Source organism: Magallana gigas, chromosome 6, assembly GCF_963853765.1.
Source record: "Magallana gigas chromosome 6, xbMagGiga1.1, whole genome shotgun sequence".
Classification (NCBI taxonomy): domain Eukaryota; kingdom Metazoa; phylum Mollusca; class Bivalvia; order Ostreida; family Ostreidae; genus Magallana; species Magallana gigas.
This window is the reverse complement of record NC_088858.1, coordinates 13,425,642-13,497,730: the sequence shown is the minus strand read 5'-3', so window position 1 is coordinate 13,497,730 and position 72,089 is coordinate 13,425,642. Positions and strand designations below refer to the sequence as shown.

The 72,089-nt window shown below is 32.8% G+C and overlaps 1 protein-coding gene across 1 annotated transcript; it reads left to right on the top strand.

Moving 5' to 3' along the window:
- The first annotated feature begins 23,301 nt into the window (after nt 1-23,301).
- On the top strand, nt 23,302-56,983 carry LOC105336817 (achacin-like). Its single transcript, XM_066089103.1, has 5 exons — nt 23,302-23,436; nt 53,508-53,901; nt 54,053-54,151; nt 55,026-55,271; nt 55,436-56,983. Exons 1-5 carry the CDS (start codon nt 23,376-23,378, stop codon nt 56,229-56,231), a joined length of 1,596 nt encoding a protein of 531 aa, XP_065945175.1. The 5' UTR covers nt 23,302-23,375; the 3' UTR covers nt 56,232-56,983.
- The last annotated feature ends 15,106 nt before the right edge of the window (nt 56,984-72,089 follow it).

Below are 72,089 nucleotides of genomic sequence, written 5' to 3'. Positions count from 1 at the left end.
TTTAAAGCCGTCTGGAATATATGTCTTTCAGTAAACTTTATGGAATTCCAAGTATATACATGTAGGCTTTTGAATATTGGAAGCAATAACTATTTATATATAACAGTGTTCATTAATTGTTTTTCCATTATAATGTACATGTATGTAGAAATGGATTCAATAGCCCACAATCTTTACGAACATAAAATCAGTTTGGTAGTTAATGCTTAAACACAGGTACAACTCAGTTTACATGAGTATATATGATTATACCTAATAAGCCCACATATAAACAGTAAATTTAAATATCAGCATAAAGTAACGTTCCAATTATAGATAAACACTACTTGGTTATTATGGTCTTCTTCTTTTTCTTAATTCTTCTTGAGACAGGTTTTTTTATCATTAGTTATATTGATACATTTTTTTCTTTATATCATTTGCCATTTAAATTTATTGTACCAAATGAACCTCTACCTGCACCGAAAACTTACTAACTAAAGATAAATGTTTATTTCTGATTCTCTGAAACTATAAGCAATAGAAAATTGGAACTTTTACCAATGTGTTAAGTTCACTTAATGAAGCCTTCAATCTATCTGAACTGAAAAGGACCGACGCTCCGTTCCAGCATTTATTGACCCTGAAAGTTTCTTAAGTTCTTAGAAATACTTTACCATACGTCGTAGAGACATTGGACCACTTGAAATTGAAGCGCCTACCTTGGCCAATCTAAATAACTTAAAGATCAAAGGTCAATGTCATTCAAAAATATACATACTAATGAGTTTTCATATCTCTTGCGTTTGGGGTTTTAAGAAAAACATTTCCATGGATTAAGTAGGACTTCTTATGACATTTCAAAATAAAACCCTTCAACACCTCCCCACACCCCCCCCCCCCCCCACCTTGAAATAGCCATAGAGTTATTGTCCCCATTGTACTAAATGCTTGTTATCGCTACTCCTCTAATACCATTAGAAAAAGAGAATTGAAACTTTTACCAATGTCTTCAGTTGACTAAGGTGTTTTTTTCAATCTATTCGTAATAAGAGGATTTTTTGATAATCATTTTGTTAATGAAGTAACACAAGTTTTGTTAATAAAGTAACACAAGGAACGTACTTCATCGATTCAGATATGGTCTAAACATAAGACATACCGTGTAAAAGCTCGGATGAAAATACCTCAAATAGATCGATAAAAGTTAGTTTACTAAAGTGAGCATTGTTTTACATATATTGATTAATAGCGACAAGCCTTATAATGACAATATTTCAAAAGGAGCTTTTATGCATTTGATTTTATGATAAACGTTTTATTGTGTGAGTGAAAAGGTCCGTATTAAGATAAACTGTTACAGGTTGACATAAGGGGGAAGTATGTTTAATAAATCAATGCTTTTATTCAAAGCGAACCGGGAAAGCCCCAATGTTACAATGTAATGCATATCCCAATCAATTAAGCTAATTGTTCATAAACCGCACTTTTAATAAAAGATAAAAAAAAACAATTGGCTGAAGTTTGGTTGAAAAACTTCCCAAACAGCTGATGATTAGTCATCATACGTGGTTCATCACCATGTCTTTTGCAATTATCAGAAATGCAACTGCGCTTCTAGTTTTGTCCTTAATTTGCTATAAAAAAAGAAATAAAAATGAGTTGCATGTTTAGATAAGGCATTTAAATCGATTTAAGAAGAACCTAAAAACCCCATCCTATGAACTTTCTGAAAAACATAAAAGCAATTTTTGAACTATTTTTAATGTAAATGATAAATAAATAAACCTTGTATGTGATAAGTATCATCTGGAAATAAATGATTGTAAGTGATGAAATAAAAACCATATACAAAATAGGATTTTGGCATACATACGGTCATACATCAATCTTTACTACTTAAAATTATTTCTAATATAGGACATCAATATATTTTCCCTTTGGTTAAAAATTAGTATAAACCAGTTTCAATCTCGTTACGAGTATCGAGTAGGTCTCCCGTCTATATTTATTTGTAAATGATACCATGCGATAAAACATCGATATAATTTCAGAACTACCCCCTGCCCCCGCATTCAGAAAATAGAGAGGTTGAGATTTAAAACGTGGGCGGGGTACGTAAACGTGTGTTATAACTAAACATACACACGTACACGTTTTTGTTATTTATCAGTTGAGATTTCATTACTTGTAAGATATAAACGTGTAAGTATATTTCAAGGCAGTTTCGTGACATTAATTTACTTAACTCAAATAAATGGTGAAGTTTTAATCAATTTACATGCATAAAAAAATCATCCCATTTAAACTCCCACTGTTCTGTTGTTTTAATCTTTCATTACTTTTAAAGAATATGAGTTTTGTAATAGATTATCAATTGCAATTAACAGTTATTTTATTGTTGCAAAGATAACAGGCGAAGAATTTAACATATTTACATACATGTATTTCTAGGACAGTTCATAGATCATGTGCTTGTACATCATTCAAAACCGTTTGAAAGCGTTTGAGGTGAATACATCATCATCAAATTACAGAATATAAGTCATACATGTGTTAAAAATGAAGTTCTTCTTCGAGAAATTCCTATTATTTAGAAATGTATGGATGGTTCTTATTGCTTTTACTTCACATTTTGAAGATTTTGAACAAATGATTCTTATCACCTTTGTTCCTTTTATTAATGATATGATAATGCCAATTCGCTTTTAATTTTATCATGTCTCTCATGTAAAAACCTGGTTTATTCTGCAGTAGTTTATAACCAAGTAATATTGTATCTTTTGTCACCCTGAATTTAACGTGTTTTATCTATGATCGTGTAAACGTCGCTAGTGTTTTAAGTTCACATTTAACTTCATCTAGCGGAAAAAATTGTAAGCCGATTTTTAAAAATGTTTATGCAATCTAGATCCTGGAATAAATGTATAATATAAGGTTTTATATAGTAAATCTATGCTGTATGATAGTATTTTTTCTGCTGTTTGGTTTTAGGTTACCGCTGTTTGTATAGGAAAGGACAACTTGTTTTCGGCAGTCTAAATGTCTTTTCTGCCTGTCCTGACAAAAAAAACAGTGTCTAATTAAGTGCGCTGTTTAATCTTTACAACGTTTATTGGATGAATCACCTAGGTGCGTGGTTGCACAATGTACTTAATGTTCGATTGTAAGCATGTTTTAATATCTTAATATTCTTTTCATTGTTAAATTCAAGTTTCTCATTTTTGCATGACCTTAAACCAAACATACGACAGTTAAGGTAGAATTTTTTTTTCGCACTTTATGTTTTCAAAATTTCGATGTTTTAGCCTAAGTAACAATTTCTAAAAAGAATTCATTTTTATCGATAGGAATGCAAAAAGGGTTTATCAGTTATAGATATTGAAAATAAGTTGGAGGCTCTAAAAGCAGCGTGGTTACCGCTATTGTTATCTTCTAAGGGCACTCTCTATATGAAATCTTTGAGTTTTATTGAATAAGCTAATTTAAATCTTAATTATCTCTTATAATTCTCTGAAACTAATTTAAATGCACTGGATAGAATAAGCAAACTTCCACTTTTCTACGAACAAATTCCAAGCTCATTTAACGAATGTCAACAAAGGTGTAATTTCGATAACATATCACCTAATGATATTTTAAAACAACCCATTTGGAATAATAACAATATCAAAATAAAAGGAGAAACATTATTTTTTAACAACTGGGTTAACAGTCATATACCTTACTTAAAAGAGTTAAAAGGTAGATGATAACGGGAATATGAAAACACTAAAAGTGCTTTCCGCTGTTATTAAGAGAAATTCTAACTGACTTTGTGAATATAAAACTTTTTTAGCAGTAATAAAACCGATGTTGAACGTTATTAGTCTGCGTAGAAAGTTTATCTAAAGTTCGGGATCCTCCTTACTCAAATTTTCGTAGTCGGGTGTTAAGCAATTATAGAAGCGTTCGCTCCGGAAGAGTACCGGTGCCTTCAGATAAAGAAAGAAAGTCTAAGCTCCCGCCCTCCCTAACTATTCTCAGAGGGTCTTAATGTTCAAGTCTTATTGCTCCGAACTTCACTGGAAGATGCATTTCGAATACGTTCTTCCTCCAATTTGAACTGAATGTTCGCACATCACAATCTTCAACCCCTTTTTCGGATTATCGATCCGTCCTGTATGTGAATGTAAACCACTTATACGGGCTCCTATGGTAGTGATGTCTTCATCGTGGATTCTTAAGATAAATTGTAAAATTAAAAAAGAGAATAAATCATATAAATTTTTATTTAACAGATGAGGCAAATTCCTAATATATATATATATATATATATATATATATATATATATATATATATATATATATATATATATATATATATATATATATAAAGTTTATTAACGTATAGCAATATACGAATTTTTTTTTTTTGACTTACGTCAAGTTTTATGATTTTGTCACATTTGTGACATTCCTTTTTGTTTCAGACAACAGATTGAATGCTCAACAAACAAGAAGTTGTGTAATTGTTTGAAACCCACGAAGTTACAGAATTGCTTAAAATTGTTTTATTGATGAGCACGAATCCTATAATTCTATCATAATATGGGTAAACGTTTCAGTTTGCAATTTGCATTATGGAGGAACAAATTAAAACATGGAATAATTTGTATATGCTATATTGGTATAAGTTATGAATTTCATATCTCAAAAATAAACATCTCTTAATTGTTCCAACTCACTTTCAATGTTCTGAAAGATGTTTTTAAAATAAAAACTCATGATTGATGTAAATCTATATTAAATCATAGAAAAATATCCTGATACCTATGTTTAATTTGATTTCATTTTAAAGAAAAGCATGTTTAATACCGTTTTAGAGGGACTGTATGCATCCCAGAGACATTTCTTTAGTAAAGAAAAACAAAAGAACAAAACTATTTTTTCTCCATATTTTATTGAAAATGACAGTTTAAATCATATTTTTAAACCACAATTAAGCCCCGACATATCCTATAGCGTTTGTAAAGAATCGTCATTGAAAGAGTTTATATTTTGAATTTTAAAAACCTCTAAAACTGTAAGCTTCTTTCATTTAATATATATCTTAACCTTTAACGTACAATAAATACACCCCCCTCCCCAATATAAAGCTTGTATAGAACATGCAGCTAATTTACAAGATTAAATGATGATGTTTGCTTATTTGAATAACCTATTTCAGTACAAATCATGATACAAAAATTAAACTGATATCAGTATGACAGTGCATTGTACTGTCGTGGGGTGGTTCATGGTCAAAAATAAGACATTTCATACAAGGAATATGTAAATGATTTATATAAAATATACCTATTCATAATCAGTTATCAAAAGATTCCAATAGAGTATTGATTCGGTTTTTTTTAAATTGCAATACTTTCTTATATGTTTTTGCGAAATGCACTTTTACAACCGTAAAAAATCCAAAAAATACTTTTAAAATGTGGAAAAATTCAAAATAGGAGCAGAGCAAACAAGAAACGCAACAAAAATTAGAGGATGGATAAGGTGCCATGGAGCAGTGAGCATCCTATGCTGACCGGTCACAGCCGCAGGTTCATCTTTCATGTAAGAAGTCACGAAACAAAAGGGGGAAGGGGGTAGCTGGTGGGTGGCCTCCATATTAATTACAAAGGTCAATGCAAATTTAACAGCACCAGTAATGCATGATCCGAATAAACCCATGAAAAGTCAACAACAAATAGCACCAAATCCTCAACACCAAAACTCTCAAGAAAAGTAAGGGACAAATAGCACCAAATCTCCCATAGCTAAACTCTCTTGAAAAATCAGCGACAACTAGCACCAAATCTCCTATACCTAAACTCTCTTAAAAGTCAGCGACAAATAGCACCAAATCTTCTGTACCTCAGCTCCTTCCCAAAGACAGCGACATATAGCACCAAATCTTCCATACCCTAACTCTCTTAAAGTCAGCGACAAATAGCGCCAAATCTCCCACAGCTTAACTCTTTTGAAAAGTCAGTGACAAATAGCACCAAATCTCTTATACCGGCTCCCTCTTAAAGTCAGCGACAGATAGCGCCAAATCTCCTATACCTAAACTCTCTTGAAATGTCAGCGACAAATGGCAACAAATCTCCCCTACCTAAACTCTCTTCTAAAGTCAGCGACAATTAGCGCCAAATCTCCCACAATAAACTTTAAGAAAAAGTCAGTGAAAATATGAAGCACCAAATCTCTCATCTTTACTCTCTGGAAAAACTCAGCGACAAATAGCACCAAATCTCCCATACCTTAATTCTCTTGAAAAGTCAGCGACAAATAGCGCCAAATCTCTTTTACCTCATCTCCCTCCCAAAGTCAGCGACAAATAGCGCCAAATCTCTTTTACCTCATCTCCCTCCCAAAGTCAGCTACAATAACACCAAATCTCTTTTACCTCATTTCCCTCCCAAAGTCAGCGACAAATAGCGCCAAATCTCCCATACCTAAACTCTCCTGAAAAGTCAGCGACAAAGAGCACCAAATCTCCTACACCTAAACTCTCTTCCAAAGTCAGCGACAAATAGTGCCAAATCTTCCAAACCCAAACTCTCTTGAAAAGTCAGCGACAAATTGCGTCAAATCTCCCATACCTAAACTCTATGGAAAACTCAGAGACAAATAGTACCAAATCATCCATGTCTAAACCATTTTGAAAAGTCAGTGAAAAATAGCACTAAATCTCCCTTACCTAAATTCTCTTGAAAGTCAGCAACAAATAGCACCAAATTTCTTATACCTTAGCTCTCTCCCAAAGTCAGCGACAAATAGGGCCAAATCTCTTATACATTAGCCCTGTCCCACAGTCAGGAATTTTAAAAAAATTATCAAGTTAAATTCTTTATTCTCAAAATGTATTTTAAAATTCAGAAATGTTTTACTTAGTTTTAACAGAAAAGAAAAAGTCTGTACCATTTTTTTTTCTACTATCAGTAATGGAAAGAAATAGCAATGTATTGTATTTTTTTCATCTCTATTACCAGTACATGATATAATAGCAATCGTTAGCAAGAAAAAAGAGGCTGGATGGTCAACAAATTCACCATCAGATTAACATAAAAATTTATATGATTTATTTTGATAAACAAAACAATCATATATTTAAACATTTAAATTTTGGTATTTTTCTTTAATATTACATAGTGCTCTTCTTCTAAGGGTGACCAAAACAGTCTAAAAATGGTCATGACTACTGAGCACTCTTAAAAAGAGAAGAAGAAAGGTGAATTGTTTCAATCCAACCCACAACTCTTGCTTATGTTGATTTATTTTCGACATTTTTGACATGCCCCTGGAATTTGGGAAATAATTCAAAAGCACTGGTCAAGTGAAGAATTATATCAAGCACAGCAAGCACCTTAACTTTTTATGAAAGCACACTCTTTAATTTTGCATAAACATTAAGTGAGAGATTAGAAATTTCTTATCACTGATATCAGGACATTGGAAAATAAAGACCTGTATTTGGTTAATAACAATTATATCATAAAATTAAAGTAAGAAGTTTCCTCATTCATACAAAGTACATTAATTAGGAGTAAGGATTCAAGTAGAGTGGATATCATTAATAAACAAATATCAAATGTTACAGCATAAACAGCTCTTTTTTTATGATTGTAAACAAAACCAAAGGAATAGAATAGGTTTAATTGACACCACTTTGAAAATGAATAAATTGTTTGATGTTAAAAGCTATTTTATTACTGTGATCACTCTTGATCACCACAGGTAGATGGATAGAATCCCTAATGTTGCCAAATAGCCATATGGTTCTCCATGGTGGAGGGGGGGGGGTGTTGCAGTGTGTACATACTTATAATTGAAACCATCAACCCTCAAGAGGATGTTCGAGGAAGAGAAAAAACCCACAATAAATTAAATTAGGATGATAGGAAAATGGAAGTGACAAAAGATTTGATCAAGTAATTTTCTACTGATTTGAGAAACTATTTCAAGGTGTATTGATAGAGCCACTTAAATAATATAAACTGAAAATATTAAATAATTTGTCTCTTTCAATGATACAACAGGTTATCATAAAATTCCTGCAAGGAGGGAGGGGGTCTGTTTTACATTCATAAACTGTTATCAGTTCCAGACAAAATATTACGCCTTTTGTTGCTGACTTTGGGGGAAGAGTTATGTACAGGAGATTTGGTGCCTTTTGTCGCTGACTTTAGGGGAAGAGTTATGTACAGGAGATTTGGTGCCTTTTGTCGCTGACTTTAGGGATAGAGTTGTGGTCAAAAGATTTGGCGCCTTTTGTCGCTGACTTTTGGGGAAGAGTTATGTACAAGAGAATTTGCACCTTTTGTCGTTGACTTCAGGGGTAGAGTTGTGGTCAAAAGATTTAGTGCATTTTGTCGCTGACTTTAGGGGAAGAGTTATGTACATGAGATTTTGCACCTTTTGTCGCTGACTTTAGGGATAGAGTTGTGGTCAAGAGATTTGGCATCTTTTGTCGCTGACTTTAGGGGAAGAGATGTGGTCAAAAGATTTGGCGTCTTCTGTCGCTGACTTTAGGGGAAGAGTTGTGGTCAAGAGTTTTGGTGCTTTTTGTTGCTGACTTCAGGGCTAGAGTTATGTACAAGAGATTTGGTGCCTATTATCGCTGACTCTAGGGGAAGAGTTGTTGTTAAGAGTTTGGCGCCTTTTGTCGCTGACTTTATTGGTAGAGTTGTGGTCAAAAGATTTGGCGCCTTTTGTCGCTGACTTCAGGGGAAGGGTTATGTACAGGAGATTTGTCGCCTTATGTCGCTTACTTTAGGGGAAGAGTGGGACCTATGGGGTTGTTATTTCCCGCTCTCAAATTTGGGCTGTAGGGGTACCACTAAGTGGCTCCCAGGGGTTCTGGCTGATTTCAGGGGTTTATATCTTACTTGAGATTGACCACAAGAACTTGGAAACACTAAGATTAAGAAGAGGATCACAAGAGGTATTCATAATAAGCGTTAAAGGGCACTTATGACCACTGCAAGGGTTCAGTTAGCTCACTCGAACTTTGTCATATTTTAGCGTTTAACAATGATATATAGGGTGAAATGTTAAAATGTGACAAAGATATAAACCCCTGAAATGAGCCAGAACCCCTGGGAGCCACTTGGTGGTACCCCTACAGCCCAATTTTCTTGCCACACTGGATTGGCTTGGGTTTTTTATTGTATTTGTATCGTTTTATGCCATTTAATTTACTTTAAATTATCATGTCTTTTATATCTTAATACGTTTACATATCACTCTATACGATGCATATAGTTTTTCTATTTGTATCAATAAGACTGCACTTAGCAAAACATTATTTTCATAACCTATGATCCGTATAGACGTATTTCATTTTTATCAATCAAAGACGCATTTATAACTCTTATCCAGGCGAGCTTTACTGCTTCGGACGTCGTCAATGCTCGTACAAATTATTGAGCATTAATCATTTTGATATTAATTAAAATATGTCGATAATTAAGTAAAATATTAATTTTCTGTTCGAGTACTCTCAGTATTTTGATGAATTTTCTTATTGGCTGCTAGCTTCTACGAGCTTAGTGGCTGCTGTTAGTGGCTGCTAGCTTCAGCCTGGTTGTATTTGTATTTGAAAACGCCTTTTTGTTCAATAGGCTTGATAAGTATCATTCTTACTTACCGAGTTAAAAGTAACAAGCCTGTTATAAATAATGTTTCAAACTATTTTTCTTTCTTGATTACATGATAAACGTTTCATGGTTTGAAGAATGGAACCTATAAGTATATGAACAGTTACAGGTCGACCTTAATAGGACAAACGTTAAATATCGGTAAGTCATCACATATTTAAAACGAATTGGGAGCCACCAGTGTTTCAATAAATGCATTTCAAAATTAATTAAATTAATCGTATGGAGAGAAGGGTTAAACTATTAAAGATCCTCACTTTTAAACAAAGATAAAAATTTGTTTAATAAATAGTGATCAGTCATCAAAACTATCTGAAAACCACAAATCTCAGATAGCGTTGCACGTTGAAGTTTCCGCTTGAATTACACATTCTTGGAATGATGAATAAGAGTTCTTTTGTAAAATTGCCGTAGTGATTTTTTTATACTAACAGCTTTAACAATTTAAAACGTTTGAAACAATGAGTTCTGTAAATGCTCATTAATATCAATTCATTAGAGCAGTTATTTTTAGTAATGCAAATATTTCCAGGTAAAAATTGTAACCTATAAACATCTATGTAGGACAGTTTTGACGTCAATACCTTATACATCATTTAAAACACGTTATAAATCGCTTTTGGGTGAATAAATTATCATTAAACAAGTTGCTGTCCTTTAAAAAAGGACTACAATACGTGGACCATTGGCATGTGTTTTATTTAAGAAACTATAAACCTATACATTTTTGTGAAACTCTTATGCCCCCTCCCATGCAATATCTGCGAAGAAAGTGAAAAGCTGTTAATGTGACAGCAAACCGGTTTTTCTTTTACGTGAACTGTATCCATAATCCATGTCAACCCTCAATTAATAAACACTAGTCTCCCTACCATATCCAATGAAATGGAGTACGATATATACAATATTTTGCCAAAAGAAGACTAAGGTCAGAAGCTGGTATTTTTTTCATAAATTATCAGATATCAAAATCCTAGCAACATGCAAACCTCTGATATATGTACAATTGATCTGCAAAAGAACAACTTCCTATTTTGAAAACTGTAAGAGGAGTTATCCGTACCATGAGAGTACACTATATGCAATATGTTTCCAAAAAATGAATTAGTTGACTGTTCAAAAATAGATATTTTTCATAAATAATCAGAAATCAAAATTCTAGCAATATGCGCACTTCTGATATATGTGCAATTAATCTGCAAAAGAACAACTTCCTATCTTGAAAACTGTAGGAGGTATTATCGGTACAATAAGGATACCCTTTTGGCAGCCGCCCACCCGCCATTTTCACCATTTCAATAACCGGATTTTTCCGTTGGAAAACCCGGTTAAAATGAACAGATTCTGCAAATAATTTGAATTTGTCTAAGTCTAAGGCACATAACTTTGTTAAAAATTGTTCGATCTATACTTCGCTCTGAGTTTTTTGACAATTTTTTCCAATTCGGGACATTTTCAGATGAAAGAAGTGTTTCTATTGGATTTCTTATGGGTTTCCAAAACAGTGAGTGTATGAATCCTGATGATTTTGGTTTTGTAAATAGTACTTTGTAAAAAGTGTATTATATAGAGCTTATCTGTTTACCTGGTGATTAATTCTCATCCGCTTACCTGTGCTACTAGTGCTGACTGTAATAACGGTACTAATCAAATCATGACGGAAAGCGACGTTGAGGGTTTTAACTCACTCACGGTTGACAGGACATGTAAACCGTTATACCTCAAGAACAATGACTTGCGGTCAATTGGAGGGAAACAGTTTACTGATTATGATTTGATCGAACCAGTCAAACGGGTCATTGGTGATGACCTGCTGTGTGTACAACTGGACAGAAATCTTTGGCGTGTTTATTTGAAAAACACAGAAAACAGAAATAAACTACTGGTGCAGGGAATAGAAATTAGTTATATCTCTTATCAGTTTTATGATACCAATCCATACACTTCCGGTGCCAAAACCGCTGACCAGAAAACACTGAAAATACGTGTATGCGGTCTTCCGTTGTCAGTAGACGACACAGCAGTCCTTGAAATGCTTGAAAAACTAGGAGTTAAATTAGTGAGCAAGATCTTATACGAAAAAATACGACATCCAGAGACAAAAAGAATGATCAGCATTCTCAATGGCACTCGCTTTATGTTTGTTGAACCCTTGGCCGACGGTAAATATTTACCTAGAATTAACCTTTGTGCAGGTGTTCAATGCAAAGTTTTTCATTATGGTCAACCTAAAAAAACAGAAAACTTGATCTGCACCAACTGCTGGAAAACTAACCACACCAGATCAAGATGCACATCCGAGACTTGTTGCAAAGTCTGTAAACAACCAGGACATAACCCTGGTGATAAAATATGTCCTCACTATGAACCACAGAAACTGTTAACCCCTTTCTGTGGAGAAGAGGACGTGTTGTCCCATTTTTTTCCATGTGAGCTGGATTTCTGTGGTATTAAACACAAATCTGCTGAACACGCTTTTCAGTACACAAAAGCTGTGCGATGTGGGGATCTTGAATCCGCAAACATCATTAAAGACGCAACTGACGCACTCTCAGTCCTTCGACATGGAAAAAAAATAAAAACGAATGAACAATGGGAGTCAACCAAAACTGCGGTTATGGAAGAAATCCTTGAAAATAAGTGCGTCCAAGTACCAGTCTTCCAGGAAAAACTGCGGACCGCCAAACAATCCACAACCTTTGTTGAGGCGACATTTAACAACGAATGGGGGTCAGGTTTGGACCGTAAAGGGACTCAAAATACGAAACCAGAACACTGGTCTGGATCAAATACCATTGGAGTTCTTTTGAAAAAAATCTCAAAAAAAGTTAGAAAACGAAAACTAAGCGACAGCGCAAACCGCAAGCAGAAACAAAACAACCGTGAACAATCACGACAGCGTAACATTGTGCAGATGTTGAAGGAACTCAGAACTGCATCCGACAGCGACGTCTCGGGATGCAACCCTGATTCTGAGAGCTCTGAGGAAGATAAATAAACTGTTGCGGTCTTCCTTAAGTGACTTCAGCATATTAAAACTACCTAGACTGTATAATAGGTATGTTATCATATAATTATGTCATTATTACATAAACAAATGATGATTTGAATTTACCTATGCATAACTTAAATATTATATCTGAATATATATATATATATATATATATATATATATATATATATATATATATATATATATATATATATATACACATATAATCTGACTATTTTCAAAGTGTTTTTTAAATAAGTTTCCCCCAAAAACAATGATTCAGCATACATTACATCGAATTTTTCTATAATTTTTAACAACTAAGTCTTGTCAGCGGTGATGATTTGTGCTTAGGTCCAAACACTGTTTCACTTTCGGGTTGCCAGAGTAACTGCATAGGAGAGTCATTAAAATCAACTCCCAAAAACTTGATTGTGAACTACATACATTAATAAAAAAAAAAGACAACAACATTTGTTATAGTTTGCAAATCAATCATATATATGATAAGAAACAGCGTTTACTACACTGAAAAAAAGACACTCTATATAACAATTGCAATGGAGTTGAATGTTGATACAACTCTTTTGCGAGTTTGTGAACAATAAACAAAACAATAATGATACTCTTTCAAGTTCATGGTGGTATAAAATCAATTGAATCAGAGAAAGAACTGTGCAAGTCACTGAACAAATATGATACTTGTAACATCAGTTGCAGTGCAGTTGAATGTTTGTGCAGCTCTTTTGCAGGTTAATTGTTTCATAGTGTTATTTATCATGTGAAACTTGACGTCAACTGGAATTATTTCAAAGAATTTGAGGAGAAGCTCAGTTTGGTCATTGCTGGAAGGAAGTGTGAAACCCCTTGAAGTGAACAGCTTTTTAATCTGAGGCTTAAACATTGCTACTTTCTGGGGAGGTTTGTTAGAATCTTCTACTTCAATCATAAGAGTAGCACGTAAGTAGTTATTGCAAGCACTCTGATCATAGTTCCTTCCACAGTTTTTACAATTCATGTAGCAACTACCAGAACTGGATTCAGCAGGACTAAGTTTAGCGTTGTTACATGAAGGGGTAGGACAGGCAAGGTAGGGATCAACATCAAACACGGCGCTGATTGTTCCACTCTTGAAATCGGAAATTTGGATGTTTCCCCAATTTCCATCATTGTCCACTTTATCATCTTCATCATCAGACACCAGCAGCAAGGTTTCATCATAAGCAAGTTTCTACAATTTAATAAAAGTAGTGAAAAATATCAAATTTCCTGATGATTACTGTTATTTATATTTACTGGTGTGTTATATTTCCTTTTCTTTCTATGCATCCTCATAAGATTACATTTCGAAGTTTCAGATTAAACAAGGCGCCTAGGGGCCACATTGCTCACTTCAGATTACTTGACCCACTAACATGAGTGATTGAAGTAGGTTTATGATGTCAAACACAAAAAATTCAAGTAGGTAAATAATGTCTTATACCAACGTATTAGAAAAATATTGCAGAATTCACTGTTTTGACAATTTTCTAAACCAATTTTTGGGCTTTAGTAATGTTACAGTGATCATTATTTTAATAATTCAAAATAAATTTATATGAGGAATCTTTTATTAGAATATCACTTCATGACATAGAATTTCTTCAAGATTTCATTCTACAAAACATGGTACATATGTAATTGTATTTAAAAAACTATACCATTGACTATATGTGTGCAACAATATAATATACTTTCACACAACATGGTACATTTGTAATTGTAATTAAAAAACTATACCACTGACTATATGTGTGCAACAACGAACCTCACATTAGGATGATCTTGTAGTGGTAAGGCGTTTCTGCTAATTATACAAACGGACCCTGCACTTTGTTATGGTCACACATCCTTTTTTTAGTGTATTCACCATCTTGTTCCACACTGCAACTGTTGCGTGACTGTCTGTATCTTTCAACATGATCTCTTGGAAATCTACCTCGTTTTGTTCTAGCCTTTTTTGCTTGCTGGTGACAGCTGTATAAAAATAAGAATACATAATTATAGAAAATGAAAGAATTTTTAACAAGTATTTTTATGCTTTATTGATTCATATTTATGCGATGATTAAAATATATCAATTTAAATTCTAAATACAATTGTAATATATTTCACTCTTTAAATATTAGAGAACTTTAACAACTTTTCCCTTTACAGTAAGCAGCGTTTTTACAGGTGAAGCAAGTGCATTCTTTAAAGGTCATTGTTTGTCCAGCAAGGGTTGGAGCGTGAAGCCTGATATCATTAGTAATAATAAATGGTCTGCAAATGCTTACATCTGTTTTGATTGTTACAGCTATAAAATTTTGCTTCGTAAGAATGTTCATCAGAACTACAGCCATCCCCTTAATAAATTTGTTTTGTTTCTTTACATCATAGATTGTTACTGATATCGCTGCAGTTTCATCAGCAATTATTACATAGAATTTATCTTTGTATTGTGAATTTTCTGCTTTTTTCAATGTCACTGACTTCAAGCACTACCACTCGCACTGAAGGGGATGGTGGCAGAATGAAATCTTTCACTTCTTTGTCTTTAATATCTTTTATTTTCAGCATCTGCAATTTTCACAATATTGTATTATAATTACATATCATACATTTTGCAACTTTTTCTTTGTGAATATAAATGAAATGTGAAGCTTACTTGCAGCAAGAGGACAACTGATCTTACATGTAACAGTCACCAAGCATTTTTGCCCCGCCCAGAGTCAAACCCCAAGGGACATGACATTTACAATTTTGGTAGAGGACTTTTGTACAGAAAAATATTGTTTTTAAATTGTTAAATTTTTACCATTTTTTCCCTGTCCCTAGGGCCCTCATGGGACAATATATAGTTGTGAAATTTACAATATTTGTTCCTCTAACACCTACAATGCATTAAACAAACTTTAAAAGGAATTAACCAGTTAGTTTTTAAGAAGAAGTTAAAAATGTTCAATTGTTAACACACGACAGACATATACCATTTCAATTGGTCATCTGAGTGACTCGGGTGACTTAAATAATAGACAATCATTTGTATTCACATTTTGAAAAAATAATTTGTCAAATCATCATCTGATTCATGATATAATATAGTCATTTCAATTTCAAAGTAAATTCAAACTGTTGTCTTGATTTATCAATACTGTTGCAGTGTTCATTTAAGTGCTGCTTGTAGCCATTTTTTCCTTTAATATAGTCTAAGAATAATATACCAAACAATACCCTGATATTATAATGTTATGAAATAATGTAAGTTTCTATGTTATTTGAAACGAAGTTTAGCAAGCTCACACGAGTTATAAAGTATTGGTGAATAAAAATAGGTCTAGTAACATCTTTAAATTCTATATAGTTATGCATGTTTAAAAATTGAACTGAGATAAATTAATTAAATCTCTGTTTTCTATTGAGAAGTTTTCAGTACGCAGGAGACAACTTGCCATTAGACACAAGTGCAAATACAGGCTAACAGCATTTAAGTACTGTAAATTCATAATTAAACGCGAGGAATTAATATCCGCGTAAAATCGCGAGAAGCATCCTTCGCGGATTTTAAAATCTCGCCATTATTTTCTGAGAGTTAAAAACTATAAGAAATAAGGAGAAAAGTTCAACGTTCGCGATTATATATTCTCGTGATTTGGTACAAACCAGTGGGATCGCGGAATTAAGTACTCGCGTAATATAAGGAATTTACAGTAAATGATTAATTATTCAGTTAAAGAACGAAGTCTTGTATACTCTTCCAAAGCTTTGACAGGGGGTGTAACTTTTTGATAATTAAATGCCAGCAAATTAGCTTTGACCTCAGTGCATTCTCGACTTAACAACACTTGCATCATGTTGTTATGCTGTTGAAAGTTCTTTTAGTGTGGGAAAAAAATGAAGAAGGGAAGAAATATCTCTTTGCGGGGGCTTAATTAACCTCGACTGTAACATTTTGAGATCTTCTTCATTCAGTAAGCCAACCCTAGCTCGATTTAATATTGAAGCATATGTACCATTTTCAGATTGCCGTAGATTTTCTTTGAGAATAAAAGGCTTAAAATTTGACCATATAATTGCATTTTCAAAGGCATATTTGCCTTTAACAGGTTTCAATTGAAGGAAATCCCCTATGACAACAACATTTACATTTCCGAATGGTTTATCATTATCTTTAATTGAAGTTAGTCTTCTATGAATGTATTCAAGAGTTTGTGCACTAACCATTGAAATTTCATCAATGATCAGTTATGAACATATGAATAAGTGGATCTTAATTTCTTCAAACTTTTCCCAGATAATTTCTAAAATTTGGGTTCATTTCCATGTTGCACTGTTAAATAAAGTGCACTATGGATTGTAATTTCCAAGATATTTCTAGCTGCTGTTCCAGTTGAAGCACATGCCATTACTGGAGATTTTCCACAAACAATTGAGCAACAGCAGTTTAACCAGTCAATAATCAGTCTTGTGAGGTAACTTTTTCCAACTCCTGCCCCACCACTAATAAACATGCAAAGTTGCTGAGAATTATCTTTGTTCTTATAATGATTAAAAATGTAATGCATAATAGTTTTTTGACATCTTGTTAACCTTGCTACTCTGCCTTTTATCTCATCAAAAGATACAGATGATGAATTAATTTCATTGATATGCAGCTCATCACTATTTTAACAACAAAGTTCATTTCCTACTTCTCTACTTAAATGAACATCAACATCATCCAAGTTATGAGGGTGTGATATTGATAATGACGGATCTTCCAAAAGACAGTTATCATCAACATATACATGTTCAGAAGTAGATGGGGCAATAAAAGCCCCCATCTCTTTTACAGAACACCGAATAAATCGAGCCGCATTTTCAATTTCATCTACTAGTGTTGCTGATTCTAAAAAGTCTAATTGCATGTTCTGTCTTTTAGCAATGAATGCATCTTTTGCTGTGCTATATTTTGAGGTTTGATTTTTTTGTATAAGTTCTTCTTCATTTTGATGGGGTGAAAAAAGCACATCAAGATACTGCAATCATCAGAGTAATCAGCAGATGACAATGGCAACTTTGGGAGGCGAATTATCAAAGAATTTAATCTCTTTCGCATTATGACACGTTGAAATGGAGGCCTTAATCTTATACGTGGTTGCCTACTTGCAGAAGCGACAGATATATCAACATCTTTGTCTGCACACTTCACATACCATTGTGAAAATTGACCACGCAATTATAATCATTCAGGATTTAAGGTCATACAAATGAATTTGTCTTATCGTCTTTGTTTCTTTCATTTATACATTATATTTTCTAGATTACAAAGATTTCGACATAAAAAGTAATATTAGCTAACTATTAAGTAAAATCATTATTGAACATTTGAATATTTCTTTTTTTTTAAATTTTAAAAACGTATATACAAAATAACTTATCTACAAATTTAAAACATAACATTATTAAAATAGCATTTGATATTAATGAAATATACACAAATTTTACAGGGTAAATGATATATAAAAATATAAACAAAATATATACACGGAGCATAAAATTCTGTAACACCATCATCTATTCACAGTATTGTCTTATACAAATTTTTGAATTATAAGAAATTCGAAAATTGAGAACACGATTGTCGTGTACTCAATTTTTTAATTTTTTATCATTCAAAAATGTGTATACGACAGTATTTAATAAAATCAAAATTAAAACTTAAAATAAAACGTATCTTAGATGAATGATCATTTTTATTTTAATCGTTGTTTTACTTCAAAATTTTACTGGGCCAATTCGGCATTTTTTGGAGCTTGCAAATTTTGTGAGAATATTGTCAACTGAGACCATTTGGTGCCTGTGATCAAAAAGTAAGACAAGGCCAACCAGACGGTCCTCGGTTATTGTTGACCTTCCCCAATGTTTCAAGCGTCTCATTGCGGAGAAAGATCTCTCGCAAAGGACTGAACCAACTTGCATGGTGAGTAAAATGCGGAATATGAAATGCAAATTGGGATAAAAGTCAGAGTCCGCCAACATAATAGCATTCCTGTAGAATAGAATTTCTACAATGTGGGAGGGAAAATCCCACTGATGGTCAAAAAAATTCTAGTGAGGCAGTTGCCTCATTGCCACAATGAAAGCTACGCCCCTGGTGGACCCTGAGGCCCACGCAGAAAATATATAAGCGAGGTTAAAGCGGATGCACTGGGGAAAATTTAGTTTGCGCATGCCCGGTGGCTATGTTGCAACCAGTTACGATTGTGATGCAACCAGAGGGCACGCTCCGTAAAATGTTGATCGGGATAGGGATTCAATTTGAGGTCACGGCTGGCTTCGCCCCGGGTACATGTTTTGTCACAAGCACTTTCGCCCCAAGCGTAATATAAACGTCAACTTATCAAACAACGGCTTAATCCTTGATCGTTTATTTGTAAGATCATATACAGCTGTACATTTAATTATATAATTATGTTTTAAAACGGGTCGAAACCACCCGGCCCGAAACCTCTCGGTGCGAACACGTGATCGGAGCGAAACCACCCGTTACCATTTCTAGGAACACATACTAGAGGTGAAAGGCGCGAACTGTGACAAAGTGAAGACTGCCACTTGCAGGTGGATAAAACGTACGCTCTACTAGGACTCAAGGTCACCTGCTCATCCAAAACTACCAAATCTGTGCACTCCGCTACAAAATGTAGTGCATTGCAACCGCAAAGTGAAAGTGGAATAACTCGTACCACTACTTAGCCTAAGAAATGTTATACATCAAGAAGAAATGTATTTTTTTTAAAAGAATAACCATCTGAAGATTGGAAATAAACTAAAGACGATGAAAAGTTCAATATTGACTGTTATTTTGAAGATAAATGATATACGTTATATAGACATTAGGTGACCTGTGGTCTCCCTAAGGATTAATAATCTAAGTTTTTTCATACAAAACTGTTTTGGCATGTATCAATTACAGAGACCAGAGGTCATCTTATGTAATTTATTATCAAATCATTTTACGAAAAAATGTGTCATCTTACGGCGGCGTGGAATGGCTACATGAAAAAAAATCTTATTTGTTCGGACGAATTAGGATTTGTTCGGACGAATTAGGTATTTGTCCGGACGAATTAGGATTTGTTCGGACGAATTAGGTATTTGTTCGGACGAATAAGTTATTTGTTCGGACGGATTAGGATTTGTTCGGACGAATTAGCTTTTAGTTCGGACTAATAAGTTATATTTGTATGTAAAAACAGAATGTTTAATGAGTAATTTACAAGACTATCTGATCTGGCAATAATGTAGATGACAAAGAGAGAGAGGGTCTGTGATCAAGCACCCTCCCCCTCCCCCCGGGCATTTTCCTTCAAATGATAGCTCCTAAATGTTATAATGTATTAGTCACTGATATTTCAATGATGTTATAACAGATGCGGTCTCTGCCCCAATAATTTTGCCAAAATAATGACGGCGATCTGTATTCATTGGAGCGACGATAATAAATGCGATTTTTATTCAATGGAGCGGCGAAGTGTTAAAGGGGCATGGTCAAGAATTATTAAAACATTTTTAGTAGGCAACCAAAATTTGAGGTTCATTCGCTCAGTTATAAGCGAGTTACAGAGCCAACAATTCATTACAACAAAGCTTTTGTTTACATTTTAAATGTTGATGTAAAAATTCCAGTTTTAGACTTAAAATGAATGTGTAAAATCTTAGGAACTGTTTATTTATGCTTTTAAAAAATGAATCAGAAGATAGACAAATCAGCTTGAAACAGATTTTTTACTGGTATATTGAACGTATGTAAACAAAAACAGGGCACGAGCCTTGTTTACATGACAAAGAATTGTAAGCCCTGTATCTTGCTTTTAAGTCTACGACCGACTCTCAAATTTTATTTGATAATTTGAAATGCATTCTTTAAGCATTTTAAATAATAAAAACACAAAAATAAAATTTGACAAAAATCGTGATCATTTAACTTTTTTGTTTACACGGTCAAAAGTGGGGTATATTACATGTTTCTGATGTGTTTTGACAATCAACAGTGCATTGATAACATACTAAATCAAAGAAACAGCGTTCTTTAGCTTTGATGATCAATTACAAGTTGTAAGTTAGAAACAACTAATCTCATTTATTTTATGAACTATGAAAATGTATATAATATGTAAGCACAGGATTCACGGGAATCCATTTAAGGAATTTTGAACGTCTTTGAAGTTCAACAGAGATTGATAAGTTGAATCAAATTTACGTGGACATAACTGGTGCTTATACTATATACATGCACGGATCCAGAAAATGTTTCAAGGGTGGGGGGGGGGGGGGGTCAAAGGGATATCTAGATGTTTGCGAAGGGGAGTGGATCTTGGACCTACTTATGTTAACTTTACTATGTTTCCCAGTCGAAAAACCATCGGAAAACAGCCATATTTTGCTACAAAACATCATTTCATCAAAATAAGGCAATCTTCATGACGTCATTTCTACATTATGACGTCTTTCTGGTGATAACCTTATACACCCTTATTTTTAATATGATTTTAATTATCGTCCACCTTATTTTTAAAGCTTGTTATAAAACTTAAATTTTGGGGGCAAAAGATGCATACATGTAATACCGCACATAGTCCTTTAAGAAATTTAATTTTCTAAGGGGTACGTTTGATGCACATAAACTTCTAAAGGATGACGTTTACTCAGAATGAAAAAGAAATCCACTGATGATAATAACAAACCATCTTTTGTGTGTTATAGACCTTTGCTTGTATTGTTATTTTTCACTTTCAGAAAAGTAGGTCAATGACCTACTTTCTGAGTTAATGGCCATTGAATATTTATTGAAAAATCAAGAAAAATCCAATAAAATTTTACACTACGATTGAGATTTTCTTAATTATAAAAATATTACAAATGATAAAACACTTTGAAAAATAGGATACAGTTCATAAGTGGTATTGACACTAATTAAGTACAAAGCATTAAGATTTCAGCTGTAGTAATTTCACCAAAACATGCATTTTCTTCGGAACATTGAACTTTATCCGACTCTACCTCGTATGGTCAACTGTTTCGATAAGGTTTGAACGGCCTGAAACTAATGACCCAACCATGGTACATGTATTAGTCCCTGAAGGTTTTTCGAGAGTAAGAGTTATTTCTACATGTAACGAGCTACAATGACCAACCAGATGGCACGATTTACTGGTAATATTATATGAAAAGTTTTGGCAATCAGACATGTTTGAATTCTGTAAAGAATCATCTTTATCAACATAATGTTCACAAAACGCTTTCAGAATTTCTTCTTTAATAAATGCTTTTAAATCATTAAAATCACTGTCACTTGTGTAAACTGAAACAGGCATTTGGTTCGCAACAAAAGTACTTACGAAACTCTCATATTCTATTGCTAGACCTATCGCTTTCTCAATTGTGGAGGGATGTTTAAACTGAACATGCTTTTGCAAATCAATATCTCCTAAACCAAAGGTAAACTGGTCAACAATATGAGGTTCTAAGTATTTATAGGGAATATGTGGATATGATTTTAAGGCTAACCTTTTCAAAGCATAACCAAAATCTTCAACTGTTTCCCCATTTTGTCTACGCGCTGTTTTGAACTCAACTTGGTAAGCTTTCACATTTTCTCTGGGGTTGAAATAACTCTTGCAAATATTTTTTTAAATCACCATAATTGTCAGATTTTGTCAAAGGAATTTCGGATAACACATGTCTTGCAGATCCCCGTAAACTCATAATAAGCTGACTTGCACACGCTCTCTTATTCCACCCATTCCACTTAGCAACCTGTTCAAACTGAATGAAAAATTCATGAATATCAAAACTACCATCAAATGTTGGCGACTTAATTTCTTTCCTATGCTTTGAATGACGTGACTGTGCCAAATAACTGTCAGATTGCACGTGCGTTCGATTCTCTCTAGCCGTCTGACTAACAAATTAAAAGCAAAACCATTTTTAAAATACTTCGTTTTAAGCTCTTTCTCTAAAACATCACACTTTGCTGATAACTCTTCTATCCGTCTATCAATAGTATTTACTCTAACTACGTTGGACTTATCTGAACTTTCATAAGGGACACCATTCCCGGTCTGAATATGTGCTGGGGAATAATTAATTCTCTTTCATCTCTAAGCATAACTGCATGATGAAAAAATGCAGCGTAAAAAATAAAGTACAAAAATAATCTACTAAATATTTCAACTCACGAACAGCATGAATTGTGTTAAAACCTAGTTGTTTATTTAAAAGTATAATTTCAATAATGATCCTAGGCCTAGATTTGGTGAACTTGAATGCATAACATCTATGTATATAAATGGTCATATTTTTCTCTTTGTGTATTTTGGTTTTTTTTGTTCGGTAGGTAAGTGTCGATTATTTTTTTCCCTTCGTGTATTAAATTTAAAAATGTGTAATTTGGATAGAATTTAAAATAGTGTGGATTGACTACAACTGTAATGCATTTTTAAAACATTGAAAATTTATTTTTTCTTTAAAAAAAAATAATTTGCAGTGTCTCAGTGACACTTTAAACTATTTGCATTTTCAAAATTCATGTTTTTGTTTATTTGAAAAATATCTTGAATGCCCTAAAAAATATTTTTCCTCAGAAACCAACATTAATGCTAACCCATTTCTAAATTTGAAAACAAAAGAAGGAAGAGATTTGAGTTAGTGGTGGCACAGTGATGATTGTCTTAATAACAAAATTACTCTGTTTGGCATGGTTTGTTTTGGGAAAAAGCAAAGGTAAGATCGTTATTTTGGAAATTAAAATATGTTACACAACACTATATACCGTCTTAACTGGTTTCATAAAATGACTTTCTAAAAAAACAAACGTTGATTACTCTACAAATTAAATTTTGATTTAGACAGAAAAACGGGTAATATTATATAGCAATGAGCTGTCATATATTCTGTCAGTCATTAAAAGGGACGGTGTCGTATAATTCAAGGTCCACCCCTAAAATAGTCCGACCGGACCTTTAATGTTAACATTTAAGGTCCGGTGTAACGAAGAATATTGACCCGGGTTGAAAATTGACCCGGGGGTCATTTTTCAACGTTGAATATTGACCCGTGGGGTCATTTTTCAACGTTGAAAATTGAGACCAAAATCATGAAATTTATACCCGGGGTCATTTTTCAACGGTTTGAGAAAGATTTTTCTAAACTCTGATGACCTCGACACGTTGAAAATTGATCCTGTTGAGAATTGACCCCAACCTCAGAGATTTTATCTGAATTGGAAGTTACTCTATACACGGCTTCAATGTACTATCATGCACATATTTGAAAGTTTCAGTTTTTAAATGTTCATACTGTCCGATATATATGCATCTTTGCTAGCCAAGTGTCCGATTCGTTTTTTCCATCTCCCCCAAGTCTCATTTGCTGAGAAAAACGAATCAGACTCTTGGCTAGCGTAGATGATACATATGCGGACATGGCTAATTTCTTTTAGGTTGATATGTCTGATTAATCATTTAATTTTGAGACTGAAAATATGATATCCATTTATTATTACAATACTATGTAAATAAGGCTAAGAAGATGACCGTTTGCTTCAGAATGGAACAGGCGAGTAGGGCTAGAATACTTTTTGTCATAGAATTGGTTTTCGTTCCCTCGTGTGACAGAATTTAAAGTTTAAACTTGTCATTATCTCTGATAAATATATCGAACAAATGTTTTGCCCGTTTTCGTCATTTTTCAGGCAATTAACAGGGGCCCGTTTCAGAAAGCATACTTAGGACTAAGTTATATGTTAGGAAAGAATTTTTTCCTAAGTTCATTACTTATCCGTTTCATTTTTCTAATCTTATCTTATGGAATTCCTAAGTTATGTCTTAACTTTAAGACAGGTAAATCGATGTCTTAGGAACATACTCAACATGGCAACTGTTTATGTTTTATATTGAAATTAATTATACTGTATATGCACATTAAAGTTGAACAACAATACTAGAATACACGTATCATTAAGACCTTTTTCTCTTTACTTCTAAGCTGAATACTTTAAACCTATGAAGACGTACATATATTTCTTAATTAATTTCTTTTGGTGAAGACTTTGAATTTCTACAATTTTTTTTCGATTATCTGGTCGCACGCGCAGATGGATAGCGGGCCCGGTATAATTATACCGGTAGTTTGTGCACTGCATGATGATAATGAATTATTTATGCCCGAGAATCACTGATATCTTAAACAGGAATAAATACTAAACAAATACTCAATTACAGAATGACTGGATGATTTGTCCTATCCCTCCATGAAGTAAACTTTTTTTTACAGGAGAAATTTTAGATGTTTTCTTTGAGAGGGGGTGGGTGGGTTGTTCATTTGATTTTTTGTTCGTGTGGATGCTGTTTCATTCAGAAATTGTTGCATTTTATCCTCACTTCCTCTCTCAGCCGAATACATTTATTTGCAATGTTTTCTTTTAGTAAAAAAAACAACACATTTATATATCAACCATTACAAACAAAAATTACGAATTACATCAAACTTATAGTCTAAAAGTTCCATATCTCTCCATTCTGAATGCTAATAATCACTGTCTACATGTGATTATTGTATTCCGTTTGAAATATACCGTATGATTTAGTACAATCATATTTTGATATCTCAACGAACCTTTTTAATTTAGGATTACGCATATCTGTATATGTTTACACGGGCTATTTATAATGGACCAAACTAAACAATAAAATGCACTCGAACATTTATAAAGAATAAACAAAAAATTCTAGCAGGAACCAATGTTTTCAATTGATCGATCATGCGGTCATATTCATATATTTACATTTTCCAGTGTCTTTGCCTGTGATAACACTATGTATCGATTTTGTACTATATAACCAATAATACAAATGATGCCAAATTGAGGCGCCAGCGGGGTTTGCTTATTTATATTTAAATATTTAATCGTACGATGGCTAAAAATTATATAAATATAAGTAATAAGGAATTATTCTTTGAATATTCTGAGGTGATAATTTCGGTCGGGGCGTGATCAAATCTATCATAAAGCCCTTCAGGCTTTATTGGATTTGATCACGCCCCAACCAAAATTATTACCTCATACTACTCAAAAAATGATTCTTTATTCCTTATATAAATATTTACGATAAAGAAATATATGCATATGTAGCAATCATCAAGAAAGATACTATGATCAATTATTTCTCTCTCATATTCCAAAAATACAATTTTTAAAGAGTATGCGGGTTGATAACGTAATTCTTATCTACTCGTGTATGCGTGTGAAGGTAAACTATTGTACAAAATTTTGATACATGCACACAAACACTACACTATTTACACATTTTACTTTTTTCTAAGAAGTTTCTAGGTGAATAAGGGAATGAGTTAATACATTCAATTATATTTAGTTTAAATTCGTATCATATTGATAAGAATTTACATGATCGGTATTAGTTTAGAATTGATAATATGATATGAAAGTGGCTTACAATATATCTTAAGATAAGACTTAGTGAAATGCGTTACGCCAAGAAAGTTTTGTGAAACAGCTATGACAAATCTTAGGGACTTCCTAAGTTTTAACTTAGGCATATCTTAAGTTCTATATTAGGAAACATCTTAGGAAATCTTTGTGAAACGGGCCCTAGAGCTCTATTCGACAGGCACCTGACGTTGTATATTTTTCAAATAATTGAAAATATATTACCTATACTGTTTTATTGGGTAAAGGGTATATATATATTTATATTAAGACAAAAGGATATAATGTCAGATACCTATGTTTAATTTGAAGAGGTCAGAATATTGCCCTGACAAAATAATAAATGAATGGTTGTCATCTTTTTATCTTTTTTTATATAAACTGTATTATACATATATACACAGCATATACATATTTATACATGTTTTTAATTTTTTTCCAATTTTTCTGCATATGCAGAGTCATATTTCCTTTTTAAATCAAAGTACTGAAGTACTGACGGCAGTTGATTTTATCGATTATTATTTATTTTAGAATCAACAATACGTTATTTTGCATGGCAAGTAGTTTCTTGTTTTTATTTCAATAAGGCACGTTTTTTATAATATGAATACTCGGAATTTTTCGAAAAGAATTTCGAGAAAACCCCATATAAATCATGTCGTGTTATATTTAAAGATACTATTAATTCCATGAAGGTAGGTATCAGTAATCGAAATATTTCTGAAAAATTCTATGGATCCAAGCAATATTGAACTTTAGTTTCGTTCAACCAGACGCTCGGCTGTCTCCGTTAATCCCCAAAAAGCAAGAGAGATTCTCTAGCTGCGTGTTGAAGATTTACGGAAACAACAGATCGTCTGGTTGAACGAGACTATGGTAAACTCTAGTGTAGGAATACATACCACTACAAAAAATATCTAAATTGTTTCTACCATATAAAATCTGACTATTTTCAAGGTATTTATAAATAAGTTTCCTTGAAAAACAGTGTTTCAGAATTCATTACAGCGAATTTATCGATGATTTCCGAGAACTAGGTCTTGTCAGCGGTGATGATTTGTGCTTAGATCCAAACACTGTTTCACTTTCGGTTTGCCAGAGTAACTGCACAGGAGAGTTTATTAAAATCAACTCCCAAAAATGCAATTTATTTCTATTATTTTGAGTTTTCAATTCCATTATTTACCTGTAAAGAAACACAGGCAACTGACGTAATATATTTCTCAAAATTAAAAACAAATACCAATACCCTCTACAGCAAAAATGTTATCAATTTTAAAAATGTAGGTTTGCATCTAAATATACAGTCGAAGGATGGTTGATCTAATTATATTAATGGTATACATGAAATGGCGTGCAAAAAGTTGAATATATTAAGATTACTCAAGCATGCAATTGATAGATAAACACTTGTTAAAATTCGACTTTTATCAGACCTAGATTGGAATATGGTGATGTTGTGTGGAGCAGATGTATCAAGGAAAAATCCGAATTGTACAAATTGAAGCAACCAGGACAGTGACAGGGATCAGAGTTAATTCTTCTAAAATCATTTTATATAGTGAGCTTAATAATTCAGATAGTCACAGTTGTAACAAACTGAGTGGGTACAAACACTAAAATGTCAATATGACATAATGTAAATTTTGTATTTACACCACCTAGTAAATTTACAAAAATAATATCAAAGTTTCAATTAACTGGGTGAACGTAAAACCAAAATTAAACAATATGACGTATTGTAATTTTAAGAATTATTTATATTTGTACATTTTTCCAGGGAATTTACAAAAAAAGTTTTACTGAATTGAATAGTTTAACGTGAAACCATGTTTACAAGTATTCTTAAAAAACATATATACTTTTTTAATATATAGGCCTAGATATCATACAAAACAGGAATTATACGCGAAAGTTTATTATCAAAAAAGTAGTTATTACATATTTAAAGGGATAATATGTAAATTCAAAATATAATCATTTCAGTCTAATTTTAACCCCCCCCCCCTTCCTCCCCCGTTGAAACATGTAAACATGTAAATGTAAAGAATAAATATGTAAAAACTGATAATTTTTAATTAGATAATCTCAAGTTATAATATTGATTCGTTAATTTGTGCTTCTTTGCTGTTGAATTTTGAACCGGTTTCATGATCAAAATTCCACGATGCGGGTCAATTTTCAACGGATTAGGGTCTTTATTCAACACCTTTGGTATCAATATTCAACGTTGAAAAATGACCCCCGGGTCAATTTTCAACCCGGGTCAAAATTCTTCGTTACACCGGCTTTCCCCTATAAGAAAAGGTCCTAACCGTAGTCATTTATTAAAGTTAAAGAAATTAATTATTTTCTTTTCCTAATGTACTTGTATCTTAAAGATGTCTTTGTTTACATAATCCAGTCGGCCATTTGCGTATGGTTTATGTATGACCGTATTATTTTAATAAATTACTTTGTGGAATATCAAATATTGATAGCGAGTTAGATTTTGACCAATTGTTTAAGAATCTGAAAAAAGAAAACCAGGAGTATTTTGTCGATAATTTGCACACACCATGTAGTCCCTTTGTTTTTAAATCTCTTCCGGTGTGTATAATGTATGAGCAGAGGGTTTCACAACATGTGAACACGGGTAAAAGAAGCCCTGCAGGCATTCACACCTGTGCTAATCAGAATACACCCCTGAGCTGAGAAAGAAAAAAAATATCTCCGCTGCATTGTGTTCTTCGCAACTAAGATTGTCTTTTTAGCGTGTGCTTTGTTTAATTTTCAGTAGACCAGAAAGCTATCATACTATATCAATAATTTATAAGTATCTAGGTAAATTTATCACTAGTTTAAGATAAATAATAAAAGGTCGCATACGTGGATTACCGTAACAGAGGGTATACGTTGACAACATAGTGTACATAAGTAGCTGTGGTAGATGTGAGGGCGTGAAAAGACAAATAAAATTAATTAGATAATAGGTGTACCTATAATTAAAAAGCATGTTTTAACTGACTACCGGTAAAGTGTTTAAAAAAGTAATGAAAGTGATAATGTTGTAATAATATTCTCTCTCTCTCTCTCTCTCTCTCTCTCTCTCTCTCTCTCTCTCTCTCTCTCTCTCTTCATAATGTGCATGCAATATTGCTAAAATAAAGTATAAGTGTTTATTCCCCACAGTGTTTGATCACCTCATTATTCTCAAAAACTTATTCCCTCTTCCTTTAATCAAACGTACAATACTTTTATATGTATATAATATATAGTATATAATATACATGTAATTAAGCAAGGATTTGGTTACAAGTAAACGCTTAATAAGTAAATCCGTTTCCATCGATAAAGTTTACAAAATTCAAATTGTTGATATGTCCAAGTTATGATTTCTCTGAAAGCACATCTATTAAAAATTAAAGACAGAACTGATACTTACAAAAATTGCGTTGAGGAAGAAAATAACAACATGTAGGTGCAAAGTGTATAATTTGTGATAAAATTGCTATGTTACAAAGCGCTTTAATGCAGAAATATATTTTAATTTAAACATATTTTATTGAGTAATCAAATGGATTAGGCAACAGGCAAAGCCTATACAAACCCTCTCCAAAATACAAAGTCAAGAAGTGGTGTTATAAAATAATCATAGAATATAGTATAGAGTATGTAGTATAATTTACCAGTTTACAGGGTGATATATTATTGATATATTTGTATACAAGACAAAGTTTATTGGATAATAAATAATAAGCTTGATTTTTGTCATATGATGAAAAATTAACTTGTTGTTTAACATTATACACAACTGTACATCAACTCATTCATTCCTACATTTATAAACCCATCACCTCATTCATTCATACCGACAGATATACATAGAATATTGGTGTCATGATCCAGCCCATTTGAAGAAAAAAAAATCAAAAACGCTTAGAAGCTATAATATAACTATGAACATAAGAAACAATTTTACAATTTAAGTTGTATGAAAATTCAGAACTACCATAAAGAATATAGTTAATGAAAAAGGTACACTAATGTCATTAAATTGATTAAAATTTTTAACTCTTTGTTGAGTGTATCTTTATCTTGGACACTCAAGAAAAAAATGTATATTACCTTCAGATTCAGACCCACAGTTTGTACATCGACTATCAGCAATTAAAGAATCCTTAAATAAATGAGCATTTAAATTGCTAGCTTTATTCCGTAATTGACATAAAATAATATTTTCTTTTCTATTGCCAAAGCTGTAGTGTTTGCAAGTTTTGGGTATATTTTGGTTTTTGAGTTTTGACTTAAAAATAGACAAAGATGATGAATGTTTTATTTCTGCATCAAGATTACTCCATAATTAATTGTGACGGAATAAAGCTATTGTAATAAGAAGTAGTCCGACATAGTGGCAAAGAGTAAAAATTGCCATTAGACCTAAGATTATATGCATGTTCAATTGGAAAGTATGGTTGAATTAAGTCTAACAAGTACTGCGGTGCTAAACCATGAATTATTTTGTAGAAAAGAATAAGCTTATGTTTATCCCTTCGAGATTGAAGGGTTTCCCAGCCAAGTTCGCTATATAAAATACTTCTAGATGAGTTAACTCTCAACCCTGTTATTATTCTGGCTGCTTCAATTTGTAATTTTTCAAGCAATTCAGAGTTTTCTTTGGTACAGTTGCCCCACAGAGCATCACCATATTCCAGTATAGGTATGATAAAAGCCATGGATATTTTAACCAGTGTTTCTCTATCAATTGTATGCTTGAGCAATCTTAATATTATCAACCTTTCATGCTTTTTCATAAATACCATTAATATGATTGGACCAACCACCATCAGACTGTAGATGCAAACCTAAGTGTACATGACTTTTTTTCATTGTTTATGATTTCACCATTATATCCAAACAGAATTGCAGGATAGTTTATATTTTTTCTCGTAAAGTTAACATTTTCAGTTTTATTTGCATTAAAATCTACAGCCCATGTGTTGGACCAATTTTTTATTATGTCAAGGTCATTAGTAATTGATAAAGTTTGTTGTATGACATCATCATCAATAATAGCAAATAGAGAAGTATCATCTGCAAATAATCTAATATTGTTTGAAATGCCATTAGTAATGTCATTAATGTAAAGCAGGAATAGGAAAGGACCAAGTACTGAACCCTGAGGAACCCCAGCATCTAACATCTGAAATGTAGATGTAAATCCTTCTAATGTTACTCTCTGTTGTCTAAGAGTCAAATAATCTTCTATCCAGCCTAATATGTTACCCCCAAAACCTAACCCTTAAGTTTATGAATAAGACCAAGATGCCAAACTCCATCGAATGCATATGAAATATCACAGAAGATAAAACGAATATCTTTTCCTCTATCTTAACTTGATATAATTTTATCATAAAGAACAAGTGCACTTAAGTACGAAAGCCGAGAAGGACCATTCGAGATTCGAGATTCAAAATACGAGATTCGTAATACGAGATTCAATATCTAAATTAACCAATCAAATCATGGATCTGAAACCTGTATCCTAGCAACGTCAAACTGTTCTAAATAAAGATCATTCGTACATGCTCTTTCCTACAAATAAATGTCGTAATAGCTCTAGTGGTTATCAAATAGTTAAATTAACATTGATGAATTAACCCCACACAGTATGAATAATTAAATTAGTGATAACACTGCTGGCTTTGCGAATCTTAGTGGTTTTGTTTGCCCTGTGCGTATCCCCCCCCCCCCCCCCCCGAACAATTTTAACCCGAAGTGTATTCGCCCCAACTGAGAGAGAGAGAGAGAGAGAGAGAGACAGAGAGTTAGTTTTAGAGAGTTTTGTAGTGTCAAATTCAATTTTGATTTAGAATTTAAAATTGATTTGATTTGATACAAGCATATATAGACAATAATTAAGCCTCTAAAAGGTGAAAAGAGAGGAGGTAGCTAGGGTAGGACAGACCAACTAGCAAGCTTTAATTTTAACGGTGATTGCGCACCTGTGATTTACATCGACTCTCTCTCTTTCTCTCTCTCTCTCTCTCTCTCTCTCTCTCTCTCTCTCTCTCTCTCTCTCTCTCTCTCTCTCTCTCTCTCTCTCTCTCTCCACCTAGCATGCATTTCCTTTTCCGTGAGGGCCCGGTTTGGGGTATATGTGATGTCTTACATTAGGTAGCGAAAATGATAAAAAAAAACCATGAAATTTTCTTTAAAATGTGTGCGGATGTTGTACTCAATAATCTGTTTTCAGTATATACATTTCAAGAGGGGGGGGGGGGGGGGGGGGGGCTATATAGTCCGAATTAATTTGTCAGTTATTCTGTCCCCACTTTGTTTTCTCTTCGTTTTCCAGGGTTTTTTTTTTATTTGGCTAGGCAAATTAATATAAAACTTTCTGTGTAGCTCCATAACGATGCACTGTAGATAAATTATGAGTAGTTTTACTTACGTTAAACTGGTACATATCCATACTTGATCTTTGATTTGACTCTTATAATCGGATTTAATATTCCAATAAATATAGGATAGGAAAGAGTAGACGGGACTTTTTTGCACATATCCTACTGTACCATTCATTTAAGACAGGTATTAGCACTTATCGAGTTCGACTTGCTTTCCTTATTTTTATCCACTGGATTTAAAGCTATTAATTTTTGAAAATATTTTGAATTTATGGCCTGATTATATATAAATTAGAGCTGCGCTGGTGTATCTATTTACCCAAATGGACTAAAATATAACCAAATGAATCTAAAAATTTTGACAAAATTAGATTTAAACGTACGACTCTTTTTTCAAATCTAATCTTGTACCACACACATTTTAGCAAAAAAAACGACAATTGTTTCATTTTTTTATTGGGAGGGAGGTGGTGCCGGTAAAGGACATGTATTGCTTTGTGGCAGTTGTGCTATACTCTCATTTGTTATTGTAGGTAATACTACATATTGATATAAAATGAAAGTTTCCAATTACACTGTACATAGCTTCTATCATGCATTTTGACCCGTGCGATAGTTTAATACAATTTTCAAAGCATTTAATGTAATTCAACCGATCATTTTTGAAATTTAATTTTTGGATCCCTGCCTGATACGTCCGCCTCCATGTACATTAGAATTACATGTACGTTGACCATATGTACACATTAACTTAATCGGCTATGTTATGTGACGATAACATTTTTTATCAATGTTTTTGTAGGATAGGTTACAAATAACAGCCTATTTGTGGGTTTTTGCACTGATTATTTGAGATCATTTGCCGCCATCTTTTATGCATTCCACACACCACTCACAGTTTCTTTATTTGGTGTTCTGTGTGTATCGCGACAAATTGGTAAATTTGCACCACTCGCCCCTTGTAGCTTCACCCTGATTTCATTTTATCTGGCTAAGTGTAATGTAGTAGTATATTAAATACACACATCTTTGTTTGCAGTGCTTATTTACATCTTCAGAGATTTACTTACACACAAAGTAAACATTTGTATGATTTATATGTAATTATTAATTTTGGTGCGGGGGGGGGGGGGGGGGGGGGGGTAGGAAACTACAGAGAAACTTAACTTGGCTGTGATACATATGCCTGTCTGTACCTTTTATTCTTTCTTGTTGATATATCAATGAATGAATTATAACAAAATACATGTACAACAATTAATTTTGAAATATTCATGCACAATCAAATTTTTAAAAAGTTTTACTGTTCTCTGCACAAGAAATCGGCAATGTAAACAAATTGGCACCCTATCATCCCTACCTTTAATTGTAGAGGGTAGGTATCCTTCTATATTGAAAACAATTCCAAAAGTAAGACTCATAGTAAGTTGTTTACTGAGGAATAGGAAAGAAAATTGTATTAATTCATAATTCCGTATGATGTGATAATATCTCAATGATTTGTTTATCATCATAGTACTAGTGTATGACTGTATGCATACATAAAAACGATAAGTAATGCTTTATTGGTAAAATCGGACTGATTATTCATAATTAGATTATTTAGATACATGTACTAATCTTTATGCGCGGATCTAGAAAGGAGGGGGTCAAGGGACCTGGACCCCCTCCTCGGGAAAATTGGAGCTTATCAAATTTACATAGTAAAATTATTTAAAATTGGCCTAGGACCCCCCCCCCCCCAACAGAAAAAATAAGCTACGCTTTTGAAGTTCTCTACCATAACCGCATTTTTACACAAAAGGAGTGAATAAACCCGGGTTTTAAACTATTACTGGTGGTGAAATACCCCAGGGTTCAAACGCATCAGGTGGAAATGCACCAGGGCAAACAAAATCACTTAGAGCCACGAAGCACACTGCATTATTACTAGTCTACTTAGATATTCTATGTAAAAGTAAATACAAATAATTATATAGTTAGGTAGGGAGAAGTAAACATAGCATTTATTTGTATATAAAAGCATGCACGGATGATTTTTATTTAGGACAGTTTGATGTCGCTAGGATACATATTTTCAGATCCTTGATTTGATTGGTTAATTTAGATATTGATTCTCGAATTTCGAATCTTGAATGTCGTATTTCGAATCTCGTATTTTGAATCTCGAATCTCGAATGATCCTTCTCGGCTTTCATACTGAAGCTATAGAGAATGGGCCCTTTTTCAGTGCCGTTTTTATGTAGAAAATATCAACAAATTGCTTTTTTCTCGTAATAGTTAAGCACGGATGGATACTTATGATTCATATGCACGCTTAAATTTACCAAAATTAGCATACAGTTTAAAAAAATGAGGATTTTTAAATTCCTACAAATAATCTAAATCCGGAAAAATAGAACCGAACCTACTTGAATTATGTCTATTTAAATCAGAGGGAGGAGAAATTTAAATCAACATTGTTCTGTTGGTGGATCGATTGGTTGGTTTGCTGAATTATACTTTACGCATTACTAGTATTTTACGTCTGAAAAAAATCGAATAAAGCTTTGAAATTGCATATTACCAAGTGGTCAAATAAACATTCCTGACCATACAAAGTTGATGGAAAGCTTAATCTTAAAGCTTAATCATAATCTTACACAATGAGCTTGTTAAAGAAATAGGTCTATAGTTATTAAGACTATCAGCCCTACCCTTGTTCTTAAACACAGGTGTAACATTAGCTTGTTTCCAAATATATGGTATTTTTAGTAAGAGATAGATTGAATAGTTTGGTTAGAGGTTTATATATCGAAGAAGAAGTTGCTTTGAGAATTCTTGGAGAAATACCAATATCAGAATCAAATATATTTGAAACTGCCTTAAAAAACAAAATCCTTGCGGTTTAAAGAAAAATGTGTATCTCCATGGAGTAAAATATTGATGTCCTTATCAAAAGGGATAGTGTCTAAATGAAGCGAAGCAGTCTTTCATTGGTATAGATTAATATCTCTCTCTCTCTCTCTCTTTCTCTCTCTCTCTCTCTCTCTCTCTCTCTCTCTCTCTGCCTTCCATGTTGGAAAAGTGCCTAATTTCATATCCAAAGATAAGATCAGTCTCCATGCAGCAATGGTATATGTATCATTGTTAAACAGGAAATGCATGTAGTTAATCAAGTTGACACTTGCATTAACTTTCATTTAATAATGATCTTTTTTTCAGTGGGTTGAACCCAATAGTACAATAGAATAGTTCGAGAAAAGACCCGCCCCGTTGAAATACTGAATGCAGATAATTAATATTCATATTGATGCTTGTATTGATTTATCCTGATGATCTTTTATATTAGGGATAGGACCTTATACTGTTGTTCAAGAAAAGGCCCGCCTGTTGAAATACCGAATGCAGAAAATTAAAATTCTTATTCAATTTGATACTTGCTTTGATTGGCCCCAATGTTCTTTCAATATATGGGTAGGACCCAATATTATACCTCAAGAAAAGGTCTGCCTGTTGAAATGCTGGATGCAGATAATTGATACTAATATTAATACCCGGTACTTGGTTTGATATACCCCGATGATCTTCTAAAATATCGCTAAAGAAAAGGTCCGCTCGTTGAAAAAAAAATCAACAGGTCAGTACATGTAGTTAAACAAGGAATTAAGTACTAGTAGGTAAATACATATTAATAATGTATGGATGTTTATCGATAACTATTTTTTATTCAGAGGGTAGGACACAATATCATAGTACAAGAAAAAGTCCGCCCCATTGAAATGCTATATGCGAAAAAATTCACAGTATGTTGACCCGATGATCTTTTATTTCAGAGGTAGAATCCAATTAGTTCAATCCAAATAGTTCAAGAATAGGTCCACCTCGTTAAAAGAACTGCATAGTCATACATGGCATAGGCATCGGAACGGGGGGGGGGGGTCTCCACATTTTGTGCAAAGTTAGACCTAACCATTAGGCACATAGCATCAGGGAGAGGCCAACTCCCACCCCCTACTTTTTAATATTGATTCTTGTAGTGATATTTTTCACTTGATCTTCATACTGTTGGAGTGGACATAAAATTGACTTAGCATATGTTTTTTTTAAAAATTTATTCAGATTAAAGTTACACATTATTTATAATAGTATTTAAATAATTGATTTTCATCGTAAGATATTCCAATTAAAGGAATGAGACCCGGTACATGTATATATACATGTACTGTGTCCTTAAAAAGACTGGAAACTTAATGTAATGTTAAGAAAGAGAAGTTGCTGTAGTAAAACAAATTTATAATTGAGTTTTATCCGACGACTTTTTAAAAATGTGACAAAGGCCTGAAATCCAATATGTCTCGTTGAAATAATCTTAAAATATTACGGTAGGTTTTTCCTATTTGTCTGACGGTATTGGTTTTCATCTAATGGCCTTTTTAATTTTTTTTGGGGTGAGGGGCCAAGAAATGCATTTTATAATGTTTATATGATACTTGTGAGAAATGAGTAAAGGGCAAATGTTGACACTCCGCTTGGTAAAATTTTATTTTAAAGTCCTGCCTGCTACACCCACATATAGTATTATTTTTTTTTTCTCACAAGTATCATATAAACATTATGAAATGCATTTCTTCGCCCCTCACCCAAAAAAGATAATGGGAATTTATTAGCTTTAGATATCAAAATTGGGAATAAGAGATTAACTTTAGCATGCATATATGGACCTAATGAAGATTCCCCCACTTTTTATCAAACACTATCAGACATAATAAGAAGAATAAATAATGAAGAAATAATTATTGTAGGTGACTATACTATGGTTATAGATACACCCAAAGATTATTTTAATTATTTGCATGTAAATAACCCAAAAGCAAGAGGAAAACTATTAGAGCTAATTAGTTATTTTGATTTAGCAGATATTTATAGAGAATTTCACCCAAACATAGAAAGATATGCTTGGAGAAAACCTAATCCAATAAAACAAGCAAGGCTAGACTTTTTCCTGATATCAACTTCATTGATAACACAAGTTAAAAAATGTGACATACTAACTTGCTATAGGTCAGATCATTCACCAATTATGATATTGTTGAAACTGAATGAATTCAAACATGGTAAAGGCCTATGGAAATTTAATAACTCTCTTTTAAATATACCTGAATATGTACAATCAATCAATAATCATATTGATGAAATTAAAAAATAATATGCATTGCCTATATATAATAGGGAAAATATTTTAGATTTACCAGACCCTGAAATACAGTTTTTTTGTTTTGTTTTTTATAAATGACCAGTTATTTATGGAAACGCTGCTAATCGAAATCAGGGGTAAAACTATTTCATTTGCAAGCTATTTAAAAAAAAGTAGATCAATTGCTGAACAGAAACTTATAGAAGAAATAGGCTCATTAGAGGACGAATATTAAATGAATATGGATATAATATATGAAAAGAAACAAGAACTAGAAAACATAAGAAAACATAAGCAAATGGGAAATTTAGGTAGATCACGAGCGAAATGGCTAAGTGAAGGCGAAAAACCTACCAGTTACTTTTTAAATTTGGAAAACAGACATTATGTAAATAAAATCATACCTAAGCTTATAAAACAGCACAACAATGTACATGTAGAAATTAATAAACAGGAAGACATTTTAAAAGAAGAAGCAACTTTCTATAAAAATTTGTATAATGCAAAAACAAATGTAGATACAGCGGAATTTGATTTGAATAGAATAACTTTCACAGATGTTATGACATTAAATGACTCAGAACGTGAAAAATTAGAGGGAAAAATTACATATGATGAAGCATTAACAATATTAAAAAACATGTCAAATAACAAAAGCCCTGGAAGTGATGGCTTTACAGCTGAATTTTTTAAAATGTTTTGGAACAAGTTAGGATATTTCATTATAAGATCTTTAAACTGGGGTTATGAAATTGGAGAATTATCATCAACACAGAAACAGGGGATAATAACATGTGTACCAAAAGAGGGTAAAAGTAAATTTAACATTGCAAATTGGAGACCTATAACTCTACTTAATACAGTTTATAAAATTGGATCAGGATGTATAGCTAGAAGGATTAAAAACACTTTAAACAAAATAATAAGTTCAGACCAATCGGGTTTCATTTCAGGCAGATATATTGGCGAAAACAAGAGATTAATATATGATTTAATGAACTACACTGAAATATGTAATATTCCTGGAGTCCTAGCTATGATTGATTTTGAAAAAGCCTTTGACTCTGTGTCTTGGAAATTCATTCATAAAGTCCTATCCTACTTCAATTTTGGCCCGTCAATTTCAAATTGGGTTAAAACTTTTCAAAATAAGTCTGTGTCATGTGTAACTCAAGCAGGCATCTTATCTAATTTTTTTTAATTTAGAAAGAGGCTGCAGACAAGGAGACCCTATTTCTCCATTCTTTTTTTTTGCTATGTGCTGAAATATTGTCAATAAATATAAAACATAACAAAGATATTAAAGGTATAAAAATAAACGATAATGAATATATAATATCTCAGTATGCTGATGATACAGTTATAATTCTTGATGGATCGGAAAAGTCATTAAATGCAACAATGGAAGAGTTAGAGAAGTTTTATATCATGTCAGGGCTTAAAATGAATAATGCTAAAACCCAGATTGTATGGATAGGAAGTAAAAAATATTCAGAAGACAAAATCTGTACAGAAATTAATTTCGAATGGACAACAAACTTTAAACGTTTGGGCATTCACTATGATGTGGACTTAACAAGAATAAATAAACTGAATTATAACAAAAAACTGGTAAAAATAAAAAGTATAATAGAACAATGGAAAAAGCGTAACTTTACACCAATTGGAAGAATAACTCTTATAAAATCTCTAATCATATCTCAACTTATCCACTTATTTATAACTTTACCAAACCCGCAACCTGTAATAATGAAAGAACTAAATAGCATTATTTTTAGATTTCTATGGAACTCTGATGTTGATAAAGTTAAAAGAAAGATTGTTACACAAAAATATTCTCATGGAGGGCTGAAAATGCTTGACTTAGAAAATTATATAAAAGGATTAAAATCTACATGGATAAGAAGAACTCTTTTTAATAACAATTCAAAGTGGAAAACCTTGTTACAAAACATAGTAGATATCGAACTTTTATTAAGCACAGGAACTGAATACTTAGTTTGCCTAAAAGAGAATATTAAAAATGATTTTTGGAAAGATGTTTTTATAGCGTTCAAGGACATTCAAGATAAAAACCAAATTAGTAATTGGAAAGAATATATTAGCCAGCCTTTGTGGCATAATAAAAGATTTAAGATAGGGAAAGAAACAGTTTTTTACAGATCTTGGTATAAAAATAATATCATATATGTTAATGACCTACTGAATAAACAGGGGGATTTTATATCTTTAGATACACTACAATTGAAGTTTAATATAAAAACAAACTACGTAACTTTTTTAGGAATCAAGCAGGTTATAATATCTGATATGAGAAAGTGTAATATATACAGAGATGTATGTTTAGATAAACCTTTTATTCCGATAAATATCCAGATTTTTGTCACAACAAGAAAAGGATCAAAAGCTATGTATGATGTATTAAATAGATCAGAAGTCCAGCCAGGTGCACAGGAAAAGTGGGGGGAAATCTTTGAAATTACTGACTTACAATGGAAAAAGATATATACTATCCCATTTTTTACTACCAATAGTTCTAAGTTACAATGGCTACAATATCGCATCAATCATAATATTTTAACAACAAATAGTATTATGTTTAAAATTGGGAAAGTTGATTCAAAATTATGTAATCTATGTCATAGTGAAGAGAAAACAATTTGCCACCTAATGTGGAATTGACCAACTGTACAGCAGCTTCTTAATAACTTCATAAACTTATGTCAAATAAAGAATATAGATATTGAACTGAATCAAGGTACTTTCATGTTTGGAGAATACAAAACTAAAGAAAATATTAGACAGAGCAATGTTATATTTATGCTAGTTAAGCAATACATATACAAAAAGTAACTTATCAGTCCTTGGAGTACTACATGTACATGAGATTGAATCATATATTAAGACAATAAAATACACTGCAGGTGTGGAAAAAAAATGAATGAATTTAATAACAAATGGAAAATATGGCAACATTTATTTACATAATTCTCTCTCTCTCTCTCTCTCTCTCTCTCTCTCTCTCTCTCTCTCTCTCTCTCTCTCTCTCTCTCTCTCTGAGATAAGTTGTTTCAATTTATGTCAATTAACATTTTTTGAAAACTTTCATGCTTTGTCATTATGATAATTGTTCTTGTATGAAATTAATAAATTCATTTTAAAAAAAAAAGAAAAAAAGGAAAAAAGGACAATAGATGAAAACCGTTCCGATGCCTATGCCATATATGACTATGCAGTTCTTTCAACGAGGCGGACCTATTCTTGAACTATAATATTGGATTCTACCTCTGAAATAAAAGATCATCGGGTCAACATACTGTGAATTTTTTCGCATATAGCATTTCAATGGGGCGGACTTTTTCTTGTACTATGATATTGTGTCCTACCCTCTGAATAAAAAATAGTTATCGATAAACATCCATACATTATTAATATGTATTTACCTACTAGTACTTAATTCCTTGTTTAACTACATGTACTGACCTGTTGATTTTTTTTTTCAACGAGCGGACCTTTTCTTTAGCGATATTTTATAAGATCATCGGGGTATATCAAACCAAGTACCGGGTATTAATATTAGTATCAATTATCTGCATCCAGCATTTCAACAGGCAGACCTTTTCTTGAGGCATAATATTGGGTCCTACCCATATATTGAAAGAACATCGGGGTCATTCAAAGCAAGTCTCAAATTGAATAAGAATTTTAATTTTCTGCATTCGGTATTTCAACAGGCGGGCATTTAAGGTCCTATCCATAATATAAAAGATCATCAGGATAAATCAATACAAGCATCAATTTGAATATTAATTATCTGCATTCAGTATTTCAACGGGGCGGACCTCGAACTATACTATTGGGTTCAACTCACTGAAAAAAAGATCATCATTAAATGAAAGTTTATGCAAGTGTCAACTTGATTAACTACATGCATTTCCTGTTTAGCAATGATACATATACCATTGCTGCATGGAGACTGATCTTATCTTTGGATATGAAATTAGGCACTTTTCCAACATGGAAGTCAGAGAGAGAGAGAGAGAGAGAGAGAGAGAGAGAGAGAGAGAGAGAGAGAGAGAGATTAATCTATACCAATGAAAGACTGCTTCTCTTAAACACTATCCCTTTTGATTAGGACATCAATATTTTACTCCATGGAGATACATATTGCGTGGACCCTGAGGTCCACGCAGAAAATATATAAGCGAGGTTAAACCGGATGCTATGGGGAAAATTCAGCCTGCGCATGAGCTAGCCTGGTTCCTGTGCGTAATGGGTAGCTCAGGGAACCAGGCTAGCACACGTTTATCTGAATCGGGATCGGGATTACATGCTATATGCACACATAAGTTCAAAGGCGCTGTAATTGTAAAGTTTTCGGTAAACAGTACAGAAACAAAGTATTCCTTTCAAAGAAATGATTGGTATGTGATATGAAATGTCAGTATTATGAAATAAGTTAATGTTATGCCGAAACTACAACATGCATCAAATAGCATATTTGCAATGTTTTGTTGTTTTCCGAATACACATGTAACTTAACTTTACTTTTATAGTAGGCGAAGCAAGAGTACTTCCCGATTAAAATTTTTAAGCATTTAAGTATGATTGAATAATTACGTCACTGTATAAAAGTTTAAATCTCAAGAAAAATGCATCAAAATATGAAATTAATTTACACAAAGCTGTCACTGCATAGTTAACAAAGTTGTGCAAATCGTAATGTGTGCGCAAATACTGTAAACCTACTACTATTCGCGACGACTTTATTTCGCGATTTACTTCTGATAAATTGGTTCGCTACGACTAATGTTCGCGGCCAAGCCTTCTCCATACCAGTCTTACTATAACAACCATACGACAACGAATGGTTCGCTGCAAGAAATATTCGCGACAACGAGGCCCTCGCGAACCTCGTGGAATTTTTTCGCAAGCGAATAAAAGTTGGTTAACAGTTATAGAATTGGCCGAATGCCTGATACTATACATGCAAACTTCATTAATAGATATATCATAATTATCTTCGAAGTATGAACCCTTTAAATTCTGAGATAAAATGTCAGGGCTATACATATACGTAATACAACGTACAAATTTGGTGGTTAAAAGCAGGGGGCTAGAGTGGGTGGAAACTCAGATAATCTTAAGGCTTTCACGTTTTCGTTAGAAACACATGCAAATGGTCCACGTATTGTAGTCCTTTTTTAAAGGACAGCAACTTGTGTTTCTTTAAACCGCAAGGATATTGTTTTTTTAAGGCAGTTTCAAATATATTTCTGCATTAAAGCGCTTTGTAACATAGCAATTTTATCACAAATTATACACTTTGCACCTACATGTTGTTATTTTCTTCCTCAACGCAATTTTTGTAAGTATCAGTTCTGTCTTTTATTTTTGATAGATGTGCTTTCAGAGAAATCATAACTTGGACATATCAACAATTTGAATTTTGTAAACTTTATCGATGGAAACGGATTTACTTATTAAGTGTTTACTTGTAACCAAATCCTTGCTTAATTACATGTATATTATATACTATATATTATATACATATAAAAGTATTGTACGTTTGATTAAAGGAAGAGGGAATAAGTTTTTGAGAATAATGAGGTGATGGGGAAGAAACACTTATACTTTATTTTAGCAATATTGCATGCACATTATGAAGAGAGAGAGAGAGAGAGAGAGAGAGAGAGAGAGAGAGAGAGAGAGAGAGAGAATATTATTACAACATTATCACTTTCATTACTTTTTTAAACACTTTACCGGTAGTCAGTTAAAACATGCTTTTTAATTATAGGTACACCTATTATCTAATTAATTTCATTTGTCTTTTCACGCCCTTACATCTACCACAGCTACTTATGTACACTATGTTGTCAACGTATACCCTCTGTTACGGTAATCCACGTATGCGACCTTTTATTATTTATCTTAAACTAGTGATAAATTTACCTAGATACTTATAAATTATTAATATAGTATGATAACTTTCTGGTCTACTGAAAATTAAACAAAGCACAAGCTAAAAAGACAATCTTAGTTGCGAAGAACACAATGCAGCGGAGACATTTTTTTTTCTTTCTCAGCTCAGGGGTGTATTCTGATTAGCACAGGTGTGAATGCCTGCAGGGCTTCTTTTACCCGTGTTCACCTGGTGTGAAACCCTCTGCTCATACATTATACACACCGGAAGAGATTTAAAAACAAAGGGACTACATGGTGTGTGCAAATTATCGACAAAATACTCCTGGTTTTCTTTTTTCAGATTCTTAAACAATTGGTCAAAATCTAACTCGCTATCAATATTTGATATTCCACAAAGTAATTTATTAAAATAATACTGTCATACATAAACCATACGCAAATGGCCGACTGGATTATGTAAACAAAGACATCTTTAAGATATAAGTACATTAGCAAAAGAGAATAATTAATTTATTTAACTTTAATAAATGACTACGAGTACATGTAGGACATTTTCTTATAGGGGAAAGCCGGACCTTAAATGTTAACATTAAAGGTTCGGCCAGACCATTTTACGGGGCGGACCTTAAATTATACGACACCGGACCCTTTTAGTGCAAGGGCGGACCTTAAATGTTAACATTTATGGTCCGCCCCGGAACATTTTACAGGGCGGACCATAAATTATACGACAACGGTCAAAAGTTATACCGGAAACAAGTATCCCCTCTTTAAAATAAACGTGTTGATAATTTACAGAATTTCAAGACTTAAGCTTCAATTCTGTCAGCAAAACTGTCATATATTGTATAAATACAGGGACATCGAAAAATATTTCGAATTTGATCGATCGATAGGTTGGTGAGAGGGTTGTCCCAAATTTAAGTTGTTAATCTGTGGCAAATTTTGATAAATTAGATTGTCGCTTATTTGTTTGTTATATTGTTACGCGCATTGATTAAGATAAGGAAAAAGGTGAATTTTTCCTTTTATACATCAATCAAAAAATGTCATAATCCGGCGGAGGGGAGGGGGGGGGGTACTCAATTATTCTATTTCAATACCAATATGGTCAACTTAAATGTCTTGTACGTTTATTTTAACATACATCGAGAGGGACCCTGAAATTTCTACTTTTTTTTATTGCTATGTGCGTGCCTAAACACTGACGAATAAATATTTTTCTTTACAAATACTTCCTCTTCTCTGTTTGGCGATAAATAAAAAGTATTCACTTATTAATTTTTTTTCTTACATGTAACTGCACTGTGTAAGTAACATACATTGCTTTTATCATATGCCAAAAATTATTCAACTCTACATCTGTATAAGCCATGTATTATTATTCTTAATTCTTATCACTTTATTCCATAATCTAAAGAAAGTTGGCAATGTTAATAAACTGTATTATTATATATTCGAGATTGATAACAACTCATGTACTATTTTCCCTGTCGAAATGTCTTACGATGCATCCCTGTACAAGTCTCTGAAGTTTATCTATATGAATTATAAAGAAATATGAATGATTTTAGTATGTTAGAATATCTTAATTAAGAATGTTCCGAAGTTACCATCGAGCTATATCTTAAGATGTGTCCTAAGCTGATCTTAGGATGCATTAAGCTTTTTTCTATATATCCTCGGAACACAATGAAGTCATATCGAAGGAAAGTTTCATGAATTTTCCTGCTGGTGCTTATTGTTGCTGTACAAATATATGGTTTTTGGAGGTTTTTTTACCAGCCCAATTGTACTGGTTTGACGCATTAATTATAAAAAATTTACAAAACCGAATTAACGTGCCGTATTTAATGTGTCTGCACAAGTAAGTGTTATAGACAATGAGACAAGAAATGAAAGTAATGCTAATAAGTTTTTAATTTTTTTTATTGAATTTTTCACTTTCGAAAATATATTATGTACATACATGACATATCTTGTGCATATGTTTATATAATCATCTTGAAAAGTTTCTAAGTATATGATAATACTATATTATACAGTTCTTATGTAGTGAAAGTAAATTTTGAGAGAGAGAGGGAGAGAGAGAGAGAGAGAGAGAGAGAAATAAATGGGAGAGGGCGAGGTAAAGGATTTGGGCAATGTTCACATATGGATATAAAATGTAAACCATAATCATGTGATAGATCCCTGTTCTACAGGGATACTTGAGGGAGGACAAAAAGATAAAACACAAAAAAGGACACCACAGTTCAAAACAAGATTGAGATGAGACACAATAGAGAGACTATATATAATGAAGTGCTGCAGCCTATCACATATTTTTTGCCAATGGCTTTCATACTCCTTATATCTACAATTTTTCATTAGCATATATTTTTCAGTTAAAAGCCTTTCTATTATAACAGTTTTTAATCCATGTATATTCTAAAGAAAGTTCGGGTATATTGTTGTTACCCTGTTCCGTCCGTCCATCCGTCCGTCCGTCTGTCCGTCCGTCCGTCCGTCCGTCTGTCACGTTTTACTTTCTCAAACTGCTCTTACATTTTATAAACCAGCAAACTCAACTCTTGGAGTTTAATTTTGGGGTATCATGTTGTTTTGTAAAAAAGTTTTGAAAATTCTCTGTTAGTCCTGGGGTCAAATAATTGGTAAAAAATGACGTTTTTTTGGGTTTTTTTTTTTTTTTTACAAAAAACCTTCTTTTTCGAAGTCCCCCTGCATTTTCAACAGTAGACAAATCATTTCTTGGAATATGTTTTAGGGTATCCTATAGATGCGCAATAAGGTTTTGGAATTTTCAATTTTGTCCTGGGGGTCATTTAATGGCTGAAAAATGACGGTTTTTTTTTTTGTTTTGTTTTTTTACAAAAAAACTGGTTTCATTTTTTTTTGGCAGTAGCCAAATGATCGTCTAGAATATGATTTGGGGTGTCATATTAAAGTGTGATCAGGTTCCAGAATTTTTTTTTTATTAAGGGGATCAGTGGGCAACAAAAAATGACCTTTGGAGTAGCTACGTCATCTCTTGGGATATAATTGGGGCTGTCCTATAGATGTGCAATAAGGTTTTAAAAATTTAAATTTCATCCAGGGAGTCAAATAGTAGCAGAAAATTGACGTTTATCACTAAAAAACCATAGATCCAAGAGCTCCTCTTAAAATTTAAAGGATAGACACTTCATATCTTGGGATATGATAGGGACTGTTCTATATATGTGCAGTAAGGTTTTAAAAATTTAAATTTAATCCAGGAAGTCAAAAAGTAGCAGAAAATTGACGTTTATCACTTCAAAAAAACATAGATCCTAGAACTCCGTTTATGATTTAATGGATACATCATATCTTGGGATATGATAGGAACTGTTCCATAGATGTGCATTACGGTTTTGAAAAATCAAATTTAACCCTGAGGCCCATTACCTTCATACCTTTTGATGCCCTTTAAGGATCAAGAATATATTATATGGTTAAGGAGTGGGGATCTCAACCGTTTTTTAGATATTCGTGCACTTCCTGTTCGAGGGGGGTCATGACCACCACCCCCGGGGCCCATGACCTACATACCGTTTGATGCCCCTTGACACAAGGATCAAGAATATATTATATGGTTAAGGGGTGGGGATCTCAACCGTTTTTGAGATATTCGTGCACTTCCTGTTCGAGGGGGGTCATGACCACCATCCCGGGGCCCATGACCTACATACCGTTTGCTGCCCCTTGACACAAAGAACAAGAATATATATGGTTAAAGGGTGGGGATATCAACTGTTTTGAAGATATTAAGGGACTTGCTGTTTGAGGGGGTCAGGACCACCCACAGGACCCATGACCTACATAACATTTGATGCCCCTTGACATCAGAAACATGAATATATATGGTTTAGGGGTCATGATTATAACAGTTTCTGAGATATATGGTAATTTCAAATTCCTGGGGGGTGGGCAATACCCCAGGGGTCAGATTTAATAAACCCTATATATTGCCAGTAACAGTCAATATATGATTATGGAAACCCTATATTATTATCTTTGTCCGTTTTCAAGTTACCATTTACCGGTACAATAGAGTCTACGATTCTTCCTACAAGGTTCAATGTTAGACCCCCCCCAAGAGTGGTTGAGTGAAATCAAACCAGGGTGCACAACTAGATATGCAGGCCTATCATCTCCTAGAGTTTTGTACAATTCTGTTCAGCCATCTCTGAGAAACAAGTTCAGAGCGGAAAGGAAGAAAAAGAAGAAGACGAAGAATATTAAGAACCGTACAAAAACAATAAGTCTCCAAATTTCATTCGGGAGACTTAATAATAAAGATTAAATAGAGATAGGATCATCAAAAATCAATAATTTAAAGATAATTGACAATTTCTGATTCTAAGGGGGTCAAGATGACCCCTTAGGGTCATTACATACATGCCATAATGATCTGATGCGACATGACCTAAGGAGGAATAATATCTTAGGATTAAGGTGGGGATCTCAATGGTTTTTATGATATTTGTTAATTTCAGGAAGAGCTCTTGGGATCCTGACCTACATACCATCTGAAATGTCTTGAACAAAGAAACAATAATATAATATGTACATGATATATGATTCAATTTAAGAACCCAGATATAGATCAATCATCTATGTTACATTAAAAAATTGTCAAATATATGACTTGTAAACCCCCACCCCAAAACAAACTCAAATATAAACTGTTCTCCCCCCCCCCCCCCCTTAATTGTCGAATGATCTATTGAAATCAAAATATAATTTGGGTGTCTAAAAACTTTTATAAACTGGTAAAAAATTACATTACACCTTGCATAATTGACAAATGATCTATTGAGATATGATCAGAGGTCATATTTCTACCTTGGGATCAATAACTAGTAATCATTGACAAGTTAGAATTAATAACAATAAATGATTCAAATTATAAATGTTTATACTCCACATTCACCCCCCACCCCCAATCTAACCTGGTTCAAAAGATTCAGTCTTCTTAAGCTTAATACATTCTTACATGTGTACAAATGCAAATTTTAAATCATTTCTTGATTGCTTTTTCTCTCCTGATGCACATTAACATTTTGGAAATTGCTTAATTCAATTTTTAAGATTTATAAACAAAATGTTATATGCATGTGTATTCGCCTATTTGGGGCAATTGTAAAGTCTCCTAAACAAAGCCGTGTCATCATTAGGCTAGGAATTACCCACATGGATCAAACACCACATATGAATAAGATAACATACTTTATTATTTGTAGTTCTAGAATGTCAGAGTGTCTCCATGGGGGCATAATCTAAATACAATCTTACGCGCAATGACACAAAGAGCAAGAATAAATTATATGGTTTAGGGATGAGGATCTCAGATCTTTAGAAGTTAACAAAATATACAGTGTATCATAATTTCCTATTTTATAAAGGCGGGGGGGGGGGGGGGGGGTTAAAGACAACACCTGGGGGTCATTAATGTACTTTACACCATATGATGCATCATAATGACATTACAAGATATTTTGTATTTTCCTGTTTCGTGGGGTCAGAACAGTCCCATAAGGTCATGACCTACATTGTATTTGATGCATTATAATACATCAAGAAAGAAATACTCCTTAAATCCTTCCTATTATAACTCATATAAAAATGATAAGTTTCTACACTTACTTACATGTAATACACAAATATAATACGAAATTATTCATACAGGGTCAATATGGGGTCAACTCAATAGTGCAAGTCTGACATTTTAATGGAAAAAATAACTTTTGCAATTAAAATGACAGAAACTTTACAAATGCGGTAGGATAGGTAACGATGAAAAGCTTATTTAAATATTAAAAGATGATGATACAGTATGCTGTCAAAGGGAGATCACATTTAGAAAGTGAAAGTAGAGGTTATGTGTGCTGGCATCTCATTATCTTGTGCTACTGCTACTACATGTATTATGCTTACCTATATTGGTCAACATCATGATAATCCAATTAAAACATAATAATGAATTCCTTTAGCTGATCTTAACTAATCCTTTTCTGTATATGGAAAACACATACATGTATGTATACACGTGAACCGGCCATCTAATCGAAGAGCTGGGTAAAACTAGTACCCGCTAATGAGACCTGCAGTTGTGTACGTAACTTCAGACAAAGATCAGTTATTTATAACATGCATGTATTTTTATGACCTATTCTTCAAATCCACTTGCACTATTTTATTAGGTAAATAACAGCGTTAAGATGGTGCAGGACACCTGCATTTTGTGATGTATACTTCCTATTGAAATAAACAATAAAGTTTATTAAATATTAATTAAATATTTACCCCCAAATAATGTTACCTAACATTGAAGCGCAGTGGGTTAGAGCGTTTACATGTCTGTAAGAGCATTGGGGTCCAAGTGTATTTTTGGTAATTTTACTATTGATATAAATTAATTTTCATGGGGGGGGGGGGAGGGGTTGGACCCCTCACTCCCACCCTTTCTCTAAATCTGTGCACACGATGATGTACATGTAGGCACACATGGGCAAATCTATAACCGGCAAACGCCATGGGGAGGGGGCATAATTTTATCTTTAATTTTGTTTTTAATAATTATATAGACCATTATACTTTCTTTGACATGAAATGTTAAGATTATTGATTAACTGAAAATTCACTGCAAACAGTTCAAGCCCAAATTGCACAAAAAGTGCTGCTCATATTATCATATGGGAAGGGATCTCATCCTTCAGTTATGAAAATTATAATTGTTTAATGTATTACGGGAGCTTGCATGTAGCCTTCATTTTTAATTAAACTGGTACAAAACAGTGTTATTTAGGGGCAAACACTTGGTGCGGGTATTACTGTCTAATGACAGCATCTAGTTGGATTTGTATTACTTTTGTATTTAAATGAAAAAATATATTGCTTCACAATAAGAACTTGCAAGTGAAAAAAATCTATAAATATCTCTATTTTTAATATTTTCCAAAAAGAACTTATTGTTTATCAAATGTTATTAACAAAACGAACTGTCGCAAGATACAGTCTTCAGCAGCATACCATAATTCTTTTACAATAGTACATTCATTGAATAAATATTCTCTTCATCTCTTTTACAGAAACTACATACAGGAGACTCTGCTTTTTTTTTTTGGAAAAGATATTTATTTGTCGGAACAATCCTATGAAGAATTTGGAATTGTAACCAATGTAGTTTTGATTCTTGTGTAGATTTAAAGGGGAGTTCAAAACTTTTGTGCCAGGTTTCTTGTGCATAGTTATGACCCTTTTCTCCTTTAATTTTTAATGGGCGTTTTTAACTTTTATCGTAAGTTGTTAAAACTTGACAGCTCGTTTTTATAATGTGTTTACGATCTATATTTGTTTTTGTAATTCGCGCACTATCTTGAAATCTTGCCGAACTTTAAGATTAAATTTTGTAAGTACAATATACTAAGTATAAAAAGTTATATGTGCTTAATTAAATTGTTCCTCCAAGCTTATGTATCATTCTGTCTCGTGTAGGCAGATAGGTAACCACGCACAGCAAAAGTCACACTGTTTCAATTTTTATTGTTGTAGAAACGTCGTGCAAAATTTTGGTAAAAACTATAACAAATATAGAAAACAATTGACGGAAACTGAAAATATAGAACCATTATTTCAAACATTAAAACAGAATTTAAATAAGGCTGAAGACCATAATGGCGTGACATACTAATAAGAATGGATTATCTGTAAAATAACATTCATCTCCTAATTATACTTCTAGGTATGATTATGTGCTGACAAAATAAGCAGTTATTGGTATAAGGAGATTAATATAATAATTTGAGCCACAAAAAAAAAAGGATGCAATTTTTTTGCCAAATGTATGACTGCACTGGTCAGTAAGGCTGGCGTATAATGATTAGGTGGCTGGGGATAGTTTTTTTGGTCGAGGAAATGTGAGGCAGATAGTGCTCATATATGTGATTCAATTTTTCAAAGGATTTTTAAATTTGCTAAAATTGGTTTGCATGCAGGGGACACATGGTCCCGACTCTTGAGAATTTTTAAACATTTCAGAATAAAACAAGTACAACTTATATATAGCACTAAATAGATTAGCCAGGGACAGTCTCAATATTTTTCTGAATAATTGCCCTTTTTCACATTTTCAGGGGTCCAGCATCACGCTCCAGTCCCAAACAACTGCCATAAACTACCATAGGATTGGTAGCTTAATGTATACCCATGCAAATAATCAGCAATTGATGGGGGCGGGGGGGGGGGGGGTCAATCACCTTCTTTTCGAGTGACATTTCGTGTTCTGAACCAACCCTACTTTTCAAGCACAAAACCGAACGTGAAAATTTTGGCCACAGTTTTGCATTTTCATTCCATACCTGATGAAAAGTGCTACCAGTATTAAAGTGTCATATATCAATGAAATTGACATGAGCTCCTCCATCCACAAAATGAATGCAATTAATATTCTAGCAATTTATACCCCTCAAATAACCAGCCAACCCCCAGGTTCTCCCTTTATTTCAAAATTTTAACCGGGTCTTTTCTTCGAAACTATCCCCTGCCACCTTACTTGACCAGAATGAAATATGTAATTTGAACCAAAGCTGTTTATATGGAACATAGTTAGCTTGTACATAGAATACTGGTCATGAATTTTAACATTGAACTATAGACAAAACATATCACCAGAAACTTAAACTGAAAAATATATGTTAATTTTATAACTCAATCATGACCATGCATTAATATTGTATTACCAGTAGCTGGATTCACGTTCAATTCACGACAAACGTTTGCTATTGCTAGCAAGCAGAAGATATCTTTCTGATACAAAAACACTATATGCTATAAAAAAAAAATTTAAATGAAGAAAATGAAATGCTTGCATTTCGCAGCTCATTTTTGCCTGTGATATTAAAACAACCCGAATATGTGAATATATCATAAATGATCATATTAACAAATGACGTAATCTTTATCAACACATATTAACATTTAAATTACTTCATCAAAATATAATGCCTGTATATATAACCATAATTTAAATGTCGAACTAAAACACATTGACTCTATTTTTCAGCAATTCATCCCAGCCAAAAACTATACTTAAACACTTTCACCTGGTAAAAATTTAAAAGATATTATTAACCGCTCAATATGATATGTCTGATTTTCTCATTTTATAAAAATGAAATATATTGTCTATAACTCAATAACTCAAAAATGTTTTCTTTGTAAAATACAAGCATGAAGTTCTAAACAACCAAGTTAACATATGATTAAAAAAACGTTTCCCATGCTTTAAATGCCTTGCAAACAACACTTTTATATGCAGCTATTCTTAATCAGGTTTAAAATATGTATTCAATTAAAAATCAAGCTTAAACATGATATTATCTTTGAAAACTTATTTTGATTAAGCTTAATATTTAATGTTAAATACATGTACACCATTCCCACTGTCACTTACCAATACCATTACAAACACACCATAATGAGATTTGTAAACATAAAAAGTGTATTCAATCACAAATCATTGCAAATTGTGTTTAATTTTCAATGTTATGGAATTAACTATTATATATTTATCACAGAAAGATATAAACTTTTAAGGCTTTAAGTACATGCTTCTTATACACGTTACGATAATGGATTTGTTCATATAAAGAATATTATCTAAACAATCATTTCTCGAAATTATTTTTGCATGTTATTCATTCATTAATTTTGAAATTTTCAATTAAAGGCTTTTGTCAATTTTCTTCTCATTATACACCTATCAAAAGGAAATCAATTTAATGAACATTTATGTGGTGTCTCTTTTTTTAAATTTTCCGATTTTCGTCAGGAAACTACATTGAAGACGTCACTATAATAGGAGCCGGTGTAGGCGGTTCATATACAGGATGGAGACTCCGGGACAAGGGATGGAAGATTGGGATATATGAATACTCAGACCGAGTAGGAGGGAGGATGTATTCAAAATACTTCCCTGATGCACCGGATCTTCCTGTGGATTTGGGAGCAATGAGAATAAGACCTGAAGACCATGTTAGGATGATCAAGGCAGGACGGGAGCTTGGGCTAACCTTTGTTCCTTTTACTGAAGGTGGAGGTAGAATTCCTGAGCGAACGCTTCTATACCTGCGTAATACCCGTCTTCGAACATTTGAGTTAGGAGGACCCCGAACTCCGTACAGACTAAGACCAGAGGAACTCATGGACCCTCGAGATTTGTCAAGGTTTTTGCTCAGCATCATTCTCCGAATGAGTAACATGGTTGTTTGTTAAATTATTTCATCTTATCAAATAATTTACTACACTACATGTAATAGAGGTAAATTGTTTATTCAAACATAAAAACCGTATGATATTTCATTCTTTTTGTTTCAGATTACTTTCTGAAACTTACAGTAACTATAATGGTACGAACCCAAGGGCCGAACATTTTAACGCTACCACTATCGATGGCGTTCCTGTATATCTTCAGAGGTTGTCTCTTTTTCTATTGCTCAAATGTATCGATATTGTTTGTAATTATTCATATTTTGATATAATCTTCCATTAAATATTTGTATTCATATAAATAGCCAGCGAATGGTTTTGAATGCATTTGTGAAGACCAATGTCTTTCTCTATAGCTAGTAAAATAAATCTGTACCGGGATACAAATAGTCTTACAATAGGAAAGCGTTCCCTTGACGTAATTATTTTTAAAAAATTTGTAAAGTTGAATTTTTGATTAGCTTATATGCATGCATATTTCGTTTTAATTTTGTGAAATTGCATTTGTTTTCTTCGAAACTTATAGCTGTGTGTAGCAGTACCTGTCCAGTTTAATATGGTTGGTTTGCTAAATATATGTTTATTGTTTACCTCCTTTGTTTTCTCGTTTTGAACAATTTTTTTTTCAAAAACAATTAAATTCAATGAATGTTAAAATGATCTAAAATTGGTATCTTTTACATGTTTTTACTTTTAACATTACAATGAGAAATACATGTGCTATCTATTTCTGAAATTAATAAAATATTACGGGGGTATTGCAAGAGTAAATGTTAATTTTTCTGTAATATTTAACAAACGATACACATACACTGTACTGTTACTTCAGATAGAGCTTGTAAGTCAAATTAGTTTAATCCGTTTTCTTATCTATTTTACTGAGAATGGGTTTGTAACTAAACAAATTAATTAAACCGCATGTCAATTCGCATAAACAACAAAGTTAATGACAAATGTTAGCGCGTCTTATTACAATCCTGTTTTGTGTTTAAAAAATCCAAACACCAAACAGTCACTTTTTGTCGATTTCTCACAGGTTTTTTTTTGTAACCAAACAATGTATTGTATCTTTCTTCAACAGCTATGAAAACGTTATACAGAAAACAGGCATCAGCTGGGAAGCTCGAACATATATCAGAGACAGCAGTGCTTTTCACACTGGCTTGGGTAATGTACAGAGCAATTCACGTTTTTTAAAAACTCGACAAGAATTCGAGGAGGAAAACACTAGACCTACAGACCTTCCTTCATATGTGACAGTTCCGACGGGGATGAATTCCTTCCCTGTAGAATTCATGAGGAAGTTTCTTGTATCTAATCCAAAGAGGTAATCATTTTATCTGATTTAATATTGTTACAATTATGACTCCGACTCCTATAATAGTATTTTCATAATGTAATTAACCAAAATGGCTAATCATCTATAGTAATTTCGTTGCATCTCAGTTAGCAATTTTCCATCGATATCCTATGCTTTGCACTTTATTTCAGCCACGCCCTAAAAATGAATAGCCAGCTTATGAAAATATTAAGAAAGAAGAAAGGAATATATCAATTGAAGTTCAGAAAAACAGTTTCAATCAATGGAAGTATTATGCCTACTAAAAATTACTTTTTTGTTTATTCTCGAAATGTTATACTTGCAATACCAAAGGTTCCTGTCCTAAAAATACAGATACCACAGTTTAGTAATCCTACATTCCTGTCTGCACTGAATTCAGTGCTAGACGTGCAATGCTCAAAGATATTCCTGATTTACAACTACCCATGGTGGCTAGGAGGATCACATAATTTCACCTACACCCAATCCGATCTTCCGTACAGACAGTCATATAACTGGGGTATATCACGGACTGGGAAGGCAGTTCTCCTCATATCATATGCAGAAACTGATGCTGTACCATTTTGGAGTCGACTTCAGAACATGGGAAACATAGTCAGTAAGAGATATGACGACACAAGAGTCACGGACGAAGTAGTAAAACAGGCTCACTTACAGTTATCCAGAGTGTACAACAGACATGTCAATAGTATTCCTGCTCCAATCGATGGGATGATGTTTATCTGGAACAAATATCCTTATAATGGCGGGTGGGTCGTGTGGAAGCCTGGATCAAGGTGGTACGATATCAAGAGATATCTCACTCGGCCGTTTCCTCGAGAAAATATTTACATAAATCATGGTTACTGGGGAGCTGATCTTAACGGATGGGGAGAGAGTTCCTTGGAGGGTGCAGATGACGTTTTGTCTTATTTCGATGTACCATCCTATTTAAAAACTAATTAACGACAAAAAGTTTATATTTAAAGTTAATTAATATTTTCTGCATTACATGTTTAGAAAAGAAGTTAGATACTGGTTGCAACCTTTTATAAACGTGGCACATAGATTAAAAGATATCGAAGAGACAAAACTAGTTTTGAAAACCACTATTCAACGAATGGATTTACTACGATATTGTCTTTGAAAGCCTGCAGATATTTAAAGTAAAAATATTTTCGAAAAAAGTCTTAAAGCTCTCATGAATTTGAATTATTAATTAAATGATTATGGCTGTATTGTTTATTATTTTTTATCTCAAAGAAAACACTTGATAAATTAACCATGATTCGATATAAAGAGAACTTTCGGACCTTGTCAATTGGTTTACCGAGGTCATTGTCACAAATAAATTGAGTTTCAATTTTTTAGTATTGGGGGATGCAATCGACTTGGATACAAATTTCTGATACAAAGTGGTTATACTTTTATAAACAGAACCCTCCCCCCCCCCCATCAATATCAAGTACAGTGGAGTCCCATCTATCCGCTTTTGTATCCAAGTTCAAACGACCTGACAAGTAAATCGTATTAATATCTGACATTTGTGTATTGTCGTCATATATAGATAAAATATTTATCTATAATGAGTGTCAATACTGTTTTCTATGTCTTTCATACTTCGTAGCAACAATAAAGAGTTGTCAGATGAAATTAACCTTCTATTGATTTAATTTTTGTTAAAAGGGAACGATGCGTTATGTTGCTATTTTGTCAGGAAATATTAACTGGATTATAAATATAGCTGAATGTAGCTACATTTATTGTGTCCATGGCCAATTGGTATATATGATTGTTTTAGGTTATGTATTTTTAAAACTATTTCTAGACACGTCTTTTTTTTTTTTACAGTAATTGATTAATTTTTATTCTTAGAAAATATTTGGTTTTGACACAACCTATTAAGACATTCATGAGATCTATCGTTGTACATAACTTTTTTGAATAGAGAAACCACGAAGTTATATCAACAAAATTTTAGTTTTCTTTAATTCATTTAACACATTCTTCCTTTGAAATAAAAGAATGTTGTAAAATGACATGGTCCTTGACAGATTCTCAAGACACGTGCAGTGAAGCGTGACCTATGCTATCTGGCCAACACTGTTCGTAATTTGAAAGTGATTTGGGAACTCGGAGTATTTACACGAGATTTTACAGTGCGTTTTGTGACAAGTTGATCTCGTAATAAATTGACGACGTCAGCGTTTAAGGCGACGCAGCGGTTACTGATGAAATTTTGCAAAGACATTGAAACATCCTATGCGGCCGGCTTTTGAAGTAAATAAAACTAACAAAATTGCTTAGAATTGCATTTTTTGAATTAGTTGTCTAACAACATTGAAAATATTCGGACGATTATTATCACAAAAATAGAAACCCGACCGATAGAAATGGACATCAAACGATCGGACGGCTGAACGACACAGTAAAACGAACGTTAGACAACACGTAATACAGGGCAAGATTAGAGTCAACAGATCGTTGTACAGAGAAAATAAAAACAAAACCAGAAATTAATATTTAATGTCAACTCATAGTAGATGTTCAAAGATTTTTTCCAAGACAATTTCTGAAATAAAATATGTAAATGCAATCGTAAACGATGTGGAGGGATAAGCAACAACGTTAAGACAAAACATTGTGTTACTAATCATTTTTATTTTTGTGTGTTTCGTTTTCCAATGGGTCATTGAACAAAATAAAGAAGTCTAATAAAATTGCAGTGGACATATTTTATATTATGTGTTCTGTCTACGATATTTTGGGACAACCCTCGTAACAGCTACCCATAGGGGTCCAGCACGAGAAAAAGGTCTGAAACTCTATTGACGGGTATCTTTCTATTGTATGAAGAAGGGTATCATTAAATTTTACCCTCGGCTTGCATGAATCGGTTTTGCGGTAAAAGCAGACCGTCTGGTACTCTGGATAAATGAAACAAAATGATTTATAAAAAAAATAATAATGTTCCCAAATGAAATCGTCCGAATATCTGGCGCCTGGATATCTGAAACCATTTGAAATGCATAAAATGACGTTCATAAGGTAACAGCCAAAAGCAATAACATTTTGACGTATATTGATTAATTTATGCAATATGATGCCAACATACTTTTATATGTCTTTGTAATATACACATCGATTACTGTAATTCTGCCTCAGAGTTGGTATCCAAAACGATACCAGCCTATTGCCACATTGCACCTAACGCGCTTATTCATCCATGGGCGCTGCCATTTAAACAATAAATGCATTCTTAAGTGACAATTCCCAATATTCAGGTAGTTAGCATAGCATTAAGTGGACATAGCGCATGTTAGTTTGAAGTGTATTTATTAAAATAACATACATCGCTGTTGTATTGTGAGAAATGAGATCTGAAACAGCTACATAACTATGAAATTTCTTCTTTTGGTTCACTGGATAATCAAATTTAAAGCAATTGTAACTTGGGATGTTCTTTTTTGAAACAAACCAGCTTCATATCAAAACTGTTACAATTTTCAAGTGATATTATATCACCACATCAAGCGCATTGCTTTATGAAGCGTAGAAAATATGTCAGAATGATACTATAGTAGATAATGTATGGGTAAACGGCCTTCATTGTTGGTGAAATGCTCTTCTTGTTAAAACTGTTTAGACTATTTATTGTTTTAAACAAAAATATTACATAATCCCTGGGTAAAATTTGGCGGTTTTGTTAAGTTTTTGTCACATAAAACACCATGAAAGTTCGGATAAAAAAACAGATATTAAGCTTGTTTTCTGATTTGAAAAGTAAAATTCTGTGTAACTGAATAACAAAATGGGAATAAAAATCGTTCTTGTTATCCGAATCGAATACTTCAATTCAACATCACATAAAAAAACTTAAATTCAACATCACCATGTGATTACTATCTTTAATATACAACAAATTGATCAAGATCATACTGAAGCCCTATTTCAATGCCTCATCCATAACCATCATATTTAATCACATGGTTTAAAAAGTGTTTTGAATTTAATATTGTATTTGTATACGTTTTGTCAGGTGTATTTTATAAAAATGTATCTTTTATTATATTGTATTTTTTACGATTTGTATTTTAAAAAAAGTCATCTAACTAGTATATCAAGTTATGTTTCTATTAAAGACTATTAAAGACTGTAAGCTTCACGTTTACTTATATACATATACCGCATTGTTTTTTGTAACTTATCTTTAAATAGAATCCTGGCGTAAAGAAATTATCTTTGTAGGCCGAGGCAGCGTCTTGACATTTTTATCTAAGCGACAAGAAATATTCCTTTATTTAAGGGGTGTTTATTTTGTATTTTTTGATCCAGATTACTTTTTATTTTTTACTGATTGTTAAAGTACATGTACCTTTCACAAAAACTGAAAAGAATGCATAGCAAAAAAAACCCAAAAAACCTCTTCTGAGTATGTATACGGAGGTGCCCCATACTACCTTAAAGTCGTGAACACTTCTAGAACCATTTTGTTGTCATCACAATGGCCAACTCCAAACATGTGGTATCGATCGTCATGTTTAAAATTTGAATAATTTATTGTTTTAGGGGAGTAATAAATACTTGTTTTGACTGTAGTAAATTATAAGATATAATTTCTTTGTCAAGAAAATTTGTATTTATATATTAGGGACGTATTCTTTTGATATAATAGTACTGGAAACACATTCTATGAACTCAAATCACCCTATCAACTTTCCGCGGAGTATCGTCCTTTGAGGAAACCAACTAATTTTTTAAGTTTTCAGGTAGGGTACAGGGTAAATCGTGATTTTTGCATTGTTGTCAAAACCAATATAGTTTGACCTTATTTCATTGAATTTTAATGCTACTACTAAATACTACATCATTTTATAGCTGCATTTACTATTACATAACACCAAACGGCAATCTTTGTCGAATCGTAACACAGCTAGGTCTTTAATTCAAGGTGAAAGGACGTGCATTTTATTTGATGTAAGCTCCATTAACGACTCGACGGTAGCGGGTATGCACTCTTTCGCGTTTTAAATTGAGAATTTGAATTCTTTTGCTTGATGCAAAAATGTCAAGATGTTATTGTAAACGTATTATATTTTGTTTGTACGATATTTGGCGGAAATAAGTTAATGAACAAGTTGGCGTAGATTTGAATTTGCGTATTTCTGAATGGGACTATTCTTATACATGCATGGCAGATAGCGATGTACCTGATTTAGCGGAAGTCACATTCCGCCAGAAGCGCTAAATAGAATACACAGCCAAATGTAGTTCGTTTACAGTATTTACAATAAAGCTGACTTGAGTTCATAAATACGCATTTTTTTTACCTTTTTACTCCGACTACCGCCATATTAGTTGTCGATTTCAACGTACTTCTCATCTCTACATAACCCCTTAATATATAAGACCGATAGCACTGTTCATGGTCACCGCATTCAGGTATTTCATTCATCTGAACACCTCATATACATGAAGGACGAAAAGACTTGTACGACGCGTTTTGAACAAAAATAATATGACAACCACTGCACTGGTAAGGAATATCCAATAAAAGACGTAACAAGACAGACTGAAATTCAAGCACACACATATATAAAAAATCGTCAATAGTTGTAGAACGGTTTCCTGTGTATGTTGTCATATCTCACATGCACAAACCACACACTTTGACAGAACCAGCAATATCAATGACCGTATGAATTTAAGAAACGGGGTGTTTTTGTACAAGCCGATGGAAACGATGTTACGTTATTACTTTCTTGGAGTTACCATCTTGTATCTATTGTGTTGGAAGTAGTGCCCCCGGGGTCTTCAGAAAGATTCAGACGTTATGTACTCTGTTTGAATAACACGCATGTTTGATGTGCATGCAAACTAATGCAGCACTATCTGTGCAAAATAATACGAATTGATTGCAAATTCTTTCAAAGAATAAATATATTTTGTGATTTATTGATTGCAGTTTCCTTAATCTTCTTTTACAAACGATTTACTACAGTGTGTAGTTCATGCATTTAGAAGTCCGTGCAACCTGAATACCTCGATCAGAAAGCAACCGACCGTAACTTTTTCGGCCGGTATATACATGTATACCCCAAGAAGCGATCAAAACTAATCTGGCGACCAAATGCTTTTATGAATTCATGTTAGCTTTAACTGTTTATTATCAAACGCATATGAAATAATTTACTAGTAAGGAAAACAAGTGTCATCATTTTCATATTTGTTAAGATACATAAGCGTATTTCGAAATCATAGTAACATGTTTTGAAGCATATTATTTGCATTATATTTACATTTTCAGTGTCTTTGCCGTGATAACACTACGTATCGATTTTGTACTATATAACCCATAATACAAATGACACCAAATTGAGGTGCCAGCGGGGTTTGCTTATTTATACTTAAATATTTAATCGTACGATGGCTTACAATCATATAAATATAAGTAATAAGGAATCATTCTTTGAATATTATGAGGTGATAATTTCGGTCGGGGCGTGATCAAATCTATCATATTGGATATATTGGATTTGATCACGCCCCGACCAAAATTATCACATCATAATACTCAAAGAATGATTCCTTATTCCTTATTTAATTTTTGTTTCATTCTTATTCCATTGAAATAATCTTTGGCCTCTCCTGGTTTCAGATTAAGCATTTCATTAACATAGCTGCTGCAGGTTTCTCGGAATATCCCTCTGACTATTTTTAGAGTAGGTAGAGTAACAAATTAGTGTGTAATAAAAAAAGTTCCCTTTACTTGCAGAGTGTAAATATGCATTTATTGTACCGTTTAATATAGCAATGCTTAACGTCTGTCACAAAAGAGGATTCGCACTGTTTTAAAAGCAAGTGTAATCATCATTTGAAGGAAAGAAATCTCATTTTCTATAAAAACTAGGACCGAAGCTATAATACTTATTGTTAACATTACCGCCTCTGAAAAATCTAGCCTTATGCTGGACTATACCCATCTTATGGCACTTATATAAATAACGCAGTTGGTATCATACAATTAACAAAACAAACAAACTAAAGGTATATAAACTTTTTGTATAGAAATATCAAATAATACTGTACAAATAGACGTAGAACGCAAAGAGAAGAATATGGGTACTGACGTCATATAATCTATTTTATATTATATTGTCTTAATTTTGGGGAGAGAGATGTATTTGATGGTTAGATAACTTTTCTTTCATTTAAAAAGTTGTTTCTTTAAACAGGAATATAACATATAACAAAAGTTGTTTTAAGCAAATATAAATGTTTTCACCTACCAGCGGAATAGTTTGCAAATACTGTCTATTTTATCTTTGAAGTAATAATTAGATTCATTTCTGAAGCATGATAGTAAAGTCATTGATAAATTTTAAATATGTATTTTGATATGATGCAAAAAAGTGATTTGTCTAGATTCCATGATTCCTTGTATTGATTCCTTGAGGGTTTTTTTCATACGTTTTAAAGGCAGTACTCATCTTGATTATAGAATCTAACACTTGTAAAAATCGTATATCAAAGACAAAATACATGATAAAGAAAGTTATGTGACATAAAAATGAAGGGAAAACTAGATTTTAAAGGTGCAAACATTTATTAGCGATAATGTCCACAATGCTTGCTAATATGCCAAGATAACGGATAACAGATAACAGGGTGAACCCGTGGACCGGATTAAGCCATACACATTAAGTCTAAACATATACATAAATAAGGTAGAAGTCCAGGTGAACACTACTGGTTAGCTGCAATATCCGCTGGAAAGCTCAACACATTTTTCTTTTCAAAGATCAGGCACTCGTGACGGATATGGTTTACTTTTATGGTGTCCACTTGATCCTGAAAAATAGTAATCACAGAGCCAGAAACACAAAAACAGTCAATTATAAAAAGCAAATTATAATGAACCGCTTTAAAACTTGCGCCAAAGAAAACAAATTACACAAAGCCACCTTAAGTTATACGGGAAGACTGGTGGATGAAATTCCATTTGGCGACAGCTGACATTTTTGCAGGGAATCCATGACGTCATAATTTGAGCTTAAATACTCCAAAATGTATGTTAGTTAAATTCAGCTGATTTTGAAACATTAAGACACAAAATGTTTGTCAAATTATCCAAGCACATGCCATGTCAAATGTGATTAAGTCAATTATTTGTCAGGGGACGAAAAACAAGTTCTTATGTCTTATTTAATTACGTACGTGCAGATACATATTTAAAGTTAATAACGGTTTTCTCCCTCAATTTTAATCATTATTATTGAAATGAATAAAAATGACTACCATAAAATGTCTTTGTTCTAGACTATGGGATGAAAAATCATCGAAAGTGTTTATAATAAAAAATTCGTTAATGATTTCCTAGTTTAAAGGGGAAAAAGTTGTTTTAATTTAACCAAATTATTCAAGTCCGGTTTTCATAAGAATATTTCCTGTTTTTATTACGCACAACGCACATAAAATAGTTTTCATTTGACATTTAAGTGAATAGTGAACAGGATTTCTCGCCCAAAAACATGTCTAAATGCAAGGCAAATATGCATGTTGTGTTTTTAACAGAATTGATTGTCTTTATGTGTGAGGGTAAGATGTAGGATAAAAATGGCAGCAGTTAAGCAGTAGAGGTCGACAATGTGAACTACTATTGCATAAATTGCCACGTTTTATTATTATTTTTATCGTTAAGCGCTGCTGTATAATAATCCGTTGCTTCATAGCGATTCTCTAAAACAGTTATTGCATTTTCATTTTTTGGTTTTAAAGGATCAAAATCAGTAAATCTGCCTCCATGGATAACATCAGTGTTTGAGCAAGAGTATTACGTTCCAGCAAAACATCCGACCCCTTTTAATCTCCAGTGCAAGGCAAAGAATGGGATTATAAGGCGAGGAACGCATTTCTCTGTTCAATTATTATATTACTATGATTTTCGGTATTATCAAAAAAAAAAAATAACATTTGTTATATATTTTGTATGATTATACACTTTACAGCTATCACTGGTTTAAGAAAAACGTCAAATTTCAAAGTAATGATCGAGTGGTTGTCAATGAGCAGAGTGGGGATATTACCTTTCATAACCTAACAAAAGAAGATTTCGGAATATATTATTGTGTAGCCGAAAATAAGCATGGTTCTTCAGTATCCTCGTTCGTTAAAATTCTTGAGGCAGGTAAAAAATTAATTTTGAAATAGATCATAGCTCTTTGCAAAGCAATGAATATGTTTTAGTTTTATGTCAAATAACGCTTGATGTGTTTTGTATACTAAATATATCAAATTTTCTTTAAAGCTCTAAATGTCTTTAGTGGGAACGCACATGGAAATATTACATGTAAGATATTTCATCACTGCAAGATTCCCTGTTCCAACCAGCCAAATTGTCAACCAATCAATGAGTGTACATTTTTATGGAAAAGTGGGAAAGGAAGAGAAAATACCATTAAAACAAATGAAAACGTAATAATTGATAGTAAGGGTAAGAATAACATTTCTTTTTTTTTATACCTGCACTTTCTAAAGAAAGTTCGGGTATATTGTTGTTACCCTATTCCGTCTGTCACATTTTACTTTCTCAAACTGCTCTTACTTCTTATAAACCAGCAAACTGAACTCTTGGGGTTTGATTTGGGGTGTCATGTTGTTTTGTAAAAAGGTTTCAAAAATTCTCTGGTAGTCCTGGGGGTCGAATAATTGGTAAAAAAAAATGACGTTTTTTTCACAAAAAACCTTCTATTTTGAATTCCTTCTACATTTTCAACAGTAGACAAATCATCTCTTGTTATATGTTTAAGGGTATCCTATAGATGCGCAATAAGGTTTCGGAATTTTCAATTTTGTCCTGGGGGTCAGTTAATGGCTGAAAAATGACGCATTTTACAAAAAAAACTGGTTTCAAAAACGTCATTTTTTTGCAGTAGCCAAATGATCCTCTAGAATATGATTGGGGGTGTCATATTGAAGTGTGATCAGGTTCCAGAGTTTTTATTTTATTTAGGGAATCAGTGGGCAACAAAAAATGACGTTTTTTTGCAAAAAAGTATGGTTCCCAGAACACCTATTACAACTTTTGTAGAAGCTACGTCATCTCTTGGGATATGATTGGGGCTGTCCTATAGATGTGCAATAAGGTTTTACAAATTTAAATTTCATCCAGGGAGTCAAATAGTAGCAGAAAATTGACGTTTATCACTAAAAAAAAAAATAGATCCTAGAACTCCTCTTATGATTTAATGGATAGACACATCATATCTTGGGATATAATAGGAACTGTTCTATAGATGTGCATTACGGTTTTGAAAAATTAAATTTAACCCTGAGGCCTTTTACCTACATGCCGTTTAATGCCCTTTAAGGATCTAGAATATATATGGTTAAGGGGTGGGGATCTCAACCTTTTTCGAAATATTAATGCACTTCCTGTTCGAGGGGGGTCAGGACCGTACCCGGGGTCCATGACCTATATACGGTTTGATGCCCCTTGACACAAGGAACAAGAATATATATGGTTTAAGGGTGGGGTTCTCAACTGTTTTGAAGATATTAAGGGACTTGCTGTTCGAAGGGGGGTCAGGACCACACACAGGGCCCATAACCTACATAACATTTGATGTCCCTAAGCATAAGGAACAATTGCAAGAATATATATGGTTTAAGGATGGGGATCTCAACTGTTTTGAAAAAATTAAGGGACTTGCTGTCTGAGGGGCGTCAGCACCACCCAAAGGGCCCATAACCTACATTGCATTTGATGCCCCTTGATATAAGGAACAAGAATATATATGGAGTCATGATTATAACAGTTTCTGAGATATATGGTAATTTCCAATTCCTGGGGGGTGGGGATGACCCCAGGGGTCAGATCTAATAAACCCTATATATTGCCAGTAACAGTCAATATACGATTATGAAAACTCTATATTATTATCTTTGTCCGTTTTCAAGTTACCATTTACAATAGAGTCTACGATTCTTCCCATATGGTTCAATGTTAGACCCCACACCCTTTTGACCCCCCCCCCCCCCCTAACCCCAAATGAGAAAAATCAAACTAGGATGCACAACTAAATATGTAGGCCTATTGTATCCTAGAGTTTGTACAATTCTGTTTAGCCATCTCTGAGAAACAAGTTCAGAGAAGAAAAAAGAAGAATAACTAGAGCAAAGCTCGTTGCAAAGCAACGAGTGGGTCTTCCGTTAATGTCGGAAGTAAAGCTTGAAGTTCCTGTAAGAAGCAGAGCTCTTAAACCAATAACAAGAGGAACTTAAATAAAAAGATGAAAAAATCGAATTATTCCTGCTACGACTTAACAAAATCCGAATGATTTTAAGTACGAAATAACAAAAACCTTTCAGATTTCAAGAACGACTTAACAAAAAAATCCGAATGTGTTCAAGTACGACTTAACAATTATTTTCTGGTACGAGTTAATTTTACTTTGAACATTACGCTATTTTTGAAACCAAGGACGCGGAATCAAAATTTCCGGAAAAATCAATTTTTAAACCCCGATATCTCTGTAATGCATCGTCCGATTTTCCAAGGGATTTCAGATTTGAATTTACCATGGCATGTTCTTTAAGACTGTAGTAGTATTGTATTATTTTGTTCAAAAAAATGAAAATTTCCAAAAATTGGAACTGCTTCCGGTTTTGAGCAAATTTGATGAACAAAATTTTAAACCCCCCAGTACATTATAAAATTGATACATCTATCATCAGTAAAAATTTCAAAGCCATATCTTTAAAGTTTACGGAGATTTCTTCCGGACAAAATCACTTTTTTTAAATCTAAAAATGGCCGCCAAATTTGAACAGAAGTGACGTAAATGCTGAAACTTAAACATCATTTAGGCACGGTCACTTTACAAAAGCTCTGAAATAAAATATAAAAAATGAAATAATAATAAAAAGAAACCGAAGAAAAACAAGAGGGTCTTCCGTTGGAAACGGAAGACCCTAATTAATACATGTAATAAGACCCGTAGAAAAACAATAAGTCTCCAAATTTCATTTGGGAGACTTAATAATAAAGATTAAATAGAGATAGGATCATTAAACATCAATAATTTAAAGATAATTGACAATTTCTGATTTTAAGAGGGTCAGGATGACCCCTTGGGGTCATGACTTACATACCATAATAATCTGATGCACCATGACCAAAGGAGGAATAATATCTTTGGATTCAGGTGGGAATCTCAATAGTTTATTTGATATTTGATAATTTCAGGAAGAGCACTTGGGATCATGACCTACATACCATCTGAAATGCCTTGAACAAAGAAACAATAATAAATGTACATGATATATTATTCAATTTAAGAACCCAGATACAGATTTATCATCAATGTTTTGTAATACTTCCTATGTACTCGTGTATATATATATATATATATATATATTCACTATATATCATCTTCATGACTGTAGTATGACTTAGTCTTATTTTAAATTACATCAACAAATTGTCAAATATATGACTTGGAACCCCCCCTCCTCTACCAAAACAAACTCAAATATAAATTTTCTGGATCCAAGCATGTATTCCTCCTCAAATTATAGATAAAATGAAATAAAAAAACCTTGCATTTATTTATGCTTACAATGAAAATAACCTTACATTTACACTTTTCTTCATTGTCGAATGGTCTATTAAAATCAAAATAAAATTTGGGGTCTCAAAGTTTTATAAACTGGTAAAAAATGTTCTTCTTAAACAAAAATCACATTACACCTTGCATAATTGACACATGATCTATTGAAATATGATCAGAAGTGATATTTCTACCTTGGGGTCAATAACTAATAGTCATCGACAAGTTAAAATTAATAACAATAAATGATTCAAATTATAAATGTTTATACTCCACATCCACCCCCCCCCCCCCCGTCAAACCTGGTTCTAAAGATTCAGTCTTCTTACATTCTTACATGTGTTCAGTAGCAAATTTTTAATCATTTCTTGATTGCTTTCCTAATGCACATTAACATTTTTAAAATTGCTTAATTTAATTTTTGAGACTTATAAACAAAATGTTATATGTATGTGTATTCACCTATTTGGGGCAACTGTAAAGTCTCCTAAACAAAGCAGTGTCATCATTAGGCTAGGAATTACCCACATGTATCAAACACTACAGATGAATATAATGATAAAATACTTTATTATTTCTAGTTCTAAAACGCCAGGGTGTCTCCAAGGTGGCATAACCTATATACAATTTGATGCGCAATGACACAAAGAGCAAGAATAAATTATATAGTTTAGGGATGAGAATCACAGATTTATTTTCCTATAAAACATGCACATGTTTCATACACCGGTATATTAAAGGAATAAGGAATCATTCTTTGAGTATTATGAGGTGGTAATTTAGGTCGGGGCGTGATCAAATCCAATAAAGCCCGACGGGTATATATTATATGATATCTTATTACTTATATTCATATAATTTTCAGATATTGTACGATTAATTACATTGTATTTGAATATAAATAATCAAACCTCACTTGCGCCCCAATTATACGTCATTTGAATTTATTGGACTGTACAGTACAAAATCGATACGTAGTGTTATCACAGGCAAAAACACTGAAAAATGTACGTATTCATTTTTTTAGCGCGCAGAATTAGTGAATCAGTAGATAAAGTGTCTTTCGTGATTTTGTCTAAAATTTTAGACTTCATCTTTATCAAACCACTTAGAAACCTTTTGTTTATAGGCTACATCACTTGTTCCAAGAAACGAGAGAGAGAGAGAGAGAGAGAGAGAGAGAGAGAGAGAGAGAGAGAGAGAGAGAGGGGGGGGGGGGAGAGGGAGAGAGAAAAGAGAGAATGTGTGATAGACTAAACTTTACGTACATTTAATTTTAAATTACTAATATAAGCTATTTATTTAATCTAGATGTCATATATTAAATCCTTTAATCGATAAAATAATGCACAATAGCATATTATGATGAAATTCAACCAAGCAGTTTCAGAGTCCACGTGCTATATATATACTCAGCCCGTTAGCTGCATCACATGCTCCTTCCGCGAGTCGACAACAAAAACGTGTCGTTCCTTTGTTTTTCAAGTCCGAAGATAATAGAAGTATGATCAGCAATAACTTAGTCTTACATTGTTTGTTATGTTTGATATGATTCTTACACTGCGAGTGTGAAGTTTAATTTGTATATATTCTATACGTTGAACAGAAATAAACTCTCTCTCTCTCTCTCTCTCTCTCTCTCTCTCTCTCCCTCTCTCCCTCTCTCTCTCTCTCTCTCTCTCTCTCTCTCTCTCTCTCTCTCTCTCTCTCTGAATATATGTTTGTGCATTGTTGCAACCACTATTGAAATAAAACCACTATTGAAATAAATTATTTCAATAGTGGTTGGGAATGCATTTCATTAGAAAAATCACTTTGCAACCACTATTGAAATAAATTATTTCAATAGTGATTGGAATGTATTTCATTTGAAGAATCACTTTGCAACCATTATTAAAATACAACCACTATTGAAATAAATTTTTTAAATAGTGTTCCGGGAGGTATTCCATTTTTAAAATCAATTTACAGACACTGCTGAAGTACAACTACTATTAAAATTAATTTTTCAATCGTACCTTAGAACGAATTTCTTTATAAATATTACTTTGAATTTTTTTTCTTTACATTTCTCTTTCAAAAGACATATCATGTCCTATGAATAGTGTATATCATTTGCACATTTGCAATAGTGAACATCTTGTAAATTGCCAGAACTTCTATTCAAACCCCCTGTATATTGAATAATCATTTATTGATAAATATTATTATAAATATCACTATTGAGATAAATTATTTCAATAGTGGTGGGGGTGTACTTCATTATGACCACTATTGAAATATATTATTTCAATAGTGGTTAAGTATGCTTTTCATTTCAACCACTATTGAAATGAATTATTTCAATACTGGTTAAGGATACCTTTCATTTCAACCACTATTGAAATAAAATATTTCAATAGTGGTTGATGATGCATTTCAGTTTTATGTCTATCATTATGTCTGTTTGTAACAATTTTCTTTCTGCTAGGGGAGTTTCTTAAGATAAGAAGTATGTCTTATGAGATAATGAATTCCTTTTTGATTATGATGTTCTTTGATTTACCTCTATATGGCCATGTTTCCCATACGTTCTGTCATCTGGAACCGAAAGTGTTATGCACAGTCGGAATAATAGGCATTAAAATGGCATGCATCCCTACCACTATTGAAATATTTTATTCCAATAATAGTTGTAGTGAACCGCATCCTTAACCATAATTGAAATAAATTATTTCAATAGTGGTTGTAATAAAATGCATACCTAACCACTATTGAAATAATTTATTTCAATAGTGGTTATAATGAAACGCATACCCAACCACTATTGAAATAATTTATTTCATTCAATATTGGTCATAATGAAGTACATCCACAACCACTATTGAAATTATTTATCTCAATAGTGATATTCATTTTAACATGTACTATAATGATATATAAGCTTTAAATTATTTTTTAATATGCAGGGGTTTTGAATAGAAGTTCTGGCAATTTACAACGTTGTCTTCTAGTACAAATAATTTACAATTTTCATAAAACATGATATATCTATAGAAAGAGAAAGGTGAAGAAAAAATATGAAAACAATTCCATATGTTAATCTGCGAGGATTGATTATTTCTGCACAACAGTGATTATCCTAAAATAAGTACATTTATTTCATAGTCTTGATTATTATTACCGTAAAAAATGCAAGTCTTTAGTACCTTAATTGTGTATTTGAAATTGCTTTATAAATTAAAACGAAAGTATATGTATGTTTATTTGCGAGTATTGGTTATTTATTTCTACTCAGCAGTGAAAAATGTAACATAATTGTGCATTTGAAATTATTCGTAAGATTTCTTGCATTTCAAAATAGTTTGCAAATATGATATACAACTTCGTTCTTTCCAAATGTGTTACAATAGTGATTACATAGTTATATTTATAAAGTAATTCATTCCGACCTACGATTGAAAATATAAATTTAATAGAAGATGAACTTTAATGGTGTCTGTAATGTAGTTCTTAATATGAAATACATCCCCAACTTCTATTAAAATGATTACTTCAATAGTAGTTGTATTTCAATAGTGGTTGCAAAGTGATTCTTCTAATGAAACACGTCCCCAACCACTATTGAAATAATTTATTTCAATAGTGGTTTTATTTCAATAGTGGTCGCAAGGTGATTTTTCTAATGAAATACATTCCCAACCACTATTGAAATAATTTATTTCAATAGTGGTTTTATTTCAATAGTGGTTGCAACAGTGCATACTAACAGTGACTGAACTACTAAAGTCTTATTTGAAAATTTTTTATTTATTCTAGACTCACGGTTTACACGACGATCTCCACACATTGACTAAAAGTTTGTAGACGATTTATGACCAGGTTTATAGGTTTTATCTATACAAAGCACACGTAATTATATTGAAAAGAAAGTGCATTGACCTGTGTTCGTTCTTAATACTTGCTATACTCTGTCCCGAGTTTTTGCTTCCACCACTTTTTGCTTGATATTTCATTAATAGTAAATACCTTTGTGCTCAAACTACGTTCATCCACTAATATGAAAAATGTCCAGATTATCTGTTTTGAAACGCCCCCTCTACCGCTTCAGGTTTCAATACACATCCAAAAATTGAAAGTCTACGGAGATTTTGCATTGCATCAGCCATTAAATAGCCCGGATGATAATGTTAAAAAATTGCGCGATGTATTCCGAGTGTATTCCGAAGAGATT

What these genes read in the sequence shown, in the direction of transcription:
- LOC105336817 (XM_066089103.1), top strand. Translation starts at nt 23,376, where the DNA reads ATGATTGTCTTAATAACAAAATTACTCTGTTTGGCATGGTTTGTTTTG. An exon ending in GTTCCTGTATATCTTCAGAG is followed by an intron (nt 54,152 to 55,025) that starts GTTGTCTCTTTT and finishes TTTCTTCAACAG; the next exon opens with CTATGAAAACGTTATACAGA. An exon ending in CTTGTATCTAATCCAAAGAG is followed by an intron (nt 55,272 to 55,435) that starts GTAATCATTTTA and finishes ACTTTATTTCAG; the next exon opens with CCACGCCCTAAAAATGAATA.